Source organism: Lissotriton helveticus, chromosome 1_1, assembly GCF_964261635.1.
Source record: "Lissotriton helveticus chromosome 1_1, aLisHel1.1, whole genome shotgun sequence".
Classification (NCBI taxonomy): Eukaryota; Metazoa; Chordata; class Amphibia; order Caudata; family Salamandridae; genus Lissotriton; species Lissotriton helveticus.
In genome coordinates this window covers 1,462,598,704-1,462,670,792 of record NC_136057.1, presented here as the reverse complement: position 1 = coordinate 1,462,670,792, position 72,089 = coordinate 1,462,598,704, and the positions used below count along the sequence as shown (strand labels likewise).

At 45.0% G+C, this 72,089-nt stretch overlaps 1 protein-coding gene across 2 annotated transcripts; it reads right to left on the bottom strand.

Annotated features, from left to right (window-relative positions):
* Positions 1-28,940: 28,940 nt before the first annotated feature.
* Positions 28,941-71,692, bottom strand: SKIC8 (SKI8 subunit of superkiller complex). 2 transcript variants are annotated; one of them, XM_078686137.1, is made up of 11 exons: positions 71,573-71,692; positions 70,971-71,017; positions 70,858-70,885; positions 63,619-63,724; positions 62,542-62,714; positions 62,216-62,364; positions 61,614-61,707; positions 60,941-61,034; positions 57,575-57,667; positions 42,804-42,882; positions 28,941-31,060 (listed from the first exon to the last, which is right to left on the bottom strand). In XM_078686137.1, exons 2-11 carry the CDS (start codon positions 70,980-70,982, stop codon positions 30,971-30,973), a joined length of 918 nt encoding a protein of 305 aa, XP_078542263.1. In that variant the 5' UTR covers positions 70,983-71,017; positions 71,573-71,692; the 3' UTR covers positions 28,941-30,970. The 2 variants fall into 2 exon arrangements, with proteins under 2 accessions (XP_078542263.1, XP_078542267.1); XM_078686141.1 differs by lacking the exon at positions 71,573-71,692 and adding an exon at positions 71,453-71,517 and having other exon boundaries at positions 30,831-31,060.
* Between the last annotated feature and the right edge of the window lie 397 nt (positions 71,693-72,089).

Below are 72,089 nucleotides of genomic sequence, written 5' to 3'. Positions count from 1 at the left end.
TGTGTCAATTTAAGAACCAGCCAGGGGTGGCAAAAGATATGCTGCAGCCCCTGGTAGGCCTTGGTGGCCCCTATGCCCTGGGCACCTATAGTGCATTATACAGGGGCTGACAAGGAGTCCATTTCCAATTGTGGTATGTGCCTATAGCACATGTATTAGTAATTTAGTGAGAGAACAGCAGGCTGGGGGTCTGATCAGCAGGCCCACAGCCTCAGTAGTCGCAAACCAGTGAAGCAAAAAGCAAAAATTTGGGGTGACCATAGGATAGCAGACCCTACTCTCCTACACTGCTCAAATTAATCGCCAGGATATATGTGCGGGGCGGGAGGGCTCACAGAGCCGAGCGTTTATGCAGCCATCCCGATCGCCATCTTGGCTCCTCCTCCAATGTTGTCTTTTTTATGGAGCGTTATTTATGCAAGGGATACCATATTGATAGAGGATAGAGATAATCAGGGAAACAGCTGCTAAAGAACCTTTCGAGTAGTCTGATTTGTTGTGTGTTTTTTTATTGTTGATACAATTTTATTAACAAGCATTACAGTAGACCAACGAAAATAGGATGGTATGGCGGACCCAGATATGGGGTTTTTACCTTCCTGTATTTTCTAGTATGTTTACATTGTTAGAATTCTCTCTTTTAACGGACATAAGTCAACAGTTGATATAGACGAATATTTGGAATGGTACAGAATGAACTGGTTCTATATATGATGTATGATTTAATCTTTTAGCAACATTTTATCATCATATGTGCAATTTTTTGTGGTAATGTAATGGTAATGAAATAGGATTGAAAATGTACTGTTTTAAAATTAATTGTGTTTGTCAACGCTAAATGTGCTTTTATGGTCTAATATATTTTTGATCGAATAAAGATGAAGATGATGAGTGGTGTAGTGAAGTAGTGTAGAGGGAGTTGTGTAAAATGTCAGAGTGGCACGGAGTGGAATTTTGTAGCGCATCATAGAATGAAGTAGAGTATCAGAGTGAAGTGGAGTGTTGTGGAGTGTTGTGGAGTGTCAGTGTGGGCAGAGTGAAGTAGAGTGGTGCAGAGTAGAGTGTTGTGTCAGAGTGGAGCATCATGGTGTGTTGTGCCATAGAATGGAGTAGTGTAGAGTGTCGTAGAGTGGAGAGGTGTGGAGTGGAGTGTCATGTCACAGCAGAATGGAGTGGCGTGTCGTAGAGTGAACTGGCATATCGTTGTGTGGAGTGCCATAGAATGGAGTGACATGTCGTGCAGTGAAGTGGCGGGTCGTATAGTGGCATGTCGTAGAGCGAACTAGAGTGGCATAGAGTAGAGTGTTGTGCAGTAATATGGTGTGGAGTGTTGTAGAAGGGTTTGGCGTGTCATAGAACGATGTAAAGTGGAGGGGCATGAAGTGGGGCGCAGTGTAGTGTATGTATGGTGTGGTGTGGTAGCGCAGTGCCATTACAGACAACCCATTTTCAGTTGAAATGACCATTAAATTTACACAGACAAAGTTTTACTGATAAAAGTATACAGTGCACAAACGATTATGCGAGGAAATGCCATCACCTAGCGTATTGATCGTATTAAAATATTTGTTTCCACCACACTTCAAAATTACAACAAGCATTGGCATAGCCAATAGGTCTCGCCTTCAGGAATTTATAAGTATTTAGTTATGCAGCATAATATCCTTGGTGCAACCATATCAACTGTTGCAATGCTAAACACTTATACGGTCCCAAAGGCAAGACCTATTGGCTATGTCAATGCTTGTTTTTTCTTGGGGTGTGATTTGGGGAAGGAGATTAGGGTAAATCAAGGTTTCACTGAGAGGAAAGCAAAGGTCAGCTTAATGAAAGTTATCTCATGGTGTAAGATTTCCGCAATCTATTGTGAAAGTGTGTACATTTGTGCCTGGAGAACATGAATGGCCTGAGCAAGGGGGAGAGAGTAAAGGTGAGGATAGGCTAGTGGGAATTTGAAGCAGACTCACTGTACTGTTGCAACAGTGAAAAGAAGTACTGTCAAAATGTTGCAACGCTTCACAAAACTGCTAATAAAAAAGTAGCTGCCTGGCAGAAATAGGAAGGTAAGGAAAGGCTTTCTTTAGCAGGCGCATTGTGTTGAAGCAAATACCATAATGGATTCCCAAGATTCCTAACTGCCTGTTTGGGCGTAGGGGCAGGACCTAATTCAGAAACCCACCATTCTGAAGACCAAACAGCATGATTTATGTTTTGTTGGCGTTTTACTGTAAACAGTTTGTTGTCATCCATTCTGCTACAGCTTTCATACCTTTAGAAAATTGGTCCTTAACTACATCCAAGTCTTTATCTAAGCAAACTGAGTATCATCAGCATATGATATTATTTTGAAAACAAAGGTTTTAGCAATAGTAGCTGGGGGGGCCACATAGATGTTAAACAACATGGGGCTTAAAGAAGAGACCTGTGGGACCCCCTAGTCAATCAACATGGATCGAGATTTAAATGTGCCCAGCAAAATAGTTTGAATTCTATTCTCTAGAAAATCTTGAAGCCATTTTAAGGCTGTGCCTAAAATACCAATCCCATGCAGCCTTTGAATTAGCTTGGTGTGGGACAGGGTGTCAAAGGCTGTGGACAAGACCAACAGCACCAGCATAGATGGAGTTCCATTATCAAGAGAGAGTCTAATTGCATCAGTGACCTCAACCAAGGCAGTCTCACTACTATGAAAGGGTCTGAACCCAGATTTCGATGGGTCCAAGAGCTTATTCTCCTCAGATAGGCTGAAAGTTGTTTATTCATCAGACTTTCCAACGACTTGCTCAGAAGTAGGAGCAATGAGATAGGACAATAGTTTGTTAAATTCTTATGGTCAACATTGCCCTTCTTTTGTATAAGTACAACCTATGCTGATTTCCAAGCCTGATGGATTTTCCCAGTGTCCACTATAGATTAAACAATGCCCTGATAGCAGGTGCGATCTGATTGGAAAGGAAAGCTGTAATCTTAGGAGGATAGGAACCTAAGGGTGCGCCAGATTTGGATTTCTCTAAAGTCTTCTGGATCTGCTTGAGTGAAGAGGATTCAAACTTTTCAAATCTACAAACACAATTATGAAGGGGAGAGTTGTAGTTTGGCCAAGATAGTAAAGTTCTGATAGATTTGCTTTATTTTATCCTCAAAGAAATGTGCAAGAGAATTGCACAATCCTTGTAACGCAGGATTATCCCGAGAACAGGTGTGATGTTTAACAAAGTCATTGAGGACTTTAAATAATTCTTTAGACACGTTTTCTCTTTTGTCACACAAATCCTAACACTATGAAGTCAGAGAAAGAGAAAACACCCAGCTCCCTTGAAGACAGAGCCTGAGATTTATCCCTGCCTTTGAATGCACAGCAAATGTGATAAGATCAGGACAAGATTTGAAGACCTGTTTATTGAAAACGAGCACTCGTGGAAGAATACAGTAAATAAGCTTATGTGGCAAGGAAGGGACAAACTCAAGCCTAAAATAAAAAGCCAGCAAATATAAAGCAAGCAAATGTGAGTTACAAAACACAAAGCCAATGGTAAGCAATGGGCAGAATGTCCCCAAGTAGTAGTCAGCAAACCAGACAGCTGCCTGATAGGCTTTGACCTAAAAACACTATGAAATTAGGGCTCTAATGTAGGATTTGTTTAAGGAACCAATAATACTGAACTTTCCCGCTTCTGGTCTGTTTTGATGGTGAAGCTTTCATCAGACCGTATGTGCTCAACTTAAAAAGGAGCTTTCAGGAGCACTAGAGAGAGAGGCTTTAGATTTATCCACATGTTGAATGTGAGAGAATGGGGTTCTGTTTCAGTACACCCCCCCACACACACTTTTTGCCTGGCTTTTCTGTAGAGTAGCTGGGTCCCTGCTGTCCAGGTTCCCAGTACCAGTGTTCTTTCTCTAAAACTTGACCACAATTGCCCCTTCAGGCGCCTGTAAGTCCATAGTAAATGGTACCTGGGGACCGAAGAGGGTCCTCTAGGGACCTCTCACCTATGCCATGTAGCCAGCACTGCAGCATGCATGCCCTGGGGTGCAGACAAAACAGCAACTGACACTGCCTTAGGTATAAGTAAGTCACCCCTCTAGCAGGCCTTACATCCGTATGGCAGGTTGCGCTATATCACAGGTATGGGCATTCCAGCATGAACAGATATGACCTTATAATATTTAAATCTATTCTTAGATATTATAAGTGCCAGGGAAGTCATAGAGAGTACATGGGCTGGAAACTAGACAGCTCGAGTTTCCCAGCACCATAATGGCTTCTCTGAGTGTTTGGTACCAAAGTACTCCTTTCAATAAGCCCACACTGATGCCAGTGTGGGATTTATTGAAACATACTCGGAGGGCACCTCGGAGGTGCCCCCTGCAAACCTACAATCTCTGGTGTAGCCACACACTGTCTTTAGGCAGTCTGACAACACTGGATATTTTCTGGGCCCCTGGGAGGAGACTCTGCTCTCTGGGACCAGAAACACAGCACATCCTGGGCGGAGGTGTCACACCTTATCTCCCGGGATGGGCACAGTGCTCGAAAGGGAAGCTTCAAAGGCCTGCCACCGTCAGCATATGCTGCTAGCAGCAGATGGCAGCCCCCAGTTTACACCCCCACTTTGGGCAGGAAAACCGTTGGGAAAACTTAGGAAGAATAAGAGGTGTGTCCACCTCTGCCAACTCCATTCCTAAGGTGAAGGAGGCGAGGTGAAGTACACCCTTCAGTTCCCGCCATCTTGAAGATGGGGGGGGACTTCTCCAATCAGGGTTAGGACCATGTCCCTTCCCATAGGAAAGTGGAATAATTGTGGGTGTAGTCACCCCAGGTAAGGGAGCCCATTTGCCCCTACCGGCTACTCTCCTGTAAGTAAGACCCCGAAATCAGACCCTGAAACTAGTTCCTGCCGACCTGAGGACGAAGACGCCATGCAGTGAAGCTTGGAGATGTCTACTGACTTGGCCCCAGCCCTACCGGCCTGACTGCAGCTTCAAAGACCCTGCAAAAGAAGACACCTGTCCTGCAGTCAGCAACATTCCAGAACCCGAGGAAGACTGCCTGGTCTTTGATAAAGATAAGAAATTCTGAATTCTGACAACTCTGCATCTGACGCCTCTAGCCCTTGTCAAGGTGGCCCACAGATCCAGAACAGGTTCCCAAGTGATCCTGACCTCAAGTTCAGTTTTGGCTGACCGCTCCTGGGTCCAACGCCGCCGCCTGCAGACTGAATCCAGAGACCCCCTCATACCGCGACCGGCTAGAAAAATCCAACGTCAAAGGACATCCCTGCACCGAATCCCCTGGGGTGCTCGGCAATGGTGTCCCTACGACCCACAGCATCTCAACTTCTCCCTGCTGTCGCTGGTGACCTCCGAGCAGCCTCCGGTTTGACGCCTGCAGCCTGTTTGTCCAACCAAGTTTCTCCTTTGAAAAGCATTGTGCGCCCAGCGCTGTCTTTGCACCCTGCACCCCATGTGCTGCTCGTGGGGTATGTTTGGTGCTGCCTTGTGCCCCCGTGCTTGCTCTAACTCCTGAAGCTTGGACCCTGCAATTGCTTTACGTATCTGCAAGCAGTGTGGCTTCAAACGCCTCCAGTCTGCATATAAACGCATTGGGCCCATCTTCAAATTTGACCTCTGTAACCGGTCGCCCCAGAGCGGCTGGTTGTGGTGCAGACATTGTGCTTACCTGAACCTTGCCCTTTGCTGACCTTAAACCCAGAAGACTGGATCTGTAAGTTGGGTACCTACCCGTGAAACTGCATTATTGTTTTCTGCCATATTTTAACACTGAACTGGACGAAATTTGCACTAAGTGTTGACTTTTGAAAGACGAAAGTATTTTTCCTCGAAAACTTACCTACCTTTTTGCGAAGAACTTGGTCTTAAAATGAAACTGAAACAAAGCTTATTTTTCATAAAATTGGTGTGGATCTCCCTTTTCGAGTCGTGTGGTCATTTATTGGTTATTGTGTGCACAACAAATGTCTCACAGTCCTCTGTGCTAGGTCTAAGGCTGCTCGTCCACACTAGCACAAACAGAGCACTTTGGGTGTGCATTGAACCCTGTGCATTTCTGGGGGAATCGCTAGACTCAGCACAGAGTATAACATAACCACCTAGTGGTATACCACATACAGAGCCAGCTTCCTACATTGGTGAACAGAAGTATATATATATATATATTTTGATTTGGACAAAAGTGAGCTTGCACAGAAAAAGTGGTTTCCTTCCAAGCAGCTATGATTGTGTCTGTTTATTCAGGTGCATGATCCAGCAGTGTTATGACTGCCTAGACAAGGTTCCCTAACATGAATAAAATATCATACAGAATGACGTTAGAACCTACAGTTGCACCACATGGCACTGTTTAAAGTGTCTTTGATAAGCAGATCATTTAGAGTGTTTGCTTTTCTCTGTTAGCAGCACAGGTCCCCTTTCCATCATTAGCTTTAGACTTCAGAGTGCTGCTGTGTGATAGCTGTGCGGGATGCCCAGTACCATAGTAATCCACAGGCATTTTTATGTCTGCATTTACAGCACAGCTGTCACTGTCCTTACTGGATCGACAACATTTTTTTTCAAAGTACTACTGAGAGAGAGAAGTGGAGTGAACTCCGCCCACATGTTGGTATCCCCAACTACAGTATTTGATTGGGCTGAAGTTGTGTGCCTCCAGCAAAACCCATGCTTGTATTGCACTTTTTGGCTTGTGACAAAGCTTATACTCAACATAGCAGAACTGAGTTGGTTATCGTGGCAAGGTAACAATCATGGCTATAATCCTGATCAGTTAAAGAAAAAATGTTACAAAGGTAGTAGGCATGATGTATTGGCTGTGAAAAGCAAATATTATAATCAATACTCATTTAAGGGTGGCGTATTGTTATTCTGTATTAGAAACTATGTATACGTATGTTGTTTCATGAAATCTCAGATTACCGAAGTAGGCAGGGGTTTTGGCGTTGGTTATCCCCTCTGACAAACTGTGGGTCCTGCAGATTTGCTCTATGCTAGAATCCTTGTTAATCAGTCTCAAGAAAGTTTTTTGTTTTGCCAACAGTAATTGTGTATACATTTGTAATTTTATGACTGTATTCTTGATGGTTGCCTTGTGGGACAGCTTTTGCTCAGATACAGTAGGCCCGATCTGTTAATGGTGACAATCCAAAGATAACACCAATAGTCCTGATTGGCATGCAGGGAAAAGTTATGCAATAGATATTGTGTCTGTTTATTAGGAAACATTATTACAAGGCAGTAGACCTGCCTTATTTATTGTGAAAAGCATTTGTTAAAGCCAATAGCCCTCTAACAGTGAACTGTTATCACAGGTATTTGGTTACATATAATCACGGCCACTGAAATTATACGATGTGGGGCCATGGCGATTTTCACATAATTATATATTTGCCACATAATCCATCGTCTGCTGCATAATCTGCAGATTTTAACAAAAAATATGCATTTCTAGCTCAAAAGGCTCAAAAGTTACTAAAAACACAGCAGCAGATTTTGCCGCACAATGGAAGGCTTTTTGCAAAGGTTGACCAGTGACCTTTCTATTGCTTATTGCTATATTTGGGTGTTAAACTGGTACTAATGAGGAGCAACCAATGCTTAGACAGTGTTAACAAGCATACAAAGTACAAAATAATGAAGTAAATACTAGTTTAAACAAATGCTACATTGTGCCACATAATTTGCCTTTTCTTGCCATATTAATTTACTCCATCCTGCACCATAATTTGGCCCTCTCCTGTCGTACACTTCAAGTGGCCCTGCATATAATCTCACAGAGGTGATTGTTCTGGTGTTGATCACCACCGCTGACAAACCATTTGAGTGGAAGACTTTCACTCTGGTGAATGTTTGGCTCTATTGAGATTGATTGCATATTGTTTTGCCAAATGTAATTCTATACATATTTGTAAGTTTATAACAGCACGCACAATGGTTGCCAGTTTGTGTGTACTTCAGTAATCATGTGTTGTTTTTAGCGTAGAGCTATTGGTAAATGCTATAGGCCTGCCTCGTCAGTTCACTGGGAAAACTAACATCAGATTCCTTACGAGTTTTATAATGAAACATTATGAAAAAGAAGTAGGTCTGACATATTGTGAAAATCATATATCACATGTGTTGCTTTTACTCTGCGGATCACCGCCCATTTGTCGTTCGCCTGCACTGTGGTTCCTGAAGACTGCCAGAGACCTCTCACGGCCCCCGCTTCGCCGGAGCCGTTCGTGCAGAGGTTTTGAGGGAGAAGGAGGTCATCTGACCGGAGCCCTTTGTGCCGCGGGACTACGAGGACCAGCATTCCGTGCGGCGTGGACAAGCCGCAGCTGGTCCTCTTCCCGCCCTGACCTCACCTGGTTTAAAAGCTGCCTAAGTCCACTGCCGGTTGTTGCTTTTACTCAGCGGATCACCGCCCATTTGTAGTTCGCCTGCACTGTGGTTCCTGAAGACTGCCAGAGACCTCTCACGGCCCCCGCTTCGCGGGAACCGTTCATGCAGAGGTTTTGAGGGAGAAGGAGGTCCTCTGACCGGAGCCCTTTGTGCCGCGGGACTGCGAGGACCAGCATTACGTGCGGCGTGGACAAGCCGCAGCTGGTCCTCTTCCCGCCCCGATCCTCACTATTTAATCTTCCACAGACTCGCGCACGCGGGACGCGCGCGGGTCGTAGCACGGGGCGAAGCCCGTTCTAGCCCGTTACTGACCGGGCAAGACCGGACCGGGCCACCCCTCTTGGCTGTCTGGTTGTGCTAGATAGCCTCAGTAATAGTTTTCTTCGCACACTATAGCCCTGGGATATTGCTCAACGATGTCTTTGCGTGAAAGTCGGAGCAGGGCTGTTAAAACTGTGAAAAAGGCTACAGGGACTCTGGATGATTTAATCACAAGGACTAATACGAACATTGACATTGAGATCACCAAACTACAGCATAGAGTATCCTTGGAGTTGGAGGCAGCTAGAAGACTGTCCTCAGACCTTGCACTGGGTAAAAAATCTTCCTTAAGTAGCATAGCCGTAGCTAAAACTCCCGAGCGTTCAACTGGCCCCACACCCATTATTATATCGGCCGATGTGCACTCCGCACCTGAGGAAACAGCCATTTCTGCTGTTGTCATATTAGACTCACCTCATCACACATCTAATAGCAATTTATTTCAAAACCCGACTAAAATGGATATGCTGCTGGAGGATGTTAAAGGGGAGAAAGCTATAGGGAAAGAAGAGACCAAGAGCAAACAGGGTGAAAACAAGGTAGAGCCAAAACAAAAGAGAAAACGTAAAGCCATGTCAGTGTACGCTAGGAAAAAGGCTAAAGTGGCTAAAAGCCAGTGTCTTATAGGGGGGGCTATGAAACTAGGGAGCGTAAGTAGCTCGCAACATCGGACGCTCTCAACTACGCAAATGTCTAATATTAGTGACAAAATGGAAGCGTTGAATTCGGATACAATAGACGGGCCCCCTGTTATTGGGGACGAGAAGATCATCACACCTGTGGTAGAGTTAGAGGGGGGTAAAGAAGAGTTTTTGAAAATTGTGTGGGAGACATTAAAGAAACTTCTTAGGCCGCTGGAAGTTAGGTTAACTTGTATTGAAAATCAGCTCCTTGAGGTGGAGAAAAGTATCATCACCCTGTCTAGTTTAAGTTTAAGTGGCAGTGAGCTACAAAGCTCTGATGTAGTTGCTAGCTCTTCATTGGCTCCTATTGCGACCCCCTTGGCACCACCGAAAGTAAAACCTTCTAATAAACAACATTTGAAGAAGGACGTACCAAATGTAAATAATCAGATTGTGAGTGTCGTCGATACTCCTATTGCGACCCCCTTGGCACCACTTAAAGGAAAACCCGCTAATAAACCACTCTTGAAGGGTACTGTACCAAATGTGAATACTCAAATAGTAAGGGTTGTCGATACTCATCTTCCCGTGCACACTGCTTCTGCATTAAATGAGTCCTCGGTCCAGAGAACCTCTGTAAATAAAGCTTATAATCACAACTACCAGGCACCCCATGTTCGAGATAATCCAAGGGGAGGATTTATAGATCTTCCGCCTGATGCAAGGCCTTTTGTAGTTGTACTTACCGGGGTCCCTGAACTAGGTAATCAACATGAGGAAACATTTTTGTCCTTGAAAAACAAGGTGATATATTGGCTGAACGAAAACAAGCCTGTTCCTAATCATATGAAAAGCAGAATTCTTATGGTACGAAGGGTGCCTTGGATTGGCCCTATAAACAAATCAATTCCGGGTGACTGTATTGTTGTTTCATTCGAGGAACCCCATACTGCTCAATATATATGTACACGGAACACTTATGCAGGCACATCATCTACTGAAGTTAGACCCCTAACCTTCTTTTATCCCCCACTGAGGCGTACCAACTATGGGGGTAATTGGGCTATGATCAATCAATATTCTAGGCGTGGCACCGAAATTGGTAGGCAGGGTAATCACAATGTGTGGAATGGAGTCCCTACCTACAATAGATTTAGCTGCTTAGACGGAGTTGATTGACTCGTGCCTTTGCTAAGCTGCACCACTAATTCCTATGGCACACATCACCCACCCTGTGATTTGAACACTTCCACCAAATATGACAACAGCGAGGTAATATGGGCAAAGGGTGAGGGGGTAATGACCGTTGTAATAATGGGGATGCCCTAGCTAAGGAGTGCCTTCTAGAAGCCACCCTTATGAACCCAGAAAATGAAGAGGGTTGTTTGGGTGATAGAGCTGACAACGGTGTAGTGGGTCTGGCTCCTCAAATGGAACCGCATACTGTAGATGGTACGTCGCAGGACAGTGTGATATCACCAGTGGCACCAATATTGGTCACTGTAAAGCCAACTTGTCCTGGTAGCGGGACAAATCCACCACTGCTCTTGATCTCCTGGAATATTGCGGGGGTAAATAAAAATCTGAGGGACCCAGAGTGGGCAGATTATATTGATTCTAGCGACTTTTGTCTATTGCAGGAAACATGGGCAATAGACACAGCTCACAGGATAGGGTTTAAAACATTTGGCATTGGGGCAGTTCAGTCCAATAGGGGTAGGCCTTCGGGGGGACTCATCACATGGATCAAAATCACACTGAAGATCAAGGCTGAAGTAATAGAAGCAGGCTCATCGGACATTTTGGCCCTAAAATTTATAAATATGAACGTGGTAGAATGCTATATAATTAATGTTTATAATAGACCCTTAGCACACTCTATAGAATCTCCCACTCTTGAAATCCTGGATAGCTTTCTGAAAAGGGTGGTTGGTGATGCCGCAGTGATCTTGGGTGGTGACATAAACTGTAATTTTGAACCCGTTCTAGGGCTTGCAGACGTTTTTGAGGATGAAGATCAAGCTAATAACATTCCTCAGCTTGAGACCACAAACTTCGTCAAATGTTCGGCTTTGGTTGTGCAATTGGTGAGGTTAACGGCAGATCACGGTCTTAGGGCGTGTAATGGTCGCCTTCCCTCTGACCTTTTAAAACAACCCACCTTTGTGAGGTCCGATATTAAAAGCAACTTGGACTTTATATTTGTCTCATTGAGCATCTGGCACCATATGGTTGACCTCGTGGTGGCAAATAGGGCTGAGAGTGATCACTATCCATTGGAACTGTCCATTGATGTAATTATGTTTAGCGAACCCTCTCTATTATCTGCCCCCGAGGTTACTAATTTCATTCTGTGTGATGTGGTACTGTGGTTCTGAAAAATCTGGATTCATATAATAGTACTGGACTCGAGAATAAAAACTTCGTCGAAACAGGACGAATTTGGTATCAAAAGACCGAGAATGACGAGTACATCAAGTACATGTATTTTCGGCGTATTCGAGTGACGATTTCACCTCGAAATCGTCATTTACCTTCTAAACCCTTAGCTGCATGTTGCCCTTTACATAGGCCTTAATCCAGTTGAATTTGATTCCACAAGGACACATACTCCTTAATCGACTTCTCTCTGACCCCAGTACAAGTTAGAACCATTGCCCCAGGCCGAACTCGTTAGGTCAGTTCCCTCCCAGTGGCCGAGCAAGATAGCATCTAGGCTCAACCAGCCATAAAACCATTTCAGCGCGCACACCTGCCATATCTCGCTCACATCTTTCTCCACTCCTTTTCCTCACTTACTTTATGATGGGGAGGTGACCATTTTTATTAGGGGTCCAGCGATATCTGATGAAATGTTGGGCCTTGCCGGATGATTTGTTATGGGCAGCACGACGTGAAATATGTACATGTCATCATGACTCTGCTTTTCTTTTGTAATCAGTAACCATAAATGAAATACCACGAATCCAAGGAATGTTTTGCCCAAGGCTGAATATTATGTATAAGAAGAGAAGCCTAACTTCGTGAAAGTGTGCAGTCTCCTGAATATACTGGCATTTGTACTTCTAGGACCCTGTCACCTTGGTTGCAGCCAATAAACTAATCTTTGACTTCACCTGGAAGACTCTGAAGTTTCTGTAGGTCTGACTCAGGAGAACCCGAGGTCTCTGGGTGTTGATCCCCTGGCACCGCTGTGTTACCGGTTCTGTAGGTTCTGTACCGGTTCTTAAAAACCCAGTACCTCATTTGGCGCCCAGCGTTTGGGGCGATTCCAGTGGTACCAATCAGCCTGAAGATCGTGAGGAGCTTCGTGTGAAAATTCCGGAGGAGGGCCCACCACCTCATCGACCCCTGCATGTCGACGTGGTGCGAAGCTCTTTACTGCGAGGTTCCCCGCTTCCCGACGGCTACAAGGACTGCTGCCCTGGCTATCGCCCTGATGTTGGACCCTTGAAGTTTTCGGTAGAGCGAAACGCTGAGACGAGTCTTCTGGTGAAGCCATCGATATTTTTCAGTTAAGTATAAGTGGAGCGTCTCCCAGTCCTTAGTTGGACTTACTTTGTGGTATCTTGGAGATACATAAGGTTTTTATTGGTTCTTGCAAGCACCATAACCGAAGGACTCGTGTATTCACGAGAAATATCGTAATCGATAAATCCTTTGAAGTTTTGGAACTAGACTAGAGAGCGAGGATGCCTAGTCTTAGACTCGGGAATTGGTTTTGTCTTGGTAGTAATAATAGGGACTCCCGATTGGAGGACTCATGTCCGGTTCCTCCAGTTGGAATTCCGACTTACGAGCTATACGTTAAACATGGGGTAGGCCCCATCGTTTATAATGAGGTATGGATTAAATACACTAGGAAAGACGGTGTTTTAAAATGGCCCCAATATGGTAGCTTTGATTCTGAAATCTTAGACAACCTTGAAGTTAAACTCTTCAAAAAGAAAGCCCGGCCGGCGATGTTTGACTCTTTCCGCTTATGGCGCAAAGAAGCCAAACAAAAAGAAATTAAATTAGCTAAGAAAAATAAGAGAGAAGGGGGACTTTCAGTAATGCAAGCTGCCGTGCAGTTTAAAGATAATGAGGAAGAGCAGATAAATGAGCAGTTGCACAGGCAACGTAAAATGGCAATAGATAAGTGTTATCCAGTTTTGCCGTCTCTTCAGCAAGGGACAGCAAAAGAGCGTGAAAAAGACCAATTAATGTCGCAATTATTAACTTCACCACCCCCCTATGCGCAGAATGCTACAGCACCCCCGCAACCTTTAGTTGCACAAGCTGCGCCTCCGGCTCTTCCACAGCACCCACCAGCTGTTCTTAAGCTGGCTCCTACTTCTTCGGTGCAGCCTCCTCCAGGCCCACCGACCACTTCTGTTTCACCTATGTTTTCTACGATTTTGCCTACTGTACTTTCTACATCTCCTAATGCCCCCTCTATGATTTTGCCTAGTACCACATCTATTATTCCTGATACCTCTTCTGCCATCTCTACCCCCGCCTTATCTCACCCCGTTTTTGCATCTGTTTGTCCTTCAGTTTCACCTTCCCTTCGGCAGAAAATGGCCAGCACTGTTACTAATCTTCTTTTACCTCTATTTGGGTCGCCTGCTACGACCCCTAACATAAGTAGAAGACAGTTGCGAAGTCAACTGCCTGATTATCAAGAGAGAGATTCCCTGAATGGTTTAGCTCGGAAATGGGTCATGGACACTGCAAAATATGATTTACAGTCTGTCATGGAAGTCTTCCATCAATGGGAAGCAGCGACACAGAGATATGTGTTCGAACAAATGTGTGTCTTTCTTGGCGAGGATTTAGAAGACAATGATCAAGAATGCATCCCGCTAGAGATGTGTCGTGTACGATTTAAGTTTGGAGAGGGTATGATTGTAGGTCCGGATGTGGAAAAAGCAGTTGAAATGCTATTATCATATCGAAGTAAGGGAAGCAGTTCTGGGTCACCATCGGAATCTAGTGCATCTAGTAGGAAAAAGGCACGACAATACCCTATGAGAGAAGTTCCCCCACAATGGAGAGAGGGTGACGCGACAGCTGTCCCACCTGTCCTGCCCCACTTTCACCGTGTATGGGTACATGTTCCATGGAAGCGAGCTGAAGTTTTAGCACTCAAACAAACACTACCAGATCCGCGTAAAAATCCTGCAGGGTACTATAAAGAATTGTCGCAAACTGCTGGGTCATGTATAATGAATTTGGCCGATATCGATATGTTATTTGGGAACGTTGTTCCACAGCCTTTATGGGGAAAAATTCGTCATGTAGATCATGACCAGGAATTAGGTGACACGTGGGCTAATATTACTGCTGCAGATGCACGACAAGTTGGTGGTGCCAAGCCTGAGCCTCTGATAGCGGAACTACCTGGTAGAATAGTAGATCACATGAAAACGATAATGCCTGCAATACGCGTAAATTGGGATAAGTTATCTGCATGCAAGCAAAAGAAAGAAGAAACTGTGTCAGATTTCTTCACCAGATTTGAAGAAACATTCATTGACCACAGCGGTCAAGATATGACCACAGAAGGTGGTCAGAGATTGTTTGTCGATAAATTTGTGCACAATCTGCTTCCAGACTTGTGTAGGAAATTAAAAGATTCGGAAAGTTCTTGGGCAGTCTCATCTTCAGCCCAGATATTAGCTACCGCACAGTACTACGAGAATAGAGACAAGGATGAGAAAGATAAAGTAGAGAAGAAAACTAGAGAACTCAAAACGAAAGTTTTGCTACAGCAAGCCTATCCGCCACGTGGTGGTGGTAATAAAAAGAATAATGGTCCGAATCACTACCAGAACACTTTTCAGCAGCCTCAGAGAAACTTGCAGAGATTCGATTACAATCAAAACCGCGTAGGTCCCAACCAGTGTTTATACTGCAAACAAGAGGGTCATTACAAATATGACTGTCCTGCCCTACCACAAAGTGCAAATGGAATTTCTGGCGTAAGAGGTCGTGGTAGTCAGCAAGCGCCTAGAGGTAGAGGACGTGGAAACGCCCCTCAGGACGCACGTCCCCTTCCACCACAAAACTCTATGAACAGGTTTGACCAGCAAAATAACGTATCTGACAGGACAGCTCAATACTACGTTGATGAGTATTACACAGAAAATGAGCAGTGGGAGAATAATGATTGCTAGGACAGCATTAGACAAGGAGAGGGAGTTGTTTCAGTTCCAGTAGATCAGAGTGGACCTTACGTTGAGGTGATTACATCGGGTGTGTCAGAACCTTTTCTGTTGGATACTGGTGCTACAAAGAGTTCTATTATGCACTCCAAACTCCCTGGCGCACCTTTGTCTGGCGAAATGAACGTTTCCGTAGGTTTTTCTGGCGCCCCGGTTAGAAATCCGATTTCTGACCCTTTATCTCTTTCTGTTGGTCCTTGTGAATTCGAAGCACCCCTTATTTTGACAACAGGTTGTGGTGAAAATTTGCTAGGATTAGATTTGCTAAAAAGATTGTATGCGACCTTGTACTGTTCTCCCTCAGGAGTACAACTGACTTTAGGTAAGAAAGTGGTTTCTCCCATGTATTTGTCGAGAAATGCACTTCCAGCAGAATTGGCACTTCTACCAGATATTCTTTGGGCTACTGGTCCGAATGATGTAGGTCTTTTAGAAATTCCACCATATGTTGTAACATTGAAGCCGAATGTCAAAATGCCACGAATTCCCCAATACAGAATATCCAATGAGGGCGAAAAAGCTTTGCTAGCGATTGTTTACGAGTTGATCGAAAAAGACGTAATTGAAGAAACACGAGGCAATGTTTGCAATAGTCCTGTTCTGCCTGTTTTAAAACGAACTGACCCTTCTCAGCCATCTGTGTATAGATTTGTGATTGATCTTAGGGAAGTAAATAAGATAGTGGTGCCACAATTCCCAGTTGTCCCCAACATTACAACATTATTGACTATGATTCCAGCCTCTGCATCCTGGTTTTCGGTGATTGACCTGAAGAATGCTTTCTTCAGTATCCCGATTGCTGAGGAAAGCAGGGATATTTTTTCCTTCAGTTTAGGTGGTCGCAGCTTCCGCTTTAAACGCGCCCCTCAAGGCTACTGTGAAAGCCCCTCAATATACAGTCAAGCTCTGAAAAGTCAGCTTGACACAATGGTTTTGCCCAAAGGTTCCACTCTCGTACAGTACGTGGACGATTTGCTCATCGCTGCGGATACTGAGAAAATCTGTAAAATGGCCACGTTGACATTACTGCGTCATCTATGTGATCTGCATCACAAGGTGTCACTTTCCAAGCTTCAATATTGCCGACAAGAAGTGACCTACTTAGGTCATCTCTTATCGAAGGAGGGAAGGAAACTGACCCCAGAAAGAATTCAGGCAATAGCTAAATTGAATGTGCCAAGAACGCAGAGAGAAGTACGCGCTTTCTTGGGCATTACATCGTACTGTAGACAGTGGATTCCAAATTTTTCGTTATTAGCCAAACCCTTATTGGCACTAACGTGTACAAATACACCCAATCCCATTCCTTGGTCGGAAGAATGTCAGAAAAGTTTTTTCGAATTACGCACAGCATTATGTTCGGCCCCTGTGTTAGGTAACCCCAACTACAGTAAGCCTTTCACATTATATGTCCACGAGAAGGAGGGCTGTGCATTGTCTGTACTGACTCAGTTATACGGAGATAGACAGCGGCCATGCGCCTATTTCTCGTCAACTTTGGATCCGGTAGCACGAGCATTGCCAAGTTGTTTAAGGGCCACAGCAGCAGCAGCTGTTTCTATTCGACAGTCTGCAGGACTAGTAATGAATAATACACTAATCGTGATGGTCCCGCATGCAGTAGACACGTTGTTAAATAGGACCAAGACACAGCACTTAACTAGTGCTCGACTGTCCAGTTATGAATTGACGCTACTAGCGAGCCATGTGCACATAAAAAGGTGCAGTACCTTGAACATAGCCACATTGTTACCAATTACAGAGGAATCGGATGCTTCAGAACAGCACGATTGTTTCCTCAGAACAGAGGAAGAGACGAAAGGGAGAGTTGATTTATTCGACACTCCTCTTGCTGAATGTGATGGTACATTATGGGTGGATGGTTCATGCTTTAAACTCCCAAATGGTAACGTGACTACAGCATATGCTGTCACAACTTTGCACACAATCGTTGAAACTGCGCGAATACCACATGGTTCAGCTCAAGCCGCTGAACTCGTGGCACTGACGAGAGCATGTGTGTTATCCAAAGGAATGAAAGTGACTGTCTATACCGACAGTCAGTATGCTTTTGGAGTGGCTCACAGTTTTGGACGATTGTGGAGAGAACGTGGGTTCCTGACTTCGCATGGAGCTAAGATTCAGCATGGTCAGTTGGTGAATGAGCTTCTTGAATCACTGACGTTGCCCCTGAAAGTAGCGATCGTGAAATGTAGTGCACACAAGAAAGTGACTGATGATGTTGGTCGTGGAAATGCATTTGCTGATGAAACTGCTAAGGAAACTGCAAAGAATATGATGAGCCGAATGTATGTTGTGAGCCCAGAAAGATGGACTGGTGATGTTGGAATATGTGAAGACACGATAGAAAGTGTGAAGTCCATCCAAGCTGAGGCCACGGAGAAAGAGTTAAGCATGTGGAGAGAAAGTACAGGGAGAATGGATGCAAATGGTTGTTGGATTGAATCGACAAAGCAACAGAGATGGTTGTTACCCGATGCATATGTGCCTGCAGTGGTTACAATGGCTCATGGGATGGCCCATATCAGCGCGAAAGGGATTTGCGAGTTGTTGGCCCCAGTGTGGAAGAATTCAGGGATTCCCAAGTGTGCAGAGAATGTTGTCAAGAATTGCATGGTATGTCTGAAGCACAATCCCGGTAAGGGAACCCCAACTCCAGCTGGTCATTTTGCACCTCCTACGTATCCGTTCGAGGTTTTGCAGCTGGATTTCATACACATGGAGAGGTGCAACAACTTAAAATATGTGCTCGTGGTTGTTTGTGCCTTCTCAAGATGGGTAGAAGCCTATCCCCTAAGGGACAATACTGCCTTGTCCACAGCGAAAGCCCTTGTGAAAGAGTTCTTCCCCAGGTTCGGAATGCCTAGAATGGTCTGGTCGGACAACGGAAGTGAATTTGTGGGTTGTGTGATGAAAAGAGTGTGTGAAGGGCTAGGCATTAGGCAGAAGTTCCACGCTGCAAATCACCCCCAATCAGCTGGATTAGTGGAATGTTACAATGGCACGCTTAAACTTAAATTGGCCAAAATCCAAGCGAGCACAGGTCTTAAATGGCCTGACGCTCTACCCTTAGCACTCCTATCCACCAGAATGACTGTGCATTCGCGAATGAAACTCAGCCCCTATGAAATAATATTTGGTCGGCCAGCCAACATATGGGGAGTGCCTAGGCCCACGAAGTTTAGCGAGCTGCAACACCGCATTTTGCTTGACTATTTGTATGAATTGACGGCTAAATTGCGTGTTTTATATCAACAGGTCCACAACACCTTGCCTCCGGTCTCTGAGACACCGGGTCACTCCATTGACCCCGGTTCCTGGGTGCTTGTCCGCAATTTCCAAAGAATAAGAAACGACCAGCCCAGATGGACCGGGCCTCACCTCGTCCTCCTGTCTACAAGGTCGACTGTTAGGGTGGAGGGGAAGGCCAATTGGGTCCACGGGATCCATTGTAAGAAAATACCCTTCCCTCTGCCACATGACCAATGGGTCCGAAAAGGAGGCACTGACACAGAGCGCACAACTGATGAACGTGTGAAAGAAGCCAATCCTGATTGCGAAAGTGGGAACATTTTTTCAGAAACTGCGCCACCACCAGAACAATTGAACTCTGTGGAACCTGAGCTACTATTTCTGGACCAGACAGTACCCGGGAAAAGACACTACCATTTGCGACCAAGAAAAACAGACTGAAGTAAAAGTGATTTATTTTATGATCCGAGAGAAAAAGTTGTGGACTAATAAAAATGTGTGTTTTTTCCCCCAAAATCCTATTTTTGAAAGTGCAGATTCTCCCATCTAGGTAACTTGCTTATTTTTGTTTTTTTCGAACCGCCATCCGGTTTCCGCTGCTAGGGTCGCGGTTGATTAAAGACTTTTGGGTGCAGCTGACGACGATAGGTCGCTGGTTCCAGTTGGTCCAAGGGAGCTACCCTAGACTGACGGAAGCATCCTTTAGCAGAAACAACCTACCGCCGCGGGCAGCACTTTAGAGAGGATGGAGTTTCCTGATGTGGAGAGACCTGCCAAACAAATGAACTTTAAGCAGAGACTTTTGAAAACAATAAGGAAGAGAATTTTTATAATAATGTGTATTCTTATGCTATTTAGCGTAATGGTCTTTTTGATAAGCTATGTTTTATTCTCTTTTCATGTGACATTTGCGCCCACTACATCACCCATACCTCCTCCTACTGTTTCCTCTCATTTTTCCACCCTTTGCCTGACCACAAATCAAATAGGAGATTAGAGTTCATTAATAACTCCTTCGTTCAGTTATTACACCAACACCAACTTGTAATGAACACAACCAACTGTTGGGTGTGTGGTCTCATGCCCCACACCACGGATAGCGGTATCCCCTATTTGGTCCTGCCATTTAGTCACAATGGGTCAGTATGGGCATATAGGACAATGTTCATATATGCACGAGAAATCCAACCCCTACGTTCTGTAAAAGACAACCTCAAGACTAGCGCCCTAGTCAAGGGTATAGTTGACATGATCAAGGAAGTAACTTCTTACGAAGATACCCCGGATGATGAGATACTTGCATATGCAGGTTGGAATGTGACCGGATATGGCACTACATTAAGTGAGAAACAGCAAGCCAAGAGATCGTCCCCTATCTGGATCGTACCCCATCAAGGTCACCTGTGTCTGCAAGGTATTGGTAGGAATCCCAGAGCTCAGCTAAGGAAGAGTGTCTGCACAGAAACGTACGTTTTTGGATCCCAGACTTCCCCTGCCTTTTTAGCCGCTAAGGGTACTTATTTCATCTGCCATGATAGAGCCTATACATGGTTGCCCCCTGACTTCTCGGGCTCATGTTTTGTTTCATTCCTGTTACCTCCCACCTACACAGCAGCGGCAGATTACCATCGGACAAGGGTAGTTAGAGGTGTTTTGAGTAAAGAAGACACTGCAGGTCAAGAATTTGTCGACTTTGCAATGGGTGTTCTGCCGTTCTGGGGAGCCATGGCTAACAGCAGAAACATAAGGCAATTGACAAGGGTAGTTGAATCCACCGTGATTAAAACTGCTGGTGCCCTTAGTAACCTGACTGCTGAGCTCCAGTCGGATCGACTGATGACCCTTCAGAACCGGGTCGCTTTGGATGTAATACTTGCGGACCGAGGTGGAGTATGCAAATTGATCCAGTCCAGTTGTTGCATTTTTATTCCAGATAATGCTCCAACAGTATACGGGGCCTTCTCCAAACTACATAAAATCTCCGAATCTATCCATGTGGATAAAGGAGATTGGTCATTAATGGGATGTTTCTGGGGACTGATATCTGCCTGAGGATGGAAAATTCTGATGGTCATTGGGATGGTCTTAGCCATTCTTTTCCTGTTCTGTCTATGCATACAGTGTGCTCCTGCAATATGTGGCCTCTGTGTTACATCATGTGTAAGGAAGCCTGTGTCAAGACATGAGCTCAGCACTAGAATGATGTTGCAGCAACATCTCAATGACTTTAGGAATATAGATCTGGACTCAGATTAACATGAGGATAGATTAATTGCCTATGTAAGGGCAAAAGGAGGGTCTGTGGTTCTGAAAAATCTGGATTCATATAATAGTACTGGACTCGAGAATAAAAACTTCGTCGAAACAGGACGAATTTGGTATCAAAAGACCGAGAATGACGAGTACATCAAGTACATGTATTTTCGGCGTATTCGAGTGACGATTTCACCTCGAAATCGTCATTTACCTTCTAAACCCTTAGCTGCATGTTGCCCTTTACATAGGCCTTAATCCAGTTGAATTTGATTCCACAAGGACACATACTCCTTAATCGACTTCTCTCTGACCCCAGTACAAGTTAGAACCATTGCCCCAGGCCGAACTCGTTAGGTCAGTTCCCTCCCAGTGGCCGAGCAAGATAGCATCTAGGCTCAACCAGCCATAAAACCATTTCAGCGCGCACACCTGCCATATCTCGCTCACATCTTTCTCCACTCCTTTTCCTCACTTACTTTATGATGGTGAGGTGACCATTTTTATTAGGGGTCCAGCGATATCTGATGAAATGTTGGGCCTTGCCGGATGATTTGTTATGGGCAGCACGACGTGAAATATGTACATGTCATCATGACTCTGCTTTTCTTTTGTAATCAGTAACCATAAATGAAATACCACGAATCCAAGGAATGTTTTGCCCAAGGCTGAATATTATGTATAAGAAGAGAAGCCTAACTTCGTGAAAGTGTGCAGTCTCCTGAATATACTGGCATTTGTACTTCTAGGACCCTGTCACCTTGGTTGCAGCCAATAAACTAATCTTTGACTTCACCTGGAAGACTCTGAAGTTTCTGTAGGTCTGACTCAGGAGAACCCGAGGTCTCTGGGTGTTGATCCCCTGGCACCGCTGGGTTACCGGTTCTGTAGGTTCTGTACCGGTTCTTAAAAACCCAGTACCTCAGTACATGCCAGTAATAACAGACGTGCATTGAAATGGTCGCATGTTCTTGCACATGGTAATGCTCTCGCAATTGTATATTCACTATTTGATACAACTTTTGGGCCCATAGTTGGATACTCTTCTTCACCTAATTACTATGATCAATTCATTGCATTACACAAGACAATTTTTCAGGAGTTAAAAACATGTTTGACAAAAATGCCAAAAAAAAAGCAGCAAAACGTAAGGATTGGGTGTCATGGTAAATTATGGTATGACCAGTCATGTAGGTCGGCCAAGAGGGAGCTTTTGTTTGCAATCAAAAACAAAACGAAAGACGATGTCAGGGAGACATATAAGCATATCCAAAGGATCTAAAAAAAGAAATGGGAGGAGTCAAACTGGGCGGACATGCTGGCTGCCGCCAAATCCAAGGACAATGTTGGGTTTTGGCGGCTGGTCGCTAATGGGTGCCATACAGGTAGAGCTGTGAAGGACGTCTTTTTAGACGAACTGACTTGGGTGACGCACTTCACAGCCCTTTACAAACAATACGACAGTGGTTTTGATGAGACGCCATGGTCGCCATCCCCGATTGAGTGCCTTGATGTCTCAATTGGTGAAACCAAAAGGGCAATCGCAGAACTGAAAAGTAGCAAAGCTCCTGGTCCTGATAAGATACCCGGCGACCTGTACAAGCATGAGATTGAAGTTTGGGCTCCATATATAAATCACTTGTTTAATGCACTATCTAGTAATTGTCAGTTTCCAGATAGTTGGCGTGCTGCAGAGGTTGTTCTAATATTTAAAAAGGGTAGCAGGTTTGTTCCATCGAACTACAGACCAATTAGTTTGATGGACATCTTGCAAAAACTCTACGCCAAGCACTTACTATTTCGGATAAATGACTGGCTAGAGGAAAAAGCAATACTCACCAAACTTCAAGCCGGGTTCAGGGGCAAGGTCAGCACCATAGACCAGGTTTTTAGATTTTGTTGTATATATTGGAAATATGTACTCATTAGGAAGGGGCACTTGTATGTCGCCTTCGTAGACTTGAGAGCGGCATTTGACCTCGTTCCACGTAACTTGCTCTGGAGGTCCCTTAGTGAGGTTGGGTTGCCAGGGTGCCTCCTGGCTCAAATAGTCGAGCTGCACGCAAGGAATCATGCCAACATTAGGTGGGGTCCTAATGGGGAATTGACGCGCAACATCCCTATAGAGCGTGGCGTCCGCCAAGGATGCGTTTTGGCCCCTACCCTATTTTCATTATTTGTCAATGATATTCCTGATCATTTGAACGGTTGTACAAACGACTCACCACAACTTAATGGGGAAAGGGTGCCTGCGTTACTTTTCGCGGAGGATACCATCTTGATATCCCAAACTAAGAAAGGTCTCCAGGCACTCTTGAACTCCTTTAGTATGTACTGTGTGAAGAAAGGATTGGAGATAAATGTTAATAAAACTAAGTGTATGGCATTGAATCCCTGTAGGCCGGATAGGGGGACCCTTAGTCTGGACGGCCAAGTGCTAGAAACAGTTGATAACTTTTCCTATTTGGGGGTGGTGCTAGACTCAAACCTTACATGGAAGGCCCAAATCGAGAAAAGTAAGGTGTCTTATGCCAAAAAGGTTAAGCCAATTATTAGCAAACTCAATGTCAGTACCAGCAAATGTGTGACTCCTGTGCTTGAGCTTTTTAAATTTAAAATTCAATCTGCCGCCCTCTATGGGGCTGAGATATGGGGGCCTTGGGCAAAGGATAGCTTCCATGGTCTGGATAACAAATTTATGAGATCCATTGTGAGGGTTCCTACTAGTACACCTCTGACACCTCTTCAATTGGATTTGAACCTCAAAAGAACTGACAATCATACAATCATTAGACCATTATTGTTCTGGATAAGAATATGGTCTACTCCAGAACTGATTGATTACAGGAAAGGTCTTCAGGAAATATTGGGTTTAGATTATCTTAATTCTATTTTCTGGCTCAAACACATTAAAAAATGGTTCTCAATCTTGGGCCTGCCACAGTTATGGGAGAGTCCGGAAATGCAACCGCACTATGCGAAATCTATGGTGAAACGAGCCTTCTGGTCCTTCATAACTAATCAGTTAGTAAATGGAAATAGAACTGGGTCTCTAACTTATAATTTTCTAGGCTTCAAAGATGAACCCTTTTTTGAGGTATTTTTAGATGAGATAGAGCCTCCCCTTGCGAAGTCCTTATTTTTAAAGTTCAGGTATGGGAATCTCATGATAAAATCTAACCTGGAACGTTTGTCCAAGAGAAAATCGGAAGGGCCCAACGCTACACAGGGGAAGTGTATCATGTGCTCAGGTTTTCACAAGGAGGATGAGGTCCACATACTGTTCTTTTGTCAAGCATATACTAAAGCAAGAAAAAGGTGGATCAAACCCTTGTGCAAGCTTCTAGGAATAAGATCTTGTATCATGGCATATAGAATTATTAAAACAAACACTTCCCAATCTATTGTATTCAGCATTAGTAGATTCCTTTATTCTGTGTATATTGCTCGCAGGAAGATTGGTCAATTACTTTGAGCCGTTAAACCTATGTTGGTTTATAACGCTATAGTTGCTTTTATATGATGACGGTGTATGATTCTCCCTCCGATTATGGTATATGTCCAGACCTTAGATGTTAACTCCCATGAAGCTCTGTGTTATTAATGCATTTATGTACGTATTTCTTGTTGAGGACGATTATCATGACTTCTGTAACTAATGGATACGTTTTTAACTGTTTTTAGACTTGTATGTGTAAAACGACATGGCTCTGTGTTTTTATGTATGTATCTTGTATGGCTAAAGCAGCCGAAATAAAGATTTCTGAGATTCGGAGATATATCACATGCAATAGGTTTTTAGAGATGGCTTGTTATGATACTGAGCTAAAAGCATGTAGGCAGGTATTCTGTTACAATGAATCTCATGGATTACCGGAACAGATAAGGTGCCCCACCTGATCACACCATGGGGATGGACGATTTGCACAATGGCAGTCCTTCATAATATCTCTTGGCAGGATTTTATATTGTTTTGACAACTGTAATTTTGTAAATCATTCTAAAGTTATGACTGTACACCTGATGGTTGCCTTTTTGGAAAGCGTATGCCCAACACAGTAGATTTGAGTTCGTTATGATGACATGCCAATCCTCAAGGTTATTGGCCCGATAGTTTATTAGGAAAAATAAAGTATGCCTAATGTACTTCTTGTTAAAAGCAGGTGTTAAATGCAATAGGCTTTTAAGAGTAGATCGTTATTACTATGTGCTAAAGCCTGCAGGTGGGTATTTTGTAGGGGTGTGCAAAATTCGCATAATTTGCTTTCACACAACTATGGAAGATTACACAAAATGCAAATCTGTCATTGAGCACTATATTTTAGGGTGAAATGCATAATCACATTAATATTTCCACACAGTGGCGCATTTGGTGCTTCACAATAGCGTGGAAAACACAAGTGCCGCAAAATATAGCCACTCACATTCAAGTTATTTCTGTACTCCTGCACAATGCTGCCACAAGTGGCGGCATAGTTACACGACATGGCCTAACGGCGTAATTGCTTGAATTTCACGTAACAAGCGGAATGCAAAATTACATAAATTACACTGGCGTAATTTTAATCTTGCCCAGGTATATTATTTTGTAACACTGAATCTCGCAGTTTAGCTTAGCAGGCAAGGGTTTTGGTGACCCATCCGAGCAAACCTTGGGAATAAAAGATTTGCGCTATAGTTATCCTTATTAGGCTGTATCAGCAGGGATTTTATATTTTGTTAACTGTAATTTTGTGCATATTTGTATTTTACTATGATATATATCGGATGGATGCCTTGTGGGAAAGCTTATGACCAACACTGCAGGTCTGACTTGATTACGGTGACAAGCCGATGATAGAGGTTATAGGCCTTGTTGCTTATAATGAAAAGTTATGATAAAGGTAGTAGGACTGACATATTGAATGCTAAAAGCTTAAGTTAAAGTCAGTAGGCAATTAAGGGTAGATTGTTATTACTCCTTATTAAAGCCTACTGATAGTTATTTTGTTACACAAAATCTCACAGAGTACTTTTATAGGGAATGATTTTGGTGTTTGTTACCCTACAGGATTTCTACTGTAAGAAATCTTACTAGAATCTCTATGGAAGGCTTAGGGGTCTGCCAGGATTGTGTAATTTAAAAGGAATCATTAAATAAAACATTGTCTAGATACAAACATACAGAGGGCCTCTGTGTCAGCCTTCTTGGGCTACTGATCTGTCCAAGTGTCATTTACACTCTGCTTCCATCCAGGACAGTGTACTGCCTAAGGAAATGGTTCGGTCCACATCAGTCAGTAGCTCTTTTGCCCTTTGAATAACAGCAGTTTCTGATCACGTGCCCATCCACCTGAAAACGTGTGTGCTTCTGTGTCAGGGCTGCTTGGCCAGTGTTTTAGATTTCCATTCTCTCCTCTTATAGTTCCCATTTCATTTTTTTATTTATCCTCATATTATTCTAATTTTCCTCAAGAGGATACTATTAGCTCTTTAAGCAGGACTAAAGGGTCACTTGCTGCAACTCATCTCATTTCAGCTGTAGTGTGCCACATCCCACGTGGTCACTTTCTCAAAACCAGGCTTGCATTATGGAAAGCAGCTGTCCATAGCGTATCATTGTTTATCAAACAAAGATTGCCGACATGTTGGTTTTAGACGTGCAGTCATGCTAGAACTTTAAAATAATGATAGACTAAGTAGAATACCTCTGCAAGACAAACACCCAGAGCTATATTTAGTTCATTACAAGTATAGGTCCACCCTAGTAGACAGCAGCATGTTTTTATACCCCAACTTGTATTCTTTTAATTTATCTTCCATGTTGTTGATGTGTGTTTTATTGTGATTGTGTCATGAGTGAATGCAAGAATGAGCCAGTGGATGGATGAAAAGATTCCTTAGACAGACCTACTGCCAATACTCGTTTTGCCTTATTAAAGACGTTCTAACAATTAAACGCAACTCAGCTGCTGATTAGGAGTCCACTCCGGATATCCCAGTGATTGACTAACTACATGCACACTTGACTCTTAATAATCTTATCAGGTGCCTCACCGAGTCATTTATTTGTTAGGGGTCCCCCAACAATATAAATATATATATATTTTTTATTTCATTTATTGTGATACAAATGCATCTCAAAGCACTTGACGGTAAGACCTGCTCCTAAAGTTTCAAACCTTCAACTTATTTGAGTAAGAAAAACAATATTATTTCTAATACATAAAGAACCGTTCAAAATGACACAAAATGACCAGTAGTTCAAATGTCCTTATCAAAATACATTTTGCCAATCAACAGTTAAATTATGTGTACATATATATGCGCTCTACAAGTCCCTTTACAGAATTCTTTTTTCGGGGCATTACCAGTGCCCCAGAAGCAGATCCTATACCTTGGATGTTGATACACACCAAAGCTTGCAGGAGCCTCCAAACTGAAAATGACTTAGCTAAGAGGCTTGCAGACATTCACACATGTTCAAGCTGGAGCATGTACTTTTAAGGTGCCCGCTAAGAATGTTTGGGGCGGGTCTAGCCAGACAAATGCACGGTGTGCTTTAGAAAGTCTCTGGCGTAAGATCACATTATATAACTTAACATAGTATAACATGGGATGAGCCTGCGCCCTGTGGTGGCAATGCACAGACGCTTAGTCATAGACCGCCAACAGTGTTTAAGACTACATCCTGGGGAGATGTCTGCAGACAAAAGTTTGTGGCAGTCTGGCCAGATGAACGAACATACATTTGTAGAGGGCAACACATGCACTAGAGGGCGACAAAGAATGCAAGAGGTAGTGTCAGGTACATGGGGATCTGGTCCCACGGGTGTAAAGGAAAGTGAACCTGCCATGCCGAGATTGTGGGCTACAAGGGCTCTTGGGGTTTTGATTACATATATACGCCACAGTGTGAGCCTACACCCGGGGGGGGGGGGGGGCTAAGGGTCTGCACAAAGGTGCACCAACGTGTTATCCTGACCATGGAGTAGCTATAGACAGAAGCTTGTGATTTTGTCAAGACGTGCAACAAGGGTCTTGCGCCCTAGAGCTGGTTGCACACAGACTAGTGGAGTAGTAGTCACATGGGTGCACTAAAGTATGCACCTGTACCAACGATGGCTGCACAGTGAAGCTTGTGGTGGTCTGATCACTGGAGATCCAGTGGCCCAGTCAGCAACCTGGAAGGAGTGAGGGAAGTAGGTGGTTGGGTTCTTGTTGAATACACGTAATGTCATGGTCAGGAGAAGGCTCTGGTGCATCTTGATCAGACCCTGTAAACTTCTACGGTTGAGCCTGAATTCTAGAATTGCTTGCTTACCAATGACATGAGGTGGGGCAGAAAATCAATGTCTTCATACTCCTTTTCAACTCCTCTTTTGTTAAGCTATTAGTATCTTTTGGACGTATTCTACATGTTGCTTCATCAACCAAGACGAATTTTAACAAGGATTTCTTATTTTTTCTAATAAAATAGTGTTGAGACACTAAAACAAAAACACATGTATCATGTTCCTGGCATGCATACCTACCAAGGACTTCTAAGCAGTGTAAACACACATTCCCTGAAGTTAATCCTAAATAAATGTGATCTTTTCAGGGGTAGCAACATGTTAGTCTTGTTTAATTGGTGTCCTCAATGGGCCACCAGCTCATTAACTAACGGTGTGGGTCTATGAGCTTAAGTTTAAATTCTGTGTAACATTAATACAAGACTGGGAGGCAGATATTCCTTAATGTAATTTATAGGGGGTGTGGGATAAGACACTTCCTTAGCCGAACAAAATATTCTGAAAGTTTCTTACAAATCTCATCGGATTTCAGCCTGCAGACATAAAATTATTTCAGGAAAGCTAGCAGATAAATGACTTAACCAAACTGAAGTAATAATTCTTTACTTTCTTCAGATGAATGATATACAATAATAAATTCATACAAAATGTATATTAAAGATTTACATTTGGCACCATACAAACACCAAGATGAAAAATGGGACATCCGGGCCTGTTCTATGCAACATGGGCACTTTCTGTTTGCAACCATGGTACATCTTTAAATATATGTGCCGGGCGCAGACGGGTACAGTGTGCCCTATTACAAGTAATGCGCAGTCCCCAAGAGGACCAGCAGGCTGAAGCAGCCAGTCTGTCCTTCTCTGGTTAGGCAGCAACCTGCCTACAATTAAGAGGGGACAGAGATCCCCCTGCAGGCGGGTGTAGCGAGTGACTGCACCTGCCTGTAGCGAGATGTCTGGAGGTCGACAAGACCCCATTGCTCCCTGGAGAGGGCTGCCCTCAGGCAGTGCACTAACAATTTGCCACCTTTTTGGTGCACTGTTAGTGCACCTTCTAAGGGCCCGTTTACCTCTGCATACAAGTGAGGACACGAGCATAGAGGCAAAGTGATTCCCTCATTTGCATGGAACCATGCTCCATTAAAATGAGGCAACACTCTCTCAAGATAGCACTGGTGCTACATGTGCACCAGCTCTTTCGGAGTTGCAGAAGTGGCCGCACAAGCGTCTGCAGCCCCTTCTGTAATACTCAGTGGCTCAAGGGTGCAAAAACCTGGTGGACATACCTGTTTTACCCCAGGGGCACAGTGTGTAATACAGGACCAGATAGACAGAGGGACAAGTTGCATCTCCCCATTGGCCAGAAGGGTTTTTTTGAGGGACAAGGATGAACATAATGTGGTGAACTCTGAGACTCAAAAATTAGGCTGGTCTGATCTAAACAACGACTGTCAGGACGTATCGCAGAAGGCTGGGAAAAAGAAGAGATATCACACTTACCAGGTAACAAACTTTGAAAAGTAAATCTTGATTTGGGAAGAAGAAAACACATAGAATTAATAAAATACAAAAATAAGGCTGCACGATATAGTGTCCTTGTAGAGGTTCAATATTTGGCTACCCAGTTACTCTCTTGGGCACTATGTCTAAGAGTATGTTTAGCATGTGTCACTTAAAACAACTCAAAGGGCCTTCATGTTGAAAATTTGAGGTTTAAGGCATAAAATATTTTACCTTAATAAAATGAGTGTGACGAATATGTGTGGCTGTCTGAAGGGATGCACGTCAAAGTGTACTCCTATGGCATAATGCAAATGAAACCACAATAACAATTATACAGGGAGATCAGCATTCGTCCTGGGCATGGGGTGTGGTCTCATTCTAATTATAAAATAGGAATCATAGATAGTATAGTGTTGTATTCCGAGTAACTTGCTGATTTAATTCTCATAAACTTTAGTGAATTCTTCTAAAGATGGCATAAAAAGTGAAAATGTAAGATGTAGCTTCTATCCTTTATCCTACTGTAGTCTTAAAGAGTAAGGCACTGGAAAACAGGGCAATTCTATGGGTGACAAAGATATTGAACAGTGTGGCCAGAGAGCCAAGCGCTACTAAGACCAGAGTTATTTCTTAGTTTGGATGTGACTGAAGTCTGTGGCAGTAGTTTTTGTCTCCGAAGTTGCACAAAAGTAACAGGCAGATAGCAGGTCATTCTGATCTCAGAAACTCCACTGTAAACAGCAAGCCGAGTCCTCAGTTAAAGATCTTCGAAGCTTGTTCCAGAACACAGCAGACCAATTCCTCAATTTGTAGTACATTGCCTCAGTACAATATCCAACCAGAGTCTCACGTTGTCGTAAGACTGAAGATTATACAAATCTTGGCTACTACAGTAGAAGCAAATGAACCTCACTGACAGCAAAGCAGATCTCTTTGACCTACTTGGGACATAGTAGGGACACCACACAGGTATTCTTGCCAGTCGTTTTGGTTTATTACGGAACAAAAACACTTGTGTCCTTATGGCACCAAGCACTGAATGACAAGAACTTTTATATAAAAAAATAAGTTGTGTCCATGTGGATGCGGTGACAAGTCTGAACAGGGCAGTCTTAGATTGGGCAGTCATAGACGTGGATTTCTTGGTCATCTCCGACAGACACTATTTTTGAACCATTGCCGTTGTACTGCGCGCCCCAAACCTAGAATAAAAAAAGAAAAAGAATGAATGCCTCCTTGCAACTGCACACTCTGGAAGCACCCCTGGACTTGGATCAGACTGGAAGCGTTGGGAAAGCTGAAAAAATAGCCGACGGGCACTTTTGGAATCCCAACCAGCAAACTCAGCCTTTTACCCATTTATGGTTAATTAAATGTAGACCTTGTAGTGAAAGTTACACCATTTATTAAGCTCCAAAACAAAATTAGGTTTGCAGCATTCATGCATGCACAATTTTTCATCATTATCATATTATCACACTACAAAGAACAAGCTCTTTGAAAAGTATATTTGACTCACACAGGACAGAGAAAGAAAGACTAGATTTTAATACCATCTATCTTTCTCAAAGGACTACCAGGGCAGACGGCCAGCATAGTATTACCAATCCTGTGTCACTACCACAGGGAAATCAGCAAACCTATAACCCTGGCAATTTATAAGAAACCACCACACAAAAACAAAAATTGGATGTAGAAACAGACCTGGGCACAATATATCCAGTCATGGCTTACTATATAGGAGGGGCATTTAACCCCTAAACGCACAAGTTACCACTTGTGTAACGATATATCTGTAAGAGACATTAGTCGATGGTAATGAAGTCTCAGAATTTAAGATGCATAAAAACCCAAGTGCCGACTTTTGGATCCATTGCGTTTTGTTTAAGAAGTTTTTCTGCTCCTGGGTAAAGCCTCTTTGCTTCGTCTAGGTAAGGGAGTAGGACTGCTGTGGCTTCTACTCTGTAGACTATCTGCCTAGGGAAATGTCCCAGTTAGGATTCTGGGCATATTCATAGATTTCAGTATTGATCTGGGTTTCGGGTTTCAAAGTTAGGCACATGTCTGGGAGGGTTCTTGGATTTTTTTTTACCATGTCTATCTGAAAGAGACAAGTTAGTGATAGATTCCTTACCTTAGAATATCCCCAGGCGTCAGACTGGATCCGGAAAGTTTTGCTTAGCAGTACCCCTGTGCGTCAGTAGGTGGCGTCCTGCGGCTCCACGTCCGTCACTGGCGTAGTAAGCGCCGAGATGACGTCACAGAGACTACTTAGGCGCCACCCATGCGCGCGGACGTCAGTTCTGTATACGCCTTTCCGCGCCAGGAACGGAGAGCTATGCAAGATACTGACCATTGGTGCATAAAACTTGGGCCTTGAAAGGGATGACCTTAACCCTACTAATCAGTTCGCAGAACTGGGAGGATGGGTGGGGCGGTAAGGAATCTATCACTAACTAATGACTCTTACAGATATATCATTACACAAGTAGTACCTTGTGCATCCGAAAGAGACACGGTAGTGATAGATTCCATACCTTAGAATAGATACCCCAGCAATACCAACCCGGTGGTGGGTCTGCGAACAAGATTACACCAGAAAGTCATGGAGCACAGAACGGACAAAGAAGCAGTCTCTCTGGACCCGACTGTCAAGGCAGTAGTGCTTGGTAAACGTGTGCAGCAAGGCCCACGTAGCTGCCTGACAAAGGTTCTGCAAGGGAACGCCGCGTCCCAAGGCAGTAGTGGCTGCCGTTGCCCTGGTGGAATGGGTACGCAGTCCTAGAGGTGGCTCCTTCTTAGCCAAGGAGTAACATGCTTTGATGCACAGAACGACCCACCGGGAGATGGTCCGCTTGTGCACGGCCCAACCTTTTTTGGCGCCCACGTATTCAACAAAGAGCTGGTCTGTATTGTACGCTGCAGATAGAAAGCGAGTGCCCGTTTTGGGTCCATGCGGTGGAGCCTCACCTCCTCCCTAGAGGGATGCGGAGGAGGAAAGAAGGTGGGCAAAGTGATGGTCTGCCCGATGTGGAAGGGCGTGACAACCTTTGGCAAGAAAGAAGGACGGGTCCTCAAAACCACCTTGTCTGGGTGAACAGAGAGGAAAGGAGGTTTAGAAGAGAGCCTGGAGCTCACTCACCCTTCTGGCAGAGGTGATAGCTACCAGGAAAGCCATCTTTAGAGTGAGAAGACGTAAGGGACAGTTATGAAGGGGCTCAAAGGGAGCGCACAAAAGAAAGGTCAAGACAAGATTCAAGTCCCACTGAGGGATTACGAAAGGCACGGGTGGAAACTTATGCGTAATGCCTTTGAGGAAACGGTTAACAGCAGGGGACTTAAAAAGAGAAGGCTGATCTGGAAGCCGTAGAAAGGCGGAGATGGCCGAAAGATAACCTTTGTAGTGCCCAGAGCAGAGCCCTGCTGGGCCAAAGATAGAAGGAACAGAAGGACCTCAGAAAGAGGGGCAGAAAGGGGATCCACAGCCTTTGCTGTGCACCATGCCACAAATTTGTTCCAACTGCAGGTGTATACTGTTTTAGTGGAGGGACGCCTGGCTGCCAAGATAACATCACAGACTTCGGAAGGAAGGTAGAAATCTGTCAACTGTCACCGCTCAATCTCCGGCAGACGGATCGACCGCCATGCTGAGTAGCTCGGGATACCAGTATCTTCGTGTCCAATCCGGAGCCACAAGAATGACTTGGGCCCGGTCGCGCCGATCTTCTTCAGCACTCTTGGCAGAAGTGGTATAGGCGTAAAGGCATACAACAGACCGCAACTCCACTCGCGACGAAAAGCATCGCCAAGCGAGTTCCTCCTTGGATATTCCAACGAGCAGATCTGATGCCATTGTGCGTTCTCTTCGGTGGCGAATAGAACTATCCAAGGCTTTCCCCACTGCTGAAAGAGACCTTGCGCCACGTCAGAGTTCAGACGCCATTCGTGATCCATCAAGCACCGGCGGCTGAGTTTGTCCGCCCTGGTGTTCAGAGAACCTGCCAGGTGTTGAACTACCAAGGTAATGCCTTTATGTTCCAGCCATGTCCAGAGGCGCAGAGCCTCCTGACATAGGGTCCAGGACCCCATCCCGCCCTGTTTTTTGCAATACCACTCGGCTGTGGTGTTGTCCGTGAACACCTGCACCACACTTTACGGACAGAGGGAAGGAATGCCTTCAGTGCAATTCGGATCGCCCGCAGCTCCAAAAGGTTGATATGGAGTCAGGACTATTCCGGAGACCAGAGGCCTCTGATCTCTGCCTCTCCCAAGTGGCCTCCCCATCCCAGGAGGGACGCATCCATCACCACTGTGTGCTCCGGTTGGGGAAGGGAGAAGGATCTGCCACTGACCCAATCTCGATTCGCGAGCCACCACTGCAATTGTGGAGCAGTACCCTCCGAGATCTGGACATTGTTGGACCGGTTGCCTTGATGCTGCGACCACTGGAACTTCAGGTCCCACTGCAGAGCCCGCATATGCCAACTGGCATGTGTCACCAGCAGGATGCAGGAGGCCATCAGGCCCAGAAGCCTGACGGTCAACCTGATTGAAAACCGGGATAGAGGCCGAAAGATCGGAATCATAGCCTGAATATCCCGGACTCGCTGCTCGGCAGGATAAACCCTGAACAGCGTAGAATCCAGAACCGCTCTGATGAAGGTGAGCTTCTGAGAGGGACTCAGGTGAGACTTCGGCACGTTGATGAAGAACCCCAGCAGATGCAGGAGGTCGGCAGTAGTCTGAAGGTGGCTGATGACTGTTTGGGGCGAGCCCACCTTCAACAACAAGTCTTCGAGGTAGGGGAAGACTGACACCCCTGACCTGCGCAGGCGAGCTGCGGCCACCGCCATCACTTTCGTGAACACCCTAGGGGCGCTAGTATGGCTGAAGGGGAGCACGGCAAACTGAAAATGCTCCTTGCTTACCGTGAACCGCAGATAACGCCGGTGGGTGGCAGGACTGGGATGTGAAAATAAGCGTCCTGCAAGTCCAAAGCTACCATCCAGTCTCCAGCGTCGAGGGCAGCCAGGACCTGAGCCAGAGTCAGCATTTTTAATTTCTCCTTCCAGAGGAAGCAATTGATGTCCCAGAGTTCCAAGAAGGGGCACAGGCCCCCCCTTGTCCTTCTTGGGGACCAGAAAGTAGTGGGAATAACAACCACTCCCTACTTTCTGCCCGGGAACGCACTCGATGGCCCCCTTGGTCAAGAGGGCTGTGACTTCCTGTTGGAGAAGGACCAAATGATCCCCCGACATGCGATGGCACCGAGGTGGCATGGCTGAAGGGGAGGACTGAAAGGGAGGGGAGTAACCCTTGCGGATTATCTGCAGCACCCACTTGTCCGATGTGATATCGCGCCAGTGGGGGAGGTGGTGGCGGATCCTGCAACCCACCGGCGTGGGGTGTTCCACGAAGCTCGGACTTGGAAGGTTTGGAGGTAGGAGCAGCGGGGGTGGAGGTGGACTGACCCACACGCTGATTCCAAGACCCGCCCCTGCGGAAGCCGCGACCACGGCCGCCCTGAGGCTGGTTCTGCACAGGCTTGTTGAAGGAACGTGCCTGGGTGCCTCTGCCCTGGCCACGAAAGGAACGAAAACCAGGAGTGGCCGGGTTCTTTGCAGAAAGACACAAGGACTTGGTCGTGGCACGTGAGTCCTTAAAGCGCTCCAGTGCACTGTCGGCCTTATCGCCAAACAGGCGGGTGCCATCAAAGGGCATGAGCGAGCTCTGGACATCGGGTGAGAACGCAGTCGAACGCAACCAGGCGTGGCGTCGCAACGCCACAGTTGTAGAAATCGCCCTGCCCAACGGCGGTGTTCAAACCACATCGAATGGCAAACTTAGCCGCATCCTTACCTTCAGCAATCACCTGAGAAAGAACAGCCTGGACCTCCTCAGGACACTGAGGCAACACCTGAGCGACAGTATCCCATTTTGCATGGGAGTAGCTGCCCAATAAGCAAGCGGTATTCACCGACCCGCAGCCCCAACTGGCCGAAGAGAACAACCGCTTACCAAACTGTTCCAGTTTCTTAGAGTTCTTATCCGGCGGGGCCGTGGGAAAGGCACTCTGCGACGTCGAGGCCTGGATGGCCAGACTCTCAGGCGTGGGATGAGTGGTCAGAAAGGCAGGGTCACCAAGCTCCGGGTGGTAGCATCTGGTGACATTCTTATCCACAGGGGCCCCCGTGGTCGGCCGCGACCAAGTGCCCAAGAGGACTTCGTTAAGGGCATCATTGAAGGGAAGCAACGTCTCCGACGAAGTAGACGCCGTCTGGAGCACCTTGGTGAGGAGGTTAGTTTTGAGGGCCACTGTGGGGAGGTTGAGGTTAAGGGCCTCAGCAGCAGCAGCCCGACCGAACACCATCGTGTTGGAAGCACCTTCCTTCATTGTAGGCGGGGGAGAGGCAAACCCCGGGTCAGAAGAGACATCAAGGTTGCCTGCATCCTCCAGGTCATCCACCCAATCCTGCTCGGAGTCACACTGCCGGGCAAGAGGGTCCTCGGACCCCTCAACAGTCCGCCAGTCGCGGCTGCAGAACCGGAGCAGGGACAAACAGCGTCAGAAATGGCGCAAAGAACGGCGCCGGCTGGGGCCGGACCGGCATCGCTTCTCAATGCGGGTCCCAGGTAGGAACAAAATAGTCCTGGAACCGGGGCAAGGGTAGAATGAACAGCACCCCCTGCAGCGCCGAAGGCGGCGCTGGGGCCGGATCCGGCAGCGCTGGACCTCGTGGCTACGGGGCCGGAGCCAACGGCGTAGAATCCTGTGGCACCGAAGCTGGATCCGCCAATGGGTCAACAGGATCTGGACACAGGACGGCAGGGCCCAAAGGCGCGCCAGAGGGAGCCCGAGGCCTAAAAAGGCGGTCCACGGCAGCAGGAAACTCTTGCACCTGTTTGGGAGTCACCGATGGACCCGGGTAGGGCGGGTTGGCCGCGGGACTCCCACGTTCCAGAGGAGCCGCAGGGGCAGAATGCCTGTCCCCCCTTGTCCGCATCCGAGGAGCAGCCGGGGGACGTCGGAGAGCGAACACGCTTCTTCGACTTCTTTTTAGGGCGTCGCTTACCGGAATCAGAGGGCAAAGACTTGGTGCCTGAGGAGCAACGACTTCGGTCCCGCGAGCGGTCCCAGGAACGGCCCCTAGACCCGGAGCGGCGGTGTGACGAGTGCCGACCTCCAGCAACTTCCGGCGCCGCTCCCACAATGCCTTCGGGGCCTTGGCTCGACAGTCCCGGCAGGCCCGGGGGTCGTGATCAGTCTCCAGGCAGTAGAGGCAAACATTGTGGGGGTCCGCCACCAACATATTACGGCAGCAGGCCCAGCAGGACTTAAATCCAGGCATCCCTATGTGCACCAGGAGAAACAAGGGGTGAGACAAAAGTCTCAACAAGCATTGAAAATGCAATAGGTCTCGCAATAGAAGCGTTTTACATTTTTCGTTTTGCAAATGGATGAGTGGCGTTGCGTGGATGAGTGGCGTTGCGTGGATGAGTGGCGTTGCGTGGCTGAGTGGCGTTGCGTGGCTGAGTGGCGTTGCGTGGCTGAGTGGCGTTGCGTGGCTGAGTGGCGTTGCGTGGCTGAGTGGCGTTGCGTGGGTGAGTGGCGTTGCGTGGGTGAGTGGCGTTGCGTGGGTGAGTGGCGATGCGTGGGTGAGTGGCGATGCGTGGGTGAGTGGCGTTGCGTGGGTGAGTGGCGTTGCGTGGGTGAGTGGCGTTGCGTGGGTGAGTGGCGTTGCGTGGGTGAGTGGCGTTGCGTGGTTGAGTGGCGTTGTGTGGTTGAGTGGCGTTGCGTGGTTGAGTGGCGTTGCGTGGTTGAGTGGCGTTGCGTGGTTGAGTGGCGTTGCGTGGTTGAGTGGCGTTGCATGTGTGAGTGGCGTTGCATGTGTGAGTGGCGTTGCATGTGTGAGTGGCGTTGCATGTGTGAGTGGCGTTGCATGTGTGAGTGGCGTTGCATGTGTGTGTGGCGTTGCATGTGTGTGTGGCGTTGCGTGTGTGAGTGGCGTTGCGTGTGTGAGTGGCGTTGCGTGTGTGAGTGGCGTTGCGTGTGTGAGTGGCGTTGCGTGTGTGAGTGGCGTTGCGTGTGTGAGTGGCGTTGCGTGTGTGAGTGGCGTTGCGTGTGTGAGTGGCGTTGCGTGTGTGAGTGGCGTTGCGTGTGTGAGTGGCGTTGCGTGTGTGAGTGGCCCGAAACGTGAAGCTTGAAGTGACTACCGAAACGCTGAGCCCTGCTGACGTGGTCGCGGCTCCTCCTGAACTCCTCCTGACCGAGCCCTGCTGACGCTGTCGCGTCTCGAGGAATTGTCTAGTCCGGCTGGACTAGAGACGCTACCATCTCGAGAGAGTCTTCTTCCCCTTTTGAAGTCATGCAAATTGAATACACTTTCTTCCCATAAAGAAGTCCACAAGCGGACGATCGGGAGGAGAGGGCCTAGAAGACCAGCAGAATTCTGTGAAGCGCTATATTTCAGTTAGGCGGGAATACAAAGAAAGTGATGTTGTTAATCTTGCTCTTCATGATCATTACGTATCCAAGGATGTTAGTGTACTTTAATTACCCCCTGTTACGGGATAAAATGCTGACATGTTAAGAGCTGTGTGCACTGTCCATTATTAAATGAATTTATGTTTGTTGGCGTCCTCCTCTTCGAATTATTTATGCACCTTGATGGATAATAAACGAGGGGGACATGAATAGATCAAACGTTCAAAATCGATTCCCCTCACTCTGCATGTGAGTGGTCTAATCTTCTGTCATCCGAGGTCTATGTAAATCAATGCTGTAAAAACGACACTCAGGAATGTCAACTCGTGCCCTAGCCACCGCCTCACCTCTGTTTGGAAACCGGTGTATTTTACAGCGCATCACAAAACAGAAAATGACTGGTACTTTTCGTTTAAACGTGCAGTGCTTCTGCATCTTTGTAGTGCACAGTTTATTTGCCTGCAGTGGTCACTATTCTAAAAAAAAAAAAAAAGGGTTTCGTTTATTGGGGTTTCAGCAACCGAGCGGTGAAATTTAGCATTTTGGAAAAAAAATTCACGCGAAATTTTTTTTTTTTTTCAACAAATACGAAAGGAAAATCTCCCTGGCAACATTTGCACGCGGAAAGATGCTAATAATTATAAAGAATTGTGGAGGCAGCTGGGAAATTAATAAGCACATAAATTGCGTTGTAGATGGCGAGCCCTCGTTCCACATGCTCGGTTGGTGCCCAGACAGTGGATGTCAGGAATGTATGGCTGCCGAGCCTGCCTCCGGGCGAGAGTGCTAGTTTCATTCAAGACGGAGGGAAGGCAAGGCAGAGAAGGGGAGGGGGAGGAGAAATGCGACACGGCGGGCATGGGAGGGGGCCGAGCGGTAGGAAATGTAGCATTTTGGAAATCATTTTCACTCGAAAAACATTTTTTTTTTTTCAACAAATACGAAGGGAAAATCTCCCTGGCAACATTTGCACGCGGAAAGATGCTAATAATTATAAAGAATTGTGGAGGCAGCTGCGAAAATAATAAGCACATAAATTGAGTTTTAGATGGCGAGCCCTCGCTCCACATGCTCGGTTGGTGCCCAGACAGTGGATGTCAGGAATGTATGGTGTTAGTTTCATTCAAGACGGAGGGAAGGCAAGGCAGAGAAGGGGAGGGGGGAGGAGAAATGCACACGGCGGGCAGGGGAGGGGGCAGAGCGGGGAGAGCGGCATGTGGGTGTGAAGAAGCCGGGCCTTTGAAGTGAAGCTAAGCTTCACTTCAAAAGGTGTCGGAGGAATGCGGGAGAGAGGAACAGATGGCGATTGCGGCTGTGCACGCGCTTTTAAGCTCAATGCACATGCGCATTGAGCTTAAAAGTCACGATTCCTTGCTTCTTAGTTAAAAGTTGTTTAAGCCGCAATAGGCTCGCAAGCTCGATGCGCATGTGCATCGACAGGCGAGACCTAAAAAGTAGTCAAAAAGTGACTTAGGTATGTGCTCTATCCAGATCTGTGCTTGCTGGCGCGGAAAAAGAAAGACTGACGTCAGCGCGCATGGGTGGCGCCCAAGTGGTCTCCATGACGTCATCTCAGCGCTTACGACGCCAGTGACGGACGCGGAGCCGCAAGACACCACCTACTGACGCGCAGGGGTACTGCTAAGCAAAACTTTCCGGATCCAGTCTGACGCCTGGGGATATTCTAAGGCACGGGTACTCATAGTACGGCCCACGGGCCAGGGGCGGCCCGGCAAGCCTTCCCTGGCGGCCCGCGGAACTTCCAGAAATCGTACACGTGTTTTTTTTTTTAAAGAATCTCAGCAAACACCCCTGCTGCAGCGCGATGCAGAGACTCTCTGTAAGGGCCGGGCGATTTCCGTCAGAGTGGGGCTGCAGGGGCCTAAGAGGTGAACAAAGCCTCATTAGCATGCGAAAGGTCTTTTAAAGACCTATTAAGTGCTCGGGTGCTGCTGGCTGGCTTGCTGAGTGTGTGTGTGCCCAGAAGCTGTCTCAGCCTGGGCACACGCAGGCAGGGTGAGATGAAGAGGGAGGGAAAGGGAAGGAGACAGAGATAGACAGACAGAAGGAGAGCGAGGGAGGGAGACAGGCAGACAGAGGGAGAGCGAGGGAGGCAGAGCGAGGGAGGAAGACAGCAGACAGAGGGAGAGTGAGGGAGGGAGACAGGCAGACGGAGGGAGAGCGAGGGAAAGACAGAGCGAGAGAGGGAGACCTCAGAGTGAGTGAGGGGGAAGGAGAGAGGGAGGGGGAAGGAGAGAGAGGGAGACAGAGGGAAGGAGGGAGAGGGAAGGAGCGAGAGGGAGACAGAGGGAAGGAGGGAGAAGGAAGGAGAGAGGGAGAGAGAAATAGAGGAAGGTAGAGGGAAACAGGGAGAGGGAAACAGAGAGAGAGAGGGAGACAAAGAGAGAGTGATACAGTCAGAGTGAGTGAGACCGAGGGAGTGAGAGGGAGTGAGACAGTTAGGGTGAGTGAGACCGAGGGAGAGAGGGAGTGAGAGGGAGTGAGACAGTCAGAGTGAGTGAGACAGAGGGAGACAGAGAGACAGAGGGAGAGAGAGGTAGAGAGAGGGAGGGAGACAGAGAGAGCGACAGAGAAAGAACGAGATAGAGAAATAGAGAGAAATGTGTGTATGCCGGGTCAGGTGGCTCAGTGGACGAAGGCGTCCGCTGCAGGGACCTGTGATCAACCTCATGGTCACTTTTTTTTTTTCTAGCCCTGCCCCCTCCCCCACTGAAGCCGCCTCCACCGGTGCGGCCCTCGGACACAAACCACACTGTAAATTTGGCCCCCGAGAGAAAGTTTGTGAGTACCCATGTTCTAAGGTAAGGAATCTATCACTAACGTGTCTCTTTCAGACAGAAATGGTAAAAAAAATCCAAGAACCCTCCCAGACATGGGCCTAACTTTGAAACCCGAAACACAGATCACTACTGAAATCTAGGAATATGCCCAGAATCCTAACAGGGACATTTCCCTAGGCATATATTCTACAGAGTAGAAGCCGCAGCAGTACTACTCCCTTACCTAGACAAAGCAAAGAGGCTTTACCCAGGAGCAGCAAAACTTCTTAAACAAAACGCAATGGATCCAAAAGTCGGCACTTGGGTGTTTATGCATCTTAAATTCTGAGACTTCATTACCATCGGCTTTGTGATGCTTCTTTGGCTTTCCGTTTCATATTGGATTACCTTTATAGCACTGTGCATAATGTGCGGAGACCCACAAAAATCAGAGCAAGACTGCTTTAGAAGTGAGGTAGTTCTTTCTGACTTCAGGCCAGCAAAAACTTCCAACCCATGCTCCTAAGATAAATGCAAAACAACTTTCTTTCGGAAATCCATACAAACTTCACTCTTTGAGCTTTAGATCCTTGCTTAAACAAACTCTGGACTAGATCAAAGAAACCTATTTAACAAACAAGCACATAAACCAACAAAAGGCCTTATACAATGTAGGACTCCTGGCATGCTTCATTCACCATGAAGCCTCCCAAGCTTCTCTGACGCTTTACAGCAAGAGTTTGCATTGAAACAATTGGGCCGTTGGGTGCACACCCTCCATGCAGACATGCCAATAGACCAGATTCAGACAGAAAAAACCCGATTTTTCAAGCAAAAAAAAGGCTTTACTTTAGCTGTCTCCCGCCTGAAATTGCATTTTCTGCAACAGAAGTCAATGGGGAAATTACCTTCTCCCGATTTGTATTTTGAAATCTCCCACTTCCCTGCCTTAAAATGTTGGCATGTCTGCACCATGCTACAATTTTTTCATGTACCTGAAACAAACGCTGCATGAGAAGCAAGCTGTATCAAACTTCACAAACCATTAAACATTAGCAAATATACTGCATTTGCAATGACATGAACAAACCACGTCAGGAAGACGTGCATCAAACCAAAATCTTCATATATAGACTCATGCAACCACAACTTCTCTTAATCAAACATAACGGCTTGTTTGCAATCACTCCAGTAAGGGTTAATTGCTACAATGTCAAAATAGTGACAACTGCATGCCATACAAGAGCTATATAACAAAAGAGAACTACTTATGCAACCAATCCTGCTGTGCACTTCTTTTTTCAGCTACAGAGGGGACGCATTTACTAAAACCTCTCCCTATGTCTTTTAAAAAGTGATATTTGGAATGGCGTTCCATTGTGTAGCTCTTCACAGGTACAGAGCTACAATGACCCAAAATGCAGCCGACAGAGTCTCAAAACAATTCCATATCATAGGCGATGGTGCAAAACAATATTTCTATGCACACCGTACTTCCCCATATGCAATAAAATAGCAAAATGAAAAGCAATGAGGTGCTCAAGATGAGATAAATAGCCATCTTGGAGCTGAAAGTGAACCAAGCACTTTTCAAATGCAGGCTTCAGAAGATGTTGCCTGCACGTTCCAAAGGCAAGAAACCCAGGACCAAAACAGAGAAATACACAGATGAAAGCATACCTGATCCTGATGATCGAAGAAAGTGTGGATACAGGTCCTGGAGGCAACGTCCCACACCTTCACACTTTTGTCTGATGAACTAGAAGCAAAAAAATTTAAAAAAATTAACTCAAGTCTTTAATGAACAAAACAGTCATCGTGGTAACTGGTCATATAGCATCCTGTGAGCATATGTCAAAATGCACCGTCCTGCATGCTACAAACAGTAAGGACAACTTTTCAGCAGCAGTTGGGGCTTTTTTTCTTTTATTTAAATATAATCACCGAAGTTTAAAGAGGCATGTTTCACTAAGTTGAAGAGCCACAATCACAGCACAAAACATTCATTTATAACAATTATGAGAGGGCAATTAGAACAGTGACACAAAGTCATTAAAAACTTTTCAGAAAAGGCAGCCATGATCTTTTATAATATATAATCACCTATTCAAACATATTTGTCCCTCCAGGGCTCTGTATATGAATGTAACCCCTATACTTTGTGGATTTTAGTTAAGTGAGGCGACACACTTTCGGAATTTAACGGAATTATTATTTTCAGAAAGAAGAGTAAAAAAATCCTCAAATAGGAAGATATAAACGCTTTGTATACTAACACTTCCCGACCTTACCACTAGATGGCGGAATTATGCACAGAATAGGACTAAAATATTTCTTCCTGCAAAACGTTTACACCATGATTGCCGAACCAAGGATACATGGCTGTGTTTAGAAAATTGTTTAGTTTTAAATAAACCCTTAAATCAGGTCAAATTTGCATTTTAGACACTTTGACCTGTACCAGGGAACCTGGTATAAACTGAAAACGGCCAAGGAAATGCTAACTGGTGTACTACTACTACATGAAAATTAAGCAAAAGATGAAACACGCGTTAGCAAAACTGGCAGTCTGCCTTTAATTCACCAACAAACATAAAAAGACTGCCCTTGCCAATAAGGTTTATCCGTGTTGTACACCAGCGTGGCTGCTGTTCAGAATGGCTAAAAGTTAGTGGGGTAGAGGAGAGTGGCATGGAGTGTTGTGTAGTAAAGTGGAGTAGAATGGAGGAAGTAGAGTAGAGTGGAGTTCAGTAGCAGGGAGTATGGTTGGGTAGAGTAGCAGAGTGAAGTAGAATGGCAGAGTGTCGTGGAATTATGTAGGGAGTTACGTAGAGTCGAGTCGAGTGGAATAGTGTTGTGGAGTGGAGTAGAGGGTGTTATGTAGAGTGTTGTAGAATACGGTAGGGCACAGTAGATTATAATTAAGCAGAGTGGAGGAGTGTATGAGAGTGGAATGGCAGAGTGATGTAGAGTGTAGTGACATAGTGTGGAGTGGCATAGTGTGTCAAGTGTGGAGTGGCATACAGTGACTGAGTGGAGATACATAGAGTGAGGAGTGGAGTTAGTGTGTTGTAGAACAGCGTGGAATAAAGTGGCACGAAGTGGCATAGAGGGAGCTGCGTAGAGTTTAATGGAATCGAGCATCATAGATTGGAGTATTGTAGAGTGAAGTGGTGTAAAATACAGTGGTACAAAATAGTTGGCGTACAGTGCAGTGGTGTAGAGTGCATTGGTATAGACTGGTACTGAGCAGACAGCAGTAGCGTAGAGTATATTGTTTCAGAGAAGAGTTAAGAGGTGTAGAGTGTTGTGGTGCAGGGTAGAGTGCACTGGTGTAGATTGCAGTGGCATGGAGTGAAGGGGTACAGAATAGATTTAGAGTTGGCGTTTTGTGATGTGTTGTGGCGTAGAGTTGAGTGGTGCAGAGTAGAGTGCAGTAGAATACAGCAGAGCGGTGCAGAGAAGAGTGGCGTAGAGTGCAGTGGTGAAGAGTAGAATATAATGGTGTAGAGTGCAGTAACGTAGAGTGCAATGGTGTAGTGGCATAGTTTGCAGTAGAGTAGAGTGGTCTTAAGTTCAGTGGCAGAGAGTGAAGTCTTGCACAGTAGAGTCTAGTAGAGAGTAGTGGTGTAGAGTGCTAACGTAAAGCACAATGGAGTAGCGAGCAGGGGTGTAGTGTTGCAGAGTATAGTGGCTTAGAGTGCCGTGGCACAGAGTGCACTGATTTTAAGTGAAATGGCAGTGAGCAAGAAATGCATGCAGTGCTTTAGAGTACAGTGGCGTAGAGCGGGGTACAATGGTGCAGAGTAGAGTGGCGTAGAGTGCAGTGGCACAGAATGGAGTAGAGTGGCTTAGAGCACAGTGGCGTAGAGTAGTGCAGAGTAGAGTCCATTGGAACAGAGTAAATTGTTTCAGAGTAGAGAGAAGTGGTGTAAAGCAGAGTTGTGCAAGGTAGAATGTTGGGGCATAAAGTAGTGGTATAGAGCGCAGTGGCGTTGACCAGAGTGGCGTAGACTGGAGTGGGTGCAATATAGAGTGCAATAGCATAGAGTAGTGGAGTAGAGAGAAGTGTTGCCGAATAGAGTGGCGTAGAGTGAAGTAGTGTAGATTGCAATGCTGAAGAGTGCAGTAGAATCCCGTAAGATCACAGTAGAATCCCGTAAGAAGGAGATCAAGGAAAACGCTTGGGTCTCGCTCTATGATAGGGCCACATTGAGGGATAGCACCAAATTCTGGGAAATTGTAAATACACCATTGTTTAGTGATAAGGATAACTCCCCGTTGGAACTGAACATATCTGAAAAGGAATGGCTGAACCATTTTGAAAAGATATATGGTAGCAACCTTCAGATAGAACCATTTGTACCAGTAGTAAGTGAACTATTAGTGCTACCTTTGAGATTCACCATTAAAGAAGTCCAAAAGGCTATAGAGGACACAACTGCTCATAAGGCCCCGGGCCCTGACGGGGTACCAGCAGACATGTACAAATCCAACTCCACTATTTATTTATTTATTTATTTATTTCGATTTGTATAGCGCTATATAACCCCGGGGTCTCTAAGCGCTTGTCCAGTAAACACCGCAGGAAACCAAAAGAAAACACTGCAAAGAATTTATATCCCACCCCAGGCCTTCTGGAAAAGAACAGTCTTCAACCTCTTCCGAAAGGTCAGCAAATTAGGTTCAATACATGGTCAATTGTCCTCGCAAATATCTTTAATATAGCAAGTATTGACAAAAGTAGATTGCCTAAAACCTGGTCACGGTCTATAATAGTCCCAATTTTTAAGAAGGGCCAGAGAGGGGACGCAAGATGTTATAGGCCGATATCATTGTTGGACTCGTCCTTTAAAATACTAGGGAAGGTGATCCTAGCCAAGATCTCTACATGGGCAACCAACAATGACATCTTGTGCGATGCACAGTATGGTTTTAGACCTGGCAGAGGCACTGAAGATCAGTGCCTCAATTTACATCTAATAATCAGTAAATACACTGTGGCCCAACAGGGATCAATCTATTTGGCATTTATGGACTTGTCCACAGCTTTTGACCTAGTCAATAGGTCAAAGCTGTGGACCATGCTGCTGGATATGGGGTTAGATCAGGCATTGGTGTACTTCCTGGCTGATCTGCATAGAGATCTGACAGCGGCCATACGCATGTCGCAGGACGGGAAGTGTACGGCTGATTTTAAGTCCGGGAGGGGAGTACGCCAGGGCTGTATTTTGGCCCCAATGTTATTTTCATTATATATTAATTCTTTGGGTGCAAATCTGACTGCAACATCTGTAGATGTCCCGTGCATGGGGGGTACCCCATTGCCAGTCTTACTGTATGCTGATGATACAGTACTACTGGCAAGGACACCCATAGGCTTACAACGTCTTTTAAATTCCTTTGGGAACTTTATGCGAAATCTAGACCTTGTGATTAATGTAGAAAAATCGCATGTGATGTTCGTTGGGAAAGGCAGAAATAAGATCAAGACCCTCTCTTGCAATGACTCAGTAATATTAAAAGTAAAAATCTTTACATACCTTGGGGTAGTGTTTGATGATCTGGGTAGCTGGGTTCCCCAAGTTACCAATAAAAGAGTGGCAGTAAAAAGATCATCGGCCGCTATCCTAGGCTTTGCGAAAAGATTGGGTGGGAAACCCCCTGAGGCAATTTTGGCGATATACAGAGCCAAAACAATAGCCATAGCCAGGTATGGGGCAGCAATCTGGGGCTACAAAGATTTAACTGTGTTACAGAGAGAGGAAAACAAATTTTTACGCTCCCTTCTGGGCCTTCCCCAATCCACATCATCTTTTGCGGTTCACTCTGAGCTGGGAATGGGATATATCGCGGACATCCTAAACATGGCACCACTTTTATTATGGATTAGAACCTGGCTTAACGCCAAACTTACACTGAATCATAAGATTCTTACTGATTGTCTGGGGCGGGACAAAGTGGCTGATATTAAATGGCTGGCCTATATTAAAAAAACTTCAGCACTTTTAGGTCGACCGGAACTATACTTAGACCCGAAAAACTTGAATAAAGAAGACATCAACTGGGTAAAACTGAACTTTATTAAGATCCGAGAAATGGAAAGAGAGTCGACTGAAATCTCTAAACCCACAGTAAGGTCACATTTTATGTTGATTACTTCAATATCAGTGCAACCATATCTGACCATTGTCACACGCCCATATCATCGCTGGTTGCTGACCAAATTTAGATTTAATCAGGCACATTTTTTGCTGGGTGTTTACGAGAAATGGTGTGCCCCAATGGATAATGTGCCATGTGAATGTGACAATTTCTCTGATCAGGATTTGATACATTTTGTATTCTTTTGCCCCTTCTTTTCGGAAGGTAGGGCAAAATATATTAAGCCCCTCCTAAGAGAAATGGGCTTTTTACATTTAAAACCTGCATTGTTGTTTCTTCAATTAATGGAAAAATCATCGGGTCATGTTCTGTGTAGCGAATTTTTTGATTGCATCAATTCGCGCTAGACGGAAGAGACTCCAGACGAGTATAGCTGAATGTTTACCTTATGCCTGATAGTATTATTAAATTTCCAGGTTCTGCTTCATTTTATATATGCTCTATAATGAATTGTGAAACATTGTTGATATTTGGTGTAAATCCTATGTGCCACACAACTCCTATGTATTGCTAATGAATTTTAAATGTACAGTTAATAACAACTCTGTATGATGTTTTTATGTATTTGCATAGTATACTTTTATGATTTTTATTTAATCGAATAAAGTATGTTTTGACTTGACTTGACTTGAGTGCAGTGGCATAGAGTAGAGTGGTGCAGAGCAGAGAGGCATACAGTGCAATAGTTCACAGTAGATGAGTCATGTTGAGTGTAGTGGGGTGTGCATTGGCGTACAGTGGTGCGGAGTACAGTGCAGTGGCGCAGAGTAAAACGGCAAAGATTATGGTGTTGCACAGTAGAATGGTATAGAGTGCATTGGTGTACAGTGACAGAGTGCAATGAAGTAAAGTAGAGTGGCATACCGTAGAGTATAGTAAAGTGGCATAAACTACTGCAGTGGTGCAGAGTTGACTGCGTTGAGCACAGTGGCATAGAGAAACGAAAACCTAATGCACACCAAAATATACAGTATAGAGAGAGATGTCTCAATGGACATTAATATGTACAAGTAACAGCAGTAGAAGTAAAGGGAAAACGACGGTAGTATGATTCCTCTTTTATTGCATGGATGGCCAGCCAGTGGCATAGAGTGTTGCAGAGTATAGTGGAGTACAGTGCAGTGGTGCAGGGTAGACTGGCGTTAAGCGCAGTGGCATAGAACAGAGTGGTGGGAGTGACGCAGGTTAGATTGCAGTGGTGCAGAGTGGAATGGCTGAAGGAAGTGACCTAATTAGGGCCACCCGGGTCACTCGCGACCACCTCTCAGCCTTCCATACAAATTAAGTCGGTCAGACAGTAGAGAATACAAATAAAGTATATTTTATTAAGGTAAAATTTGAGCGGGGTGCAATCTGACCAGCGTCCTAGGATGGCAGCAGAGGGACTGACTTCAGCAAACCGAGATACATTATGTATGTTTCTGAACCACGAATGACCTGCCCCTAAAGGACATCTACTAGCAGGTGCAGCTAAAGCAAAGATGTACAGTAAGACGAGTTTCCCCTCTGAGGCCGGGCACACATGATCTTTATACCAAGGTCATTCTGTTCATGTCTACCGCTAGGGTAGTGGGAGAAAGCCTCTATCTATGGGCAAGGAATGCATTAATAAGAACAGTGTATTCATTAGCAGAGCAAGGCCTAACCTAGAGTACATGGGACTTCCAAAGCCTGCTTCTTGAGAAGGGAATACGCAGCTCATGGCAGGATTCAAAATGGCGGCTGAACATAAAATGGTGCCCCGAATGCTGACTTAACATAAGAACAAAACACATGCAGGGTAGCAAAACATTTTCATTTTATCATGGCGCAGAGTGGTGCAGAGTTGAGTGCAGTGGTGCAGAGTGCAGTTGTACAGAGTAGATTAGAGTGGCTTAGGGCAGATTGGCACAGAGTGCAGTGGCAAAGAGTAGAGTGATGCAGAGTAGAGATTAGTAGTGGTGTGCAGTGCATTGGCTCAGAGTGGAGTAGAGTGGTGCAGAGAAGAGTGGAGTACAGTTCAGTGGCGGCAAGTGCATTTTAGTAGATAGGCATAGAGTGAAGTAGTGCAGTGCAGAGCAGAGTGGTGCAGAGGCATAAAGTGCATTGGATGTAGTGTGGCGTTGAGTCGCGTAGAGTGCAGTGCAGCAGAGTGGCACTGAGTAGACTGGTGTACAGTGCAGTGTTGCAGACCAGACTGTCGGAGTGCAGAGGCGATGGTAGAGTGGCGTAGAGTGCATTGACATGGAGTGGCACAGAGTAGAGTGGTGTAGAGAGCAGTGGCGTAGAGTATAGTGGTGCACAGTAGGCTAGAGTTGTGTAGGGTGCAGTGCTGGTGAGTATAGTGGCATAGAGTGCATTGGTTTGGAGTAAAGTGGTATAGAGGGCATTGGCGTGGAGCAAAGTTTAGTGGTGGGGAGTAGATTATTTCAGAGTGGGGGGTGCCCAATACAGTACAGTGGTGTTGGGTGGATTGTCAAAGTGGAGAGGCGTGGCATGGTACAGAGTAGATTGCATTGGTGTAGAGTGCAGTGGCATAGAGTGCAGTGTCACAGAGTAGACTGGCAGAGTGCAGGGGTGTAGAGTGAAGTGGCGAAGAGTGAAACGGCGCATAGCAGTGTAGTGTGTGGCAGAGTGCATTGATCTAGAGTAGAGCGGTGCAGAGTAGAGTGAAGTGGTGCAGAGTACAGTGCAGTGACGAGTGGCGTAGTGTGGGTGGTGCAGAGTAAGACTGCAGTGGTGCAGAGTAGAGTGAAGTGGGGTAAAGTGAAGTATGCATGGTGTGGTAGCGTACTGCCATTACAGATAAAACATCTTCAATCAAAATGACCATTGCATTTGGAGAGAGGCAGTGGCTCTGGATAGTCTAGGTGGGTCACAAAAGGGCTGAATAGACCTGGGCTGCATTTAGAGAAAGGGGAGGAGATTTCCTTTCACATGAATGGGCCTGGTCTGCCTCTGACAATGTAGTCTCCACCTTCTGCCAGGAAGCCACACCGGAGAGGGCAGAACAGGTATTGGCTGGGCACAGACCTTCTCTGCCTGAGATGACAAACGATTTTGGGCTATAAAAAGAGGGGCCCAAACCCCTGAACTTTAGAACTCTTTTTGACCAAGAAGAAGAACTGGAGAAGCTGGGACGAGGAACTACCACTTTGCTTAGTGCTTTGCTGTGTTGGCCTGCAGTGGCTGCTTCTGTCTTGGACAGTGAAAGGACAGGACTGAACTTTCTGCAATCTATTTTTGTGAGTTTCTCTAAGGGCTTGAGGTAGAGCTTGCACCCTGTTCAAGCAGTCTTAGGAATAGCAAAGACTTCAAGTCCTTCTGCCCTCAGCACTGGGGACTGTGTGTTTTGTGCTGCAACAGAAGGAAAACGCAACCCAATGCAGACTCTGTGCCCTGAAGGCACCACAGAGGGCACCACCAGACCACGACCCAGGTCTCACTGAAAACGCCTGCTGCTCGCACGGCGACCTTTGGGCACCGCACTACGCATTGCCTCCCTTCACGACGCTGCCGTGGTATCCCCGACAACGCCACTGCTTGGACCATGGTTTGAGGGCACTGCTTGTAAAGTTACACGATGGACCACCCTCATCCCGCACAGCAGCCTTGGCCTACCGACGCCATAGACTCCAGTTTGTCAGCCGGCGGCAGCGCTTCAGCAACGACACCGCTGCTTGCACCGTGACCCGACAGCACCGTGACGAGCATCGCATCACTTCGCACGGCGACCCTGGTCTCACCGATTCCGCTATCTGACGCTGCCACCAAGCCGCTGCCAGTACCGAGACCTGAGGGCATCGCACTTCGCACCGCAGCACCCGATGCCTGTCAACGCCAGCGCTCCTGACTTCAACTGCGGGGAGTTCGATCTGTAACACGTGTGACTTCCAGGGTCAGACGACTCCTGCACCGACCTCCGGAACCGACGCCGTGCTTTCGGAAGCTCGACGAGGAGTTGCCGACGCCCTGCATTTCTAAAGATACTGTTTTGCAGGTCTTCCCGACACAGTAGCTGGCCTGCGGCGCCGCGGTCAGCCAGAAATGTCTGGATTTGTTTCTTCACAACGCCGTGATATGCCCGGAGAGCTACTGACTTCAAGGAACTGTATTTCAAGGTTATTTTGATAACTGAAGATTTTTAAGTACTGTATTGTGGATTTTTGTCATTTTTGGATATTTTTCTAAACTGGTGTGGTGTCCTTTTGTAGTGCTTACACTGTATTACTGTTGGTTATGTGCAAAAGCTTTACACTCTGCCTCTGAGATAAGCCTGACTGCGCGTGCCAAGCTACCAAGGGGGTAAGCAGGGGTTATTTTAGGAGTGTAACTCCCTATCCTAACTAGGAAGAAGGGTCCCTACTTGGACAAAGGTACCTACTTCAGCCAATAGAGACCCCCATTTCGAACGTTGGTTGTCAGCGGTGAGGATAAGACTTGTGTTTGCACTTGACTTACAGTGATTGGTGTGCACTACTACGATATCGCAGATCATAAGTGGCCACATACAGTTTTTTTTGCTGGTCTATTTTTGCGATCCTATCGTTTTGGAACTTTAACTTCCTACTGCATCATGCCTGACACAGCAGCATCATCACTTGCATCCCTAGAGGTGGCCTTTGAGGAGGACAGGTTGGAAGCCTACAAAGTCAAGGAGTTGAAAGCTTTTTGTAAAAACCTATAGGTCTGTCAGAGGCCTCACCAGGAAGGACAAGCTACAAAAGGCTGAGGGCCTGGATAGCAGCAAGGCTGCAAGTGAACAGTCTGGAAATTTTAGTGGGGAGGCAGCAGGGCCTACTACTAGGGTAGATGTGCTGTTGGGAGGGGGGTCCCTCCGAGCCAGGTAGCACTGGTTTGTCCCCAGAGGAGCTGGAGGACAGAAGAGGAGCTAGAAGACATGAGATAGAGCTTGAGAGGTTCAAGATGGAGTTACAAAGGATGGTATTAGAACATGAGCGTGGGCTCAAGGAGCAGGAATTGAGGAGCAAGTCCAGCAGAGATGGTGACAGCAACTCTTCAGTGCAGGCAGATAGGATTGTGCACATCCCCAAGAATGTAGGTAAAGAGTACAAGAAAGGGGATGACATACAGAGGTGGTTTCAATGGTTTCCTTTTACATGAATGGGCCAGGTCTGCCTCTGACAATGTAGTCTCCGCCTCCTGCCAGGAAGCCACACCGGAGAGGGCAGAACAGGTATTGGCTGGGCACAGACATTCTCTGTCTGAGATGACAAAAGATTTTGGCCTATAAAAAGAGGGGCCCAAACCCCTGAACTTTAGAACTCTTTTTGACCAAGAAGACTTCCAAGAAGAAGAACTGGAGAAGCTGTGAGGAGGAACTACCACTTTGCTGAGTGCTTTGCTGTGTTGGAGTGCAGTGGCTGCTTCGGTCTTGGGCAGTGAAAGGACTCGTCTGAACTTTCTGCAATCTATTTTTGTGAGTTTCTACAAGGACTTGAGGTAGAGCTTACCCAATGTTCAAGAAGTCTCAGGTAGAGCAAAGACTTCAAGTCCCTCTGTCCTCAGCAATGGGGACTGTGTTTTGTGCTGCAACAAAAGAAAAAGCAACTCAACTCCATCTACGGCGCTGCTGCCGACTCCGTGTCCTCAAGGCACCTCGAAGGGCACTGATGCAATGCGACCCTGGTCTCACAGACGACGCCTGCTGATGCCGCCACCGAGCGGCTGCCCGCACCTCAACATGTGGGCACTGCACTCTGCATTGCCTCGCTTCAGGCCGCCGCCGTGGTATCCCCGACGCCACCGCTCAATGCCGAAATCGATGCCGCTGCTTTCACCGTGGTTAGAGGGCACCACTCGTAAAGTTACATGACGCACCGGCCTCATCCCGCACCGCAGCCTAGGCCTACCGGCGCCATCGTCTCCAGTTCGTCAGCCGACTACAGAGCATTAGCAACGACGACGCTGCTTGCACCGAGACCAGCCAGCACCGCATCACTTGGCACCGCGAACCTTGTCTCCCCGACGACTCCATCTGACACCGCCATCGAGCCGCTGCTCGCACCGCGACCTGAAGGCATTGCACGCCGCACCTCTGCACTTCGCACCGCAGCAAACGATGCCTGCCGACGCCAGCGCTCCGGACTTCAACCGCGAAGAGTTTGATTTGCAATGCGTGTGACTGTGAGGACCCGATGACTCCTACACCGACCTCCGGAACAGACGCCTGCGGACGCCGTGCTTTCGGAAGCTCAAAGAGAGGTCAAAGACACCCTCCATTTTTAAAGGTACTGTTTTGGGGGGTCTTCCCGACGCTGTAATAGCCCCGGACGGAGCTATCGACTTCAAGGAACTGTATTTCAAGGTTATTTTGATAACTGAAAATTTATAAGTACTATATTGTGGATTTTTATCGTTTTTGGTCTTGTCTTGAGTATATAAAAATATTAGATATTTTCCTAAACTGGTGTGGTGTCCTTTTGTAGTGCTTACACTGTATTACTGTTGGTTATTTGCAAATGCTTTACACACTGCCTCTAAGATAAGCCTGCCTACTCGTGCCAAGCTACCAAGGGGGTGGGTAGGGGTTATTTTAGAAGCGTAACTCCCTTATCCGGACTAGGAAGAAAGGTCCCCATTTGGACAAAAGGTACCTACCTCTACCAACTAGAGACCCCCATATCTACCACCACCACACTTCAAAATTAGCCAAAAATGTGCTTTATTTGTGCTTTTCTAATTTTTTCTGATATAGTCTGAAATATTTGCACAGGTCATTTACAGACATTTCAATTTTGTTGTTTGCTAGATATTGTACAGTGTCCCTCAAGCACACCCTCAGAAGCCAGCACGCTTGCCACATATATCCTCTCACTTTGAAGTCAGAGAAAGAACAGTAAATGCCAAGTTCCCTGGAAGACAAAACCTGGCATTTGATCTCTGCCTTTGAATGTACAGCAAATGTGACAAGATGGGAACAACTTTTAAAGGTCTTTTTACAGAAGTCCAGTATTGGGGAAAGAATACAGTAAATAGAGTTTGGGCAACGCAAGGAATGAATTCAAGCTGGACAGCATAAAACAAATAGAGGCAGCAAATAGAAAGCAAGCAGATGTAAGTTACAAAGCCAATGGTAAGAAACTGCGGAATGCATTCCCAGGGAAGCTTTCTTAAAGTCCCCAAGATGTTTTTAGCAAACCAGACCGCTGTACTGTCTGGTATTCTTTGACCTAAAAAATGAACGCGACACATAGTGGAGTTTATTTTTCAGATTTAGAATTATTCCTTGTTCATCCTAATAGAAGCTCTTTCTGGAAGGCGGAATTATACATCACCAGCTGAGAGCATGAGGTGAGACAGTAATGCTCCTATGGGTGGAGCGAAGCCAAATTCCACTATGCATTTTTTAAAGACTTGCTAAAAATAGGTCTTACAGACAGCTGTGCTTTCAAGTCCGACCTAAAAAGGGAAGTCTACCTTACCTAAAAGGCCCGTTATTAAGAAAAACAAAGAATAAGTTGTGCACTAAAATTTGGTGTGTTATATTTTTCACTGACATACTACTTTGAAGGTCATTTAGAGTATGTGAAAAGCGGGTCAAAAAAAAATCCTGTGAAGGGCGTTTTCAGTTTATTTAACGCTATTTTGCATTAAGAGAAGCTACTGAATTCCGTGCCTATTAGTACCAGACCACAAGTGAAAGCTAGTGCTAATTTTACACCAATAACTGTAGAAAAAGAGGCAAACAATGTTTGCACATTTATCTCTAAATTTCAGAAAGATCATGAAAGCTAGTTGTGGTAACGGTATTATCAGGTTTTTATGGTTCGATGAGGGTAGAGTTAAGGGGCTGTAAGAGGTTCTTAAGGAGCGGGGAAGGTTAGCATTAAGGGGTAGTACGAGATTTTTAGGGTTCAGAGAAGGCTAGCATTAAGAGATAGTTACGGGTGTTCAGGGGTGAGGGTAAGTTAGCGTTAGGGAGTAGTTCTTTAGGTTCAGGGATGGTAGCGTAAAGGGGAAATACGGGTTTAGCAGAGAATACATGTAAAAGGTAGTAAGAAGAATTTAGGGTTCATGGAAAGGGTAATGTTAAGTAGTTTGGGGTTTTTCGAGTTCAGGTATGAGTAGCGATAGAGATTTTGGGTTCAAGATGGGTAGTTAGTGATTTTTAGGATTCAGGGATAGGTAGCTTTAATGCATAGTAAGGGTTTTAGGCTTCACACAAGGGTAGAGTTAAGGGGCAGTAAGGATTTTTTAAGGCTCAATGATGATTATAATTAGTGTTTTTAGGGTTCAGTGAAAAGTAGCATTAAGTGGTAGTAAGGGTTTCTCAGGGCCCAGGGAATCGGTACAGCTAAGGAGTAGTAAGGAATCTTTTTAATTCAAAGAAAGATACCACTAAGTGTTTTTTAGGGTTCAGGCAAGGGCAGTGTTATAGGGTAGTAAGGAGTTTTTAGGGTTCTGGGAAAAGTAGTATCAAGGAGTTGTGTTTTTGTGGGAGGTCTGGGATGGGTAGCATGCGTGGGAAATAAGGTTTTCTAGTTCAGGGAGGGGTATCATTAAGCTGTAGCAAGGAGTTTATAGGGTTTAGGGAATGGTAACATTATGGTAGAGTAAGGGGGTTTTACAATTAAAGGAAGGGCAATTTAAAATTCTCTAAAGGAGTGCCATATCAAAGAATCTGAAGTTGATGAATGGAAAGGGGAGTGGTGGATGAAATAATGTTGGAGGGAAGTTTCAGAATATTCAGACCCTCTCATGTTCGAGTCAGAACTAAACTTTTTAGCAACCCTTAAGTCCACCCTGGAACACCCACTCTGCATCATTTGAATGCGTTTTACTACTGAGCAATATATTCCTGCATAGAGTGGTTTTACTGCACAAGAATAAATTGGTTTACATAAGCAAGTTCATTTTTTCTGAATAACTTGCACTTGTATATCAAACCAGTTTCACATGTAAAGTCTCACAAGTACAACCAGAGACGTTTTAAGGCATGGGCAATTGCCCAGGCTCCCAACCTTCCAAGGGGCTCCCTGGGAACACAATGTAAGCATTTGAGTCGTTGACAAAATATATTTCAGTTGTTTCGGGGTGACCCCTGTTTCCAAAAGTTTAATGTAATCCAAACAATGTTGTTTGCAATCATGCAGTCTTGAAATGGCACAAAATGTGTAACGAGATGCAACACTGTTCCAAACACTGGGCCCCAAAATAGGACTTTCCAATGTCCCAAAAAGCCTTGAGAAGACACTGCCTACAAACAGAACAGTGAATTGTGTCCTGTATTTCCATGTATGATGTGGTGACATTATTTCTGAATGAAGGCCTTTGCTCTTGCATGGCCCAACAATTCCACTCTGCCTCCACAGCCCAGCTTCTGAAAAAAACACCATTTAAAAACGGTCTCTTTAATTTTGGCACTCTTAGTCTATTTTAACCTGTTGTTCCTTGTACCTCTGTAACCCCCCTTTGGGTGGCCAGGGTCGCCATGATGCTCAAATATTGATAGGACATCATAACAGCACCATGATTGTTCTCAGACGCATTAATCCAATTCTTTCAAATCCAGCAAACAATAAAACTCCCACTATACCATGTTTGTTAAATGAAAGGCCAGGAATTACATGAAAGGCCAGAAAATAATCCCAATGGCCTAATAACATGGAGCCATCTCGCAAACCTGAGCCTGCCGCCTGCTCTCCCCTCCCATCTATGCTGTTGCTAGAGAAAAACAAACACCATATTTATATGCTTATCTAAGTGCCATATAGAATTTCAGTGGCATGTGATTGACCTGGAGGGCAAGCTCTGTTGTAACACAGTAAGCTTGACTTGATAAAGAGATCTGGCTCATACAACCTGAGAAACAAATAACTACAGCTTTTGGAAGGTAATCACTTTAGTGGAAGCACACAACTTCTGCCCAATCAGAAAATTTACTCCTGTCCATCAACATGTGGGCGGAGCCAAAGCCCCTCTTTGCAATACTCCAGAGAGCTCTTTTTAGGTTGATCACATAAGGTCTAGCAACAGCTGTGCTGTTACGCCAGACCAAAAATAAAAAGTAAATTTTGGAATACAATTTGCTTTAGCTTTGTTCTCACCAACACAAATGTGTACATTTAAAGAAAAATGTACAAGCAGTTTTTCTTTGGAAGAAGCTGCCCCCTCGAACATCAAAATATTTTGTCACCTGCTTGTGAAAATGTATTTATCATGATTTGTATTATTATTTATACCCTTGACCCTTACATAATGCTCCGGGATAATGTTGGCAATGCAATGAATACCGGAATGAATAGAAATGTCAAAATACACAGGGAACAGAGGCTCTAAATTACCTGGACACGAAGTGGGCATCGTCTGGACAAAACGCCACACTTACTACCCAGGATCCATGGCCACTTAGGGTCCCCGCCAGGTTGGCATGCTGCCTGTAGGTGGAAACAAAGAGGATAATTACTAGGAATGCAGGCAGAAATACAGCAAACCATAAGCAATTGCATGAATTCTTATTTCAGTATCAATGGCACAGCTGTCCATTTCCTGTAGGGACATACGCATCAGTTCATCACACTAAGCAGCCATTGCCCTCTCCTACTACAGATATGGAGCTTTGGTAATAAGAAACAAGTTGAATACAAGATGCGCACTGGCCTTTAAAAGGCACAATCATGTATCCTTGAATGGCACTATTTACAGAGAAGGACTGGCCTAATGGTAAAGCAGAGGATTTCATTACTGGCCAGCAAGGAAATGGCAATTGAGTGACTTAACGGCTACCAGACGCACATGTGGTTTATTCACCACCAGCCCTCCTCTAGCTGTTTTTAGTTCATTGCAAATCAAACCTAAAAAAAATACAAACACAAAGCATAAAATCAGTATAAAGCGATCAGCATTTACAACTAATTACTGATTTTAGATACTATGAGTTAGATTACGTAGTGCTATGAAGTAACCAATTGCAACCAAACAAAAGAGCCACCGGATAACCACCTCTGAATAACTTTGACTCAGCACCTCTATTAAAAATATAAATACAGCAATGACTACGCTGACATGATTAGCGAAATACTGATGATTGCTCCAATGGATGAGTTAGAGAAAATGGTTGTGTTAATGTTTAACACACATTGTAGGTTTCTGTGTAACTCTCCATGTATTGAGTTGCAGCGTAGCTCAAACTGTAATGTTGCTGGCTAGCGTTGCTCAACATTTTCGGCAGCGCTAACCACACGCTGGATAGACATCCTAAACATTCCTAGACCCATTTCAACAACTACACAATCAGCTACCAAGTGGAGGACCCTCTATAAAACCCACTATTACACACAACCTCACTGAAGACACAGCACTTCAGTCACACACTCCTGCATTCAAATCGGGTACCCAAACCTTTCGGAAAAGTCTATTGCTGTTCAGGAGCCTATGGAAATCCAGCACATCCCCCCGAGCAGGTTCAGCCAAATCGGAGGCTGCACGGAGCTCCATACCATCAGGAAACCATGATTCCAGTTCTGGATATTCACTTGATGACCAACATCCTAATTACATGTTTCAAGGTACTGGGGTAATTTTCTACATGGTAAAATCAGTTTGTGTGTGGACAAATCACCCTAATACCTTGCAATTACAGTAAAACCCCATGGAATCTGGAAATATTGTGTGGGCCCAATTGTTCTGACCGTGAAACCCCACGGAACCCCTTATTTAATATACTTTTATTGCATACATTTACCACCCTATGTGGGAACGTGGTGAATATATGCAGGTGCCAGGGAGGTGGGGGGGGGGGGGGGAGTTTAGTTATTTTTATTTGGTGAACAACCTTTACAACGAAACTATTACAACGCACTACCATTACAACGCGGTCATTACAACGCAAACCATTACAACGCATTGTGCTGGGGGGGCGCTCTAGGATAGGGAATACGTTTAATTTTCTATCCAACATCTTCCCTGGTGTCCAAGGGGACTGGAGTTGGAATAGAAAATTATACTTACCACTATCCAGCACCTCTAAGCGCTATGCGTTGTAAAGGTTTGCGATGTAAAAACCGCGTTGTAAAGGCAGGCGTTGTAATAGCCTGCGTTGTAACGTCATACATCCTTTTTATTTTAGCAGGGGTAGGAACGGAATACTTCTTCCTGTTAGAAATAAAAGTGGCATGACAATGCTACAGCCAAATTCTCTTGCAATTTTGCAGGACAAAAAAAAAGTATATATATTCGTGTGTGTGTGTGTGTGTGTATATATATATATATATATATATATATATATATTGTATTTGTTTGGCATGAATTCTTGAGTAAAATCACTGCTTTTAACCTCTAGAGTGCTGCTTCGAATTCCTGCTGGTATTGTTGTCGGGGAGAATATATGTATCTATTTATATTCAGGATCCTCCATACCCAGTAAATCCAAGTGCGAAAAAAAAACGTACTATTAATAATCAGGCAGAGCAAAACTAACTCCTGATGGATGCGCTCATTTCGTTCAGTTCTACTTGAGGGCAGAAGGGTAATGAACAGTGGTACTTAATTAAGTGAACTAAGCAAACTATTATTCAAGCCAAATGGACATTTAATGCACAAAATGAATACATTAAGAAATTAGCAAAGTGTGTGCCAGTGACAAACGTACTCCGTGCTCTCTTAAGTGGGATGAAGGTGATCAATGTGTATAATAAATAACAATGCATGGCATAGCCCACTAAACTCAATATACAATGCTGTGGGTCTGTATGCAAGTCAACAACATTACGATCCTACAGAAAATGTAGGATCATCATCATTAGGACTTGATAAGTCTGGGGGAAAGTTACTGCAGTATCAAAAACCGCCAAAGACAGACATTACGTTTTGTACCAGTTCCTTCCTTATGACATACACCACAACTATTCAGTGACACTCCATTGGTGCTTGTGCGAATTCACCCCTGCGTTTCTGCTTTTTGATATCTCAGAAACTCTCTTTCAGGCTCCATAAACGATCGAGTCTGGATGATGATCCTACATTTTCTAAAAGGACTGAAACGCAGTCGGCTTGTATATTTAATTTAACAAGCTGTACTATTCTTTGTTACTTGATACGTACACTGATCACCTTCATCACACGTGTATCACACTTAAGAGAGCACCTCGCACATTTGCCACTTACACCCACTTGCCGTTCATTTCATATTCTGTTTATTTTTTGCATTAAACTGCCATTTGGTTTGAATAGTAATTTGCTTAGATCGTTTAATTAGGGCCAACTGTTTATTTACATTCTAAAGATACCACAGACATTTAGTGGCTATAGGGTCTCTCTTGCAGGCTTGCAACTACGTACTTGAGGGCTGGCCACAGACACACTTACAATGATTTGTAATAAAACACTGGTGTCCCAATGACATAGAGTTAGACAACTCTCCTTACAAGTATCAAAGCACCCAACGTGGACGGATCCAGCCTTGAGCATCTTTACCACTGGATAATGTGGTCAGGGTTAATGTGATCAGCACTATGCTGAACATCAATCAGAGAAAACAGTCTGAAAGGGGAAGGCGGCAGGCTTCACTCTGCCAAGGGAGCAATCCTATTTGAGAGAATCCAACACTCAAAAGGAATAGACACAGAGCCCACACACAACATCTAGCAATTGTGTCACTCTGCACCTATCCCAAATGCATAAACTACAAATCTAACCCACTCAAAACCTACACATCGTAAATCTTGATATATCCGTCATCCGAAGCCGTGACCAGCAACTGAGAGTCTGGAGAAAATGTCAGCGATCGAATGGGCATAGCGTGTCCTGCAGATGAGAAGTCATGTCATTAAGACTGTAATTCAAAAGGTAAATGGACCACAAACTGCAAACCCACACCAAGAGACAACGCACCTCAGACCACATACTAAAAACTGTTTTGGTCCACTCTCAGGCCCGAACACAAGTTTCAAATTGGCGGAGTTGCCATTTCAGAATGGCAATCCAAGCACCCAAACGCACAGATGAGGGGTCTTATTTTAGATAAAAATAGAATGACTTACACCACCACATAAGAAGACAAGACACATGCACATATACACACACATTTATCTAGGGCAGAAACACTATCTCACAGGGACCACACAGACCCAAACTCACTCTGCAAAAACTACATTTTAGACTGGACAATGTAACTACTCCATTTTCAGTTATAAAAATAGTTTTGAGACTACCTCCACTTACACCCTTCCCCTTAGAGATGTCCCTGCAGAAAGGACGATGCACTGCTCACTGACCCTCTTGGCCATTGGTGCCCCATGCCAGATGAAAACAGCACAATTACATGTACATGCTCCTAGACAGGAACTCTATAATCTCTAGTAGAGACCCGAAGTGGGATCTCACCTTCCAGCGTGTGGAGGAGTTTTCCTGTCGCTATGTCGAAAATATTGATGATGCCATCAATGGCTCCACTGGCCAAGTACTTTCCATCCGGACTCTACATATTATGGAGAGACAACAGGATTTTTGATACAATCCAGTGAATGGCATGTGATTGAAGCCTGCTTCAGCACAAATCCACAATCAACAAACAAGATACGAACATATAAATGATTTATATACCGGAAAACACATTTATAACATGCAGAAATGTACTAAATTGCAAAAATGCTAACATTTTAAGGCGCAAAACCCATTTTTACATGGTCACCCGAGAATGAATTTTGTGCTAACATTGAGGTTTTAATAAGGAATCCCAGTTCAAAAGTGCTTTAGTCTTCAACATACTCCCAACACACTAAAATGCCGTCTGTAAACTACAGTTTTACACCAACTGTGACTGCAAAATACAGCTGCGAGAAGAACACCACAAACGTAAGTACTGGGTTTTATATACAGCAGGTTTATGGAGATCATAATGCTCGTGTTGCACATCAAGGTCTTTACTAGCTTTTCAAGATGCAGAGAACAGAAGGACAGTCTTAAAGAGCTGAAGGGTCTCTTACGTATGCGATGCTCAAGATGAACTTCCCTCGGGTGTCCAAAGAATATTCTTTTTTTCCTGTCTCCACGCCAAAAATGTTCACCTTACCCACATGGCTTCCTGTTGCTAAAAACTGAGAATCAGGCGAGAATGCCAGGGACCAGGCATCAACTATGGAGAAAGGATGATTGATGCAGCATAAGCTTATTGTATTTACAATCCCATCACCAGCCAAGCCTTGTGCAATAAAGGAAGACTCAAGAGGGTAAAAGCATGACCCAGTGCTAACTTAAATTTCCCCAAAGCCAGAATTTAACCAACATAAGCAAGATGAGAATAAATCCTTACCAGGCCCAGCATCGATGGAGCGGATTTGCTTGCCGTTTTCCAGGTCCCAAAGACGGATGTGGGCATCCAGGGAGCTGGAGCACGCTAGGCTGCCCGTGTGGTTTATGCCCACGGACACTACGCCCAGTTGATGGCCTTCCAAGCTCCACTGCAGATCTAGGCGCTCGTCAGCCCTACAAAAAACATACAATTTGCTGGTTGAGAAGCAAGATCAGGGTACACTCGGTAGAAATCAAGCTTGTCTGCCCCTGCACCATTACAGCATGCAAACTCCCTCATAGCAATGGCAGAGCACATACTAATCTCCCCTTCCCCCCTCCCACATCAATGTAAATTTGTGAATTAACTTCAGGAGGTCCCACCTTAAAGACTGATGGCATATGTTTATTTACGAAACACGTGTTTCCAACCCATACAAACTCACATACTGCTCCTGGCCCCATGGGAAGCAGTACAAGGTTCTCTCGCTTGCAGAACAGGTACAGCATGGGTGGCAGTGACTGAGGACGGATAAGAGTGCAAGTATACTGTGAGCACGTGTTCACACACAAAAACATACACACACTCATGGAAGAGCACAGACACCAGTGCACCCTTAATTCACAGACAAAGGGCAAAGTATGCACACAGCAGTGCAAGATGCCATCTACTCATAATAGCTACAACACTACCGGCAGCAGAAAAAGGCTTTAACCCCAATAACACCCTGAAATTAGTAAAAACTATCCTCAGAAATACAATTGGGTAAGCAAAAAGCAGTAGCAGCGCACATTTATTTCATATACAAAGAAAAGTTAGATGCAGCAGCAGTAGTGCAGTCGCCCTTTTCTCTGAAACAGACAGACAACACAGAAGTAGCAGAACATGGACAGCAGCAGTGCAAGCTTCCTTCATACAGAGTATGGGCAGAAGTTGGCTAGGAACAGAAAAACAACAAAAGAAAGCATACTAACAGTGCTGCACTAGAAACTCTGTAAATTGGTTAATTTTATGTACATAACAGGTTACATGCAGAGAATGGTGTGACCTCTTACTGTAAGTCAGATCAGAGGCTGGTATTTGTTAGCACAGACTCACCATCTCCAAACTTTCACCAGGTCGTCAAGTGAACCAGAGATTACGGTTTCTGTGTGGTCTTTGGAGCTTTTCCCCCAGGCCACAGACCAAATAGCATCATCGTGGGCTACAAGGCAAAAAGGACTGGGATTCATTTCTATGATCTTACATGCAAATTACAGCCCACTGCATTGCAACCACTACCTCTAACAAAACACCGCCACCCGTGGCTACAAGCTCCACTGGGTTAAGGGGAACTGGGGCGGTGTGCACTCGAATATTCCTGCTCACAAGCATTAATCAGGTATTCTTCCAGCAGATTAGTTCAAATGCTCTTCTACAATTTTGTGTCCCTTCAGTGGATTTGGTGCCTTGATTGTGCAATTAACATCTTTGAATAACTAAGCAATAGGTACAGTAAGAAAATTACAGAATTGTGTTACATTATAGTGACTTTAACAATGATCTTGAGGAGCAGATACAGCAGGTGAGGGTGGCAGAACCAGGTGTTAAAAGCAGGTTCCTCTCTATAACGCTGAAGTAGGACTACAAAATAGGAGGGAAACAGGCAAGCAACCTCATCCAGTTTGACCCCTCCACTATTCCCCAAGAACATAGGTCAAGGAGTTACATTCACGATTCTGAGACCCGGGTCTCCAGATTTAAATCCTCACAAGCCCAAATCAGGCTTTGGTCTTTCACAGGTTATTACATCAAACATTACTGTATTAGAAAGGAGTAAAACTTAAACTCCAGCATCTTAAAGCAATTCAGCTTGTGGCGTGTGCTAAACGGTCAGCATTATTATGAACAGATTTGCAGAGAGGAATCTCACTGACAAAGTTGGCTTTGGTATTTGAGTCCTCAGCTTGTAAAGCGACCGTACCCTTAAAATTACAACGGTAGGGAATTTAAGGAAAATAGCTCTACAGGCCCCAGATGCAAGAGGACATTAGGGTCAGGTGCTGGGAAGAATGGAATATGAGATGCTCTTGGGTGCTGAAATCGTGCACTCGAGAGGACAATGTTTCAATACATTTGATATTTTTTGCTTTTAACTGTCGGGCTATTTGAACTAAAACACTGACACGGGCAGTGATATGCTGGCAGGGATCGCTCTAGAAATAGAACATGACACCTTTAGCTTACACCCACTATCTAGCTGCATTAACCTGCTGATTTTCTAACCTACTATGACATGGAGGTTGCACACATATGTCAGGGGTAAGTATGTTAAACCAGAGGCATCACTCTAGGACTGGAATTTGTGCCCAAAGTATTACATAGAGCTCTACAAAATGGAAACCAATGACCTGCAGAGTAAACGGATATCTTCAGTGAGTTCAAAACACGTGATATTAAGAACCTAATCACAAGGCCACTGGAAATATGATATTGTGCGGCTGTGGCGTTTTTCTGCATAATTATAGATTTGCCACAGAATCCATCATCTGCTGCATAATCTGCAGATTTAATAACAACATTGTTTCTAGCTAAATCAGTTCAAAAGGCACTAAAAGTGCAGGGACGTGTTACAGTGCAGTGAAAGGCCCTTTGTAAAGGTTGACTGGTCACCTTTCTGTTGCTTATTGCTAGATCTGGCTGTTCCAGCTGGTATCAATGAGGTAATACAAATGCCCAGAGTGTTAACATGTGTAAAAATAAGAAAATAATGAGTAATACAATCACAAAATGTGTCTTATTAAGCCGCATAATTTGGCTTTTCTTACCACATAGCGTACTCAATCCTGCCACATAGTTTGTACCTCCCCTGCCGCATAATTCCAGTGGCCCTGCCTATTTATTGTTCTACTGTTTTATGTTGCTATTTCCAATTTGTTCCAAGCCTGTTCTCGTTTTCTTGCTTTGGTCCTTTTTTTTTAATCTGTATTTTTCCTTCATCTTGCATTATTTTCCTCCGATTTGTTTTTTTATCTTTGTTGTTTACATTTGTTTAACTCGACAGGTCTTCTTCATTTTCAATCTTCCGAAATTATTTTCATCAATTAATGTGTATTTTCTGTTCTTTCCCTGATCACTTTTCTCCCTCATCTATATTCTCTTGACATTCGCCAACATCTTTTTTTCTGCCTTTAGTTTTTCTTCTCTCTTCTGCCATGCTCCTTTCCATTCCCTACCCTTTTTTGTCCTCGCTATACTTTATTTTTTTATCCTCACGTGCATCAGGTCCTGTGAAGTGTCAAACTCAGTTACCAACCGTTGTGTTCTAAATTCAGTTGCCAACCAGAATTATTTCCCTATACATGGGGTGCAAGTACAGTGATCTTTAAAGGAGCAACTGATTTTGCCATCTCATTTATGACCATTCCTTGGGGGGGGAGGGGGCTGAAAGATTTTGTCTCTGGGTGTAACAGCAGCATAATGCCCGTACAAAAACAATCACATTTCTGAACAATAAGTTTAGTTCAGAAATGTAATATTACCAACGGAGCAAAATTCAGCCTATTTTTTTATTTAAATACTTCAGAGTGATTTCTGTGTTCTACAGAGATCAACGTCTATAACCTTACCCTCTGCTCTGCCTCCCTAGTCTCTCTGCTTCTAATTTCCCCTCTAACTTCATCTTTGAAAAACACTGGACTCTCTTGGTTGGTCGGCGGGTGCCAGTCGTACCACTATAATGGGCGTCAAATTAAGTTATAGTGCATGGTTTTATATAGCACACATTCACCAATTACTTGGCTGCTTAGCACTTCAGGATGCTGCTGTTTCTGCAGTTGGAGTTTGTCTTTAGAGGATCCTTCGAAGGGGGAGCTGGGGGTCGTCCGGAGGACAGACTACCTCTGAATATGTGCAGTGAGTGTGGTTAACCCTTCATTTGTTTTCTGAGACGGGCCGATAATGCAAACTCTCGTCCAAACTCACATGACAGTGAGGAGCCGAGTGGTTGACTCTGCGTGTGCATCGCAGTGGGATATAGGTCTTACAGCACCTCTTGTTGAATCACATACTTTACAGGGTACTATTACACACTTTCCTCCATTTTTGTCGGGCGCATGCATTTATCGTATGTGGTTGGTTATCTTTGTGGGTGTGTTTCAGCTAGTCCTATAGTGGGGCTACAGGATGAAGTCTGTTCTCTTCCTCAAGAGTGAGTAGTCTTTAAGGATCGGTTTGTCTTGGTGAAGTTACTTTTTAGAGATGCTAATATTGATAATTTACCTCACCCTGTGTCTTTGGTTCTCTTGTACCTATTGAGTCTTTGTTCTCTTGGATCCCTTTTGCGAAAATATGTGGGTTTCCTAAATGTTTTTGTTTCATGCAGAAAAACCAATAGAATAAAAGGACAGTTACTGAGGTGAAGTGATAACAATATGTTTGAGGTGTTTAGGGCGAAATGGCATGCTTGATGTGATGCGTTTTAAGAGTTATAAAGCATTATTGTCTGGCTTACTGGTTTGGATAGAGGATCTTTTGAATATCTGTTAGTTTGATTGGCGTGGTAAGCTGATTTAGTGTGGGGTAGTGTGGTTTTATGAGAGATGGTATGAATAAAGTAGGTGTCTTACTGTTATGTTTTGGAAAGGGCTGTGCATGTTTTGGGTTTTGGTATTTGGGAGTATTGTATTTGTCATTATGATATCACAAGTGGTAAAGGAGCGTTCTAGATATTGTCAAGTGAACAACGTGAAAGATATGTGGTGGTAATGTGTTGAACAGTGAGGAGGAGCATAGAAGAACAAGCATTTGCAATGCAATAAGTCTCACATTTGGGAAAGTTAGAGCTCGTCTGTGAAAATGACTGGTTTTACTTTTGCTTTAATTTACCGTGGAATACTTATATTTACATAGTGCTACAGCCATTTGTATGACTTTGTGGCGCTGTAGAACGTGAAATAGGTTATGAGGGAGGGGAGACAAGAGTGATATGCTGCCTGAACATACAAAAAAGTAACAAAATCTTTATAAAAGCAAACACTTATAGGTAATGCAAGATTAAGTAAAGCATGTGGAATGTAAGCAGAAACAAGCAGCTCCTTACAAGGAATCAATTTAGCTCCTTAGATCGTTTCAGAAAGAAAACAAAAAATCACGAGTCAAGCAAACAGGCCACCTTGTGCTCAGGGCTGACATGCAATAAAAAGTTTGCCAAACTGTCCAGTGACTCTGGAAGGCTCAAAGAGCTAAGGAAGAGTCAGTGAAAAGTTGATTTAAGGGTTCTATGGATGGAGGTCTAATTCTGTGGCAGGCGATTTGTTTGCTCCTTAATTCCAGTGTTGTACTTGTGTCATGTCCAGATCCCGCCCTCTTGGTTAACATAGTGTCCTTAAGCAAACTAGCCCTAAAGTGGCAGTTCTCTCTGCAGGCAGGCAGGAATGGCAAGTCAATTTGTCAGCTCACCCTTTGATTGCACGATGCCTGCATTGAGCACTTTGTCCCAAGAGATGAATAGCAACTTGTTTAAAATTACAGCTTTGCTCAAGTTTCTTGTTGCATTTTCACCATGTTACGAGTCCGACACTAAGTGCCAGCTCTAGTGACACGTACAGGTTGACTAGGGAAAAATGTGAAAGCATTTCTTTGCGGCCCTGTCAGTTCACATACTCAAGTCCATGCTCTCAAATATTTACCTGTAGTAAGAGTATTTAAAAACTACAAATGCCTACACACGCATTCTTTTTAAAATACAAATGCTGCAGCTGCAAAGGCCTGTACCTTGTAGGTGCCCGCTGGACCTGTGCAGGGGGATGTTGGGAGCGAGGGAGGTGGCCAGGCAGAGCAGTGAATGAAATGCCTGCATACGCTACTCTTTTGAGTATACAATGCCGCAGCTGCGAAGGCCATGTACCTTGTAGGCGCCCACGGGACTTGTGCAGTGGGGTGTTGGGAGCGAGGGAGGAAGTCGGGCAGAGCAGTGAATGGAAATGCCTATACATGCTACTCTTTTAAAAATAAAAATGCCGCAGCTGCAAAGCCACGTACCTTGTGGGCAGGCGCCTTCGGGACCTGTGCATGCGGGTGTTGGAAGCGAGGGAGGAGGTCGGGCAGAGCAGCGAATGGCTGCGGGGGGGAGGAATGAGGAAGCATTGCCGCTTGATTCAGAAAGGCTGCGTTTGTGCTCAGAGGGTGGGGAAGCAAAAACAGCTTCAAGGAACACACCGAGCAGTGCACCGCTGCATCGAAAAGTTAGTTTACACACGCTTTTGTTGAAAAATGCAAACGCCTACACACACTACTCTTTTTAAAATACAAATGCAGTTGGAAACAAGAAGCACCGCAATGCATTCTGTGGCAAAGCAGGAGGGGAAAGTGCACGGAACAGGCGCACTCCGAAGCATCGGACGAGTCAGGGTTGGGGGAAGTGAGTAGCTGTGCCTGCAACGCCAGCTACCACAAAAAAGTGATTAACAAAAGAGTTAATTGAAACTGTTAATAAAAAGGTACAGAGTAATGTTACATGTAAAAGGAGCTGTCATCATGGGAGGTAATAACAGCAAAGAAGGAGGTACTAAACAGGAAGGAGGGACTTCTAACAAAATAAACCAATTAAATAAAAAAATTCCTAAAGACACTGCAAGGAGCCAAAAAAATGTATGGGCGGAGCTTAAAGCCCATATCCTGAATACCGCATGTCTCGAAGAGACAGCACATGAGCTGCTTAAGCAAGACCTAAAAAGGGGATATGTACTGTGTGCAGGGAAGCGCCCACTTTAAAAAAAAAAATCTTTTATCCCATCTTCTAGAGCATGCTTCTGAATTCTCGGTGGGAGGAATAGCATGCAAGCATAGATGCCAGGTGTAAAGGGTGGTGGACGAGTGAGTGCTGGTGTGATGGGTAGAAGAAGTAGTGAGATGAAGTACATTTTGGGCTGTTAGAACAGAGATTGGGGTGGAGGACAGTGGAGTGCGAAAAATACTGAATCAAGGAGTGATGGGTGGAACTGAAAAGTGAAAAAGTGCTACTGTGCAAAAACGAAGACACATGTGGGTGTATGCCGGAAGATGAGGAGCGTGAAGGGTGTTTCAGACTGTGGAGCAATCGTGATAGGACAGAGTATAAGGATATGATAATGATGTATGGTGGTGGGGCAAGCAAAGTGGATGAGTACTTAATATATAGAAGGAATGGGGACTCTGTAGATTTTTTTTTCTAATACTAGGTTACTTCAGATGAGGTTTTGAATTAGCAGAGTAGAGGGGTGTATGGAGGAGCCAGACATAGGATGATTAGGTGGCTGGGCCTTATGGAGTGAGTGAAATGTGTGATGGTGAAGAGAAGAAGGTTGAAATTAGTAGTGAATAGTGAAGACATTGGGGATATAAGTAGTGATGAAAGAATGAGTCATTGAAGTGTACAGTGGGAGGTGAAGTGGGGAGTGGTCAGCTGTAATTTGGGGAAAAGGAGGTGTTGTGGGAACGGATAAAGGTTCCGCAGGCAGTTTCTTTAGTCCAGAGAAACACCGCCTTGTGCTACCACTTTTTAGGTGCCATAGGTGTCAGCTAAGTCAACCTGCTTGGTAGCTCTCTGATTTAAGAGATCCAGTTATCTTGTGGTTATTCTGGGCTGGATATTTCAATGGAAACCCTGTGGCAGTTTTACTTTCCCATCTTACAAAAAATGTGTCCTCAGCAGCATGTGGGTTTCTTGCATGCTTGAAGCCTGGACCCCAAAAATTAAACTGAGGGACCAAGAACTTCAAATACTTTAAAAATAATTTATGCACACAGATCTCCATAGGTTAAAAATGAGTACTGACATGTGGATACATTCATGATCTCACTTTTTTTTGAAGATGCAACAAATGGCTGGCAACCATATATGTATGTAAATAGTAATGTGTAATACTGCCATATCACCAGTGGATAGGTCGGCTGTTTAAAGCCTATACTTGTAAATGAGTTGTAACCTGATAGTTGGCGCTGATGTCGGAGACCTGAGCTTGTAAGCTATGTTTCACTAAGGTTATCAGATATTTACATGCCATCAAGGGCACAACGCTCCTGTTCTGCGTGTTCATTTAAAAATCCAATGTGTTCTGGAAGTGGTTAACTTCAGGTAATCATGCTGGGAAAAATATTTGCAAAAGAAAAGCTCAGAAGAGGAGCATTACATACTGAGAGCTATATAGTCGCCTGGTAACTTTATATTTTACCTGAGGGATATCCCTGCTTTAGTTGCCTTGATGTTGTAAGAGTTGAGTATCATGCCGGTAAATTACCTTTTTGCACTGATTGAGAAAGGGGGGGGGGGCGCATTCCTGGTGCCCGGATAATAATGTGCATAAAACTACAGCTTACCTTGCTCTTGCTTGAACAGTATACTATACTGCAGAAGGAGAAAAAAAGATGGAATGAAGTCAGACAGTCTGGGAAAGTGGATGAAGACGCGCACACAACTGCACAGGCCTTACCTGGGTGCTCATCGTTCCGTGTACAGCGTTCTATGGATGAAGGTGATCTGAAAGAAAACGCATGCCTTAGACTGGCCTGCTTTCTTGATGTTGGTACAAAATGCAGACAGTTGGGGGATCCCTAAGCGAATTCTGCCAGGTCAAGGTAACTCGAATGCAGAGGGCCTTAACATATTTGATGCTCTATTCCTCAGTCCTCTCTTAAAACTCGGCTCCCATTATCAACCCTCTTGCCTGATGATAGCGTCCCAAAGTTCTATTCAAGCATAAGGTTGCCTTACTTTCAGTTTCATGTACCACATTAGTGATTTCAGGGGCTTTAATTCTTGGGTTACTTCAAGTGACACACTTGGCCTGAAGCCACAATTTAAAGAAGATAAGTCCAAATAAGAAAAAGAAACTAAACGGGTTTGTCAACCTATCAAACTTAAGGTTTCATTCCTTCTGGCTGTCCATTTACGAATATCATGCATGCATCTTACCGATCGATAGCCGATTATCCCACTCGTTCGCTACGCTAATGATCTTGCCATCACTCCAACTCCCTTCCCAATGAGTCAACAACCCGGCTTCATAAGCTGTTCCTCTTTTTAACAACTCACCGTCCTCTTCTTCATTCAGACTTCTCCTCCTGCCATAGAAAAGAACGCAACCCCCTGACAAACACGTCAAGGAAGCGCGCCTGCACCAGTCGCGGGGAGGATGACGTTTCTGTGCGTTGTTTCCATAGAGATCGCGGCACAGCCTCCTGTTAGAGGAATGATCATAAGCAACGCTACAGAATCATGACGCTCACGTTTGAGGACACCTTCTTCTCTGCCTCCGCTCCAGCTTCGAGGCACAGCCACGTGAGAGGGAACTTAAGGTTGCCACATTACACTGAGAAAAATACTGATCAATTATTACAATTTTAATATTCTGCAAAGGCCTGGACAAGATACTTTAAACGCGTCCATATTCATTTTAACTTGTGTTTTTTTGCTTTTTTTAACTTTATTAGTCGGTTATCATGAATAGAGCTCGAGAACGCATTTAAAGTGCTTTATTTTTATATCATCTGTTGTATGTAATGATAAAGGGAAAAGTACTGACTGGCCATGCTGGTGAAAAATTGCCAAG

Excerpts from the sequence above, each read along its gene's own strand:
- SKIC8 (XM_078686137.1), bottom strand. Across the intron at positions 62,365-62,541 it reads CTCCATCGATGCTGGGCCTG|TTGATGCCTGGTCCCTGGCA; the intron begins GTAAGGATTTAT and ends CTTTCTCCATAG. Across the intron at positions 61,035-61,613 it reads ACTCCTCCACACGCTGGAAG|GACACGCTATGCCCATTCGA; the intron begins GTGAGATCCCAC and ends TCTCATCTGCAG.